At 36.8% G+C, this 72,089-nt stretch overlaps 2 protein-coding genes and 1 long non-coding RNA gene across 4 annotated transcripts in view; 2 read left to right on the top strand and 1 right to left on the bottom strand.

Moving 5' to 3' along the window:
• Positions 1–1,339, top strand: part of TSLP (thymic stromal lymphopoietin) — a 4,880-nt gene extending 3,541 nt beyond the window's left edge. The window contains exon 5 of the mRNA XM_086716127.1: positions 1,169–1,339. Within this exon, the coding sequence (XP_086572253.1) occupies positions 1,169–1,285 (117 nt within the window). The 3' untranslated portion in view covers positions 1,286–1,339. The remainder of the gene's footprint in view (positions 1–1,168) is intronic.
• A 10,485-nt stretch (positions 1,340–11,824) lies between these two features.
• On the bottom strand, positions 11,825–42,451 carry LOC147584225 (uncharacterized). Its single transcript, XR_015243407.1, has 2 exons — positions 42,131–42,451; positions 11,825–13,509 (listed from the first exon to the last, which is right to left on the bottom strand). It is a non-coding gene; the product is annotated as an uncharacterized LOC147584225 (long non-coding RNA).
• On the top strand, positions 13,112–52,995 carry WDR36 (WD repeat domain 36). 2 transcript variants are annotated; one of them, XM_025923827.2, is made up of 23 exons: positions 13,112–13,273; positions 15,680–15,707; positions 18,031–18,131; positions 22,611–22,728; positions 23,939–24,071; positions 25,556–25,610; positions 27,000–27,132; positions 27,415–27,590; positions 27,901–28,021; positions 28,744–28,809; positions 30,100–30,186; positions 31,740–31,885; positions 36,167–36,281; positions 36,767–36,932; positions 37,172–37,280; positions 39,711–39,790; positions 44,083–44,190; positions 46,242–46,339; positions 46,736–46,881; positions 49,178–49,297; positions 49,475–49,556; positions 51,468–51,655; positions 52,801–52,995. In XM_025923827.2, exons 1-23 carry the CDS (start codon positions 13,112–13,114, stop codon positions 52,948–52,950), a joined length of 2,688 nt encoding a protein of 895 aa, XP_025779612.2. In that variant the 3' UTR covers positions 52,951–52,995. The 2 variants fall into 2 exon arrangements, with proteins under 2 accessions (XP_025779612.2, XP_086540897.1); XM_086684771.1 differs by lacking the exon at positions 13,112–13,273 and adding an exon at positions 14,501–14,517.
• Positions 52,996–72,089: the final 19,094 nt, after the last annotated feature.

Below are 72,089 nucleotides of genomic sequence, written 5' to 3'. Positions count from 1 at the left end.
ATTGACGTTTTTATGAAGTATTTATAGAGTATTCAATAAATAATGCAAGTAAAGCAGGGCATTTATCTTCCTGATGACAAATTTAAAAAAGACAGAGACAAGTGCAGATATGTATGATTGCTGTGAACTTTCTCAGTCTGTACACTGTGTGGCCAAGGCTGTCACATTTTTAGGGATTAAAGATTGAGCCATATGGTCCATCCATATGGACATCCATAGAGTTGAATGCTCAATACCACACAGCCATGTGAAAAACCTGTTTGGCTCTATGTCTTCCGTCAAGGAGACGCTGGCAAATCTACAGATAGCCACAGTGACATTCATCCATATAAGAAGAGCATAGAAGACAGTCTAGATCAAGTTCTAGACAGCATGCGAGAAAGAGAAAGTCTGAGTAATTTATTTCAGCCCCCTCCCAAGCCCAAAGGGAGAGCCTAAGACCAATATTTCAGATTCAGTAGATTTTAGAGTAAGATTTTTGCTTAGTAACCTGATGAATTTTATTGATCTGAATATTGCATGTCCAGAAGGCCTAGTCTGTCACTATTCAAGAGTAATTCAGGTGAAAGAATACACAGAAAGATTATCACAATCTTTTTTTTTTTTTAAGTTTAGATTCCTTTTTAGTCTGTGGCACACTTCGGTGGCAGGAGGGACAGAAAGCAGCAGCACTTTGGGTCCAAATAAGAGGTTTACTGAATTACATCTATAAAGAGGCATAAGCTCTGTTCTTGAAGAATGTATGGTCTTGTCAGGGACATCATGAAACCACCAACTTAATCATTTATTAGGTCATTCAATATTCAGCGTTTCCTACGTAAAAGACATTGTTGTCAGCACCACTGGGAATACCCATGATGCAATAATAAAACCAGCATGTGAGAGACAAGTTAAATGAAATACACTCTGAAGAGTTTCCAAAAGAGTTTCCAAAAGAAAAGTTTGAGCAATGAGCAGAGGGCTTGTAAAGGAGGTGGTGCTTGGCGTTGAAGCAAGAGTAGGTGGGTGGAGAGGAGGGAGGGCATTCCTCTAGGAGAAAACACATAGGAGCACATCTAAGCAGGTGTTTGGGGGACACACAGAGATGGATTTGCATAAAGAAGACCCTGCCACTCAGTGGTTGTTAAAGATTGTGACAGTCTTGACGATTGATTCTCCTATTCCACAGATAAATAATACCCAGGCAAAGAAGAAAAGAAAGAAAAGACAAGTTACAACAAATAAATGCCTGGAACAAGTCTCACACTTAATGGAATTGTGGCGTCGATTCAGTCGCATTTCATAGAAACAAAATACACCTTCCTTCAGGCTGTATTTCACCCCAACAAAATAAATCATCTTTATTAAGGAGATGTAATGTTAACTCTAACTGTGACACTTAAAAGATCACCAATAGTTATTTTTTTAATTACAGAAGGGTTTCTTGTTTTTGTAAGCTTTTATTGTGTGATGTGGTTTTATAATGCAGGGGAAACACTACCCCTCAAATGCAGGGGTGATACTGGCGTAGCAGTGATGCCTGGGCCACTGGCCCTGTGCGGTAATTCTCTGCTGGAACTACATAAGCCTTACTTCAAGGGGAGAATCTAAACATGCAGCAGAAGGAAAAAGAGAAGGCTGAGAAAGGAAAAGGTTGAACTCAAGAGCATGTAAACCTCTGTTTAAAAGGCAGATGCTTCGTCTATGTATACTGATACTTACTGTGTTCTCATGCTAAAAATGTACAAAAGAAAATAAAAGCAAAACGTGTGCACAAAAAGTTGTACACATAATGAAGCAATCTGAAAGAATGTCCAAGTAAAATATTGTGCAAGTATTATACATCAAGTTTTAAAAATTATCTGACAAGAGTGATGTATATGCAACCAGGTCCTGAATTGCCTTTATTAAAGCTAAAATATATATTTTTTTAAATTTATGGAATATATTTTTTATTTATTTGTAAGCACTTTTTAAAATGTACATATTGCTTTGTAATTGACACAATATATTTCTTAATAAAACGATTCTCAAATTAGCTTCTTATGAATGGTCTTTTTAATGTGGTTAGTAGACTGAGGTGCATCACTTTTCTTCAGTTTTTTTTTTTTTGAACTCTAGCCTTAATTTTTTAATTCATTAAAAATTTGTTTTTTTATCAGTATAACTGACATATTCATTTCAGATGTACAACATAATGCTTTGGTATTTGTATATATTGCAAAATGATCATCACAATAAGTCTGGTTAGTATCTATCAACATACATAGTTACAGATTTTGTGTGTGTGTGATGAAAACTTCAAAGATCTTCATTTCTTTAGTTCATTATGTCCCCTCATTCTTGGAGCCCACTGGCTATGCCCCCTCTTGCTTTGTAGCTTGGCCCTACCTATGGAGAGAATATTTGGGGATAGGTGGCTTCAGGATGCATTCCGATTATCTTTTTCTCAAGCTATGTCTCTAGTCCTTCTTTCCCCTGTTGAATTTCCCCCACACCTGGAAGACAGTGGAGAAAAAGGTAAACAATGTCAAATCATCCATTTTCCTATTCTTGAATGCCTGCTGACAGGTAAAGCCACAGGCACTCTGTCACTCACCTCCCAGTTAGATTGTTCTGAACACCAGTGGGAGGGGCGACCCTAGCCATAGAGTCCAGGCCAAAATAGAGCAGATAGAAACACATGGATTTTTCCTTGAGTAGAAACTTTCCCCTGACCACCGCTCTGAGGACTGGTGCTCACAGGAGAAGCTCAAGGTCCCTAAATCCAACTTAGCTGCCAACAGGGAAGAGGAAGCTTACATTATGTACCCAAAAAAACATTTATGGAGCACCTACTGTATGCCATCCCTTCAGCCAAGTACTAGGGATACAAAAGTAAATGAAACACAGCTTTTACCCAAAGAAACTCAGTGTCGCTGAATACGCAATTTCCTTTGCCCTGAGGAAGTTTCCTTTGCTGTCTTTCTAAAATAAAGCCCTCTAAAGAAAGAGACCCAGCCCAGGGACCTAAATGCCATCATAAGAGAAATTCCTGTGGGTATAGCCTGGGCTAGTACTCATTAATTTTCTATGCAAAAGGTGGGAAAAGAAATGACCGTTTAAACCTATTAACTGCATTTTTCTAGGGATCTAGGGATTAACTGATGAGATTTCACCCCACTGTGAAAAGAAATATGCTTACAAATTTTCTCAAGGTTATTGCCAGTTTCTCTATAAGCAGGGAGGAATGAAGAATTGAAGATAGAAGAGGCAGCTCAACGTGTTGATCGAATGCAGTTTCTTTGAGTTTTCTGCTTTATCTTTAAAAATGTGTGTCATTTATATATTTCATTTTTCTATGCACCCCAAGGGTGTTTTAATATAAAAATAATCATTTTAATTACTAACTATCCACTAAAAGTAAAGTACAAGTAGATGCACCATATTAATGTAGTAAGAACTTTTCCAAATGTTGTAAAGGAAATGTGGATTATATATTTCTACTTTTTGAGATGAACTGAGGTTTTCTGGTGGACTCATATGTTGTCATTTTTTTCAATGTTTATTTTTGAGAGAGAGAGAGGGTGCTAGTGGAGGAGGGATAGAGGGGGGGGACAGAAGATCTGAAGTGGGCTCTGAGCTGACAGCAGTATGCCAGATGTGGGGCTCCAAGGATGAGGGGACATAATGAACTGAAGAGAGGAAGATCTTTGAAGTTTTCATCACAAGAAAAAAAATCTGTAACTATGTATGTTGACACATATTAACCAGACTTATTGTGATCATAACTTGAGTCTAAGTCAGATGCTCAACTGACTGAGCTGCCCAGGCGACCCTCGTATGTAGTCAGTTTTATAAATGTTCCATGGTCAGTGGAAGGAAAGCTGCAAATTCTGGTTTAAGCATATATCAACTAGGGCTCCTGTGTTAATTATGCTATTTACATCATCTATAACCTCATCTTGTGACATGTAGACAAAAGCATGCAGCAACAATTGTAATTGGCAGTTATCGTATGATCATCTCTGAGCTGAAGCTGTGAATGGCAAATAAGATGGAAATGGCCTGAGGTTTTAAGTGCACAACCGAATGGATGGATCAACCAAAAGTGAAGTCGGCCCCACTTCTTTATTTTTCTTTGTGTGAGCTACTTGAGTAAAGGTTTTGTTTTGGCTTTGATTTTGGTTTTGGTTTTGAGTCTTCGTTTTGAGTTTACTGGTTTTGAGTCTACTGGTTTTGAGTCTACTTATTGCTGAAAGCAGCAATTTTTCTGAGGGCCAAAAAGAGATAAGATTTGATTTAAGGAGTAATTTGAAGTGGGGCAGGGGGTAGGGGGTGTTGAGCAAGATGAAATCAGGCCTTAATAACATGGGGAACAAAGCCTAAGTTGTGACCTTAGTTGGGGGCGGGAACCAGGTCCCATGTACAAGAGTGCCACTCTTTAACATATTTCATATTCCTTCCTCTAACGAAGTCTCTTCTTGCCTTAAAGATTATAGCTAAGATGCTACTTTTCTAGAATGTGCTTTTATGACCCTGTTCCCACCCTTTCTACTCTCCCTTGCACTATTTATGCTTCTTATGGGGAGGGAGATGGTAAGAGATTTCAAATTGTGTTGAGGATGAATTTAGACTGTGTTTGGAGGAGATATCTTGGATATGAAAATTTGTGGAATCATTTAGGGTAAATAGATCACACGGATGTGGAAGCTGAGGAAGACCTAGTGAAATCTTATGAGTATTGCTCATACTTTATCCTGGTATAATAACTAGCACATGGTGGATTCTCAGTAAAATACTGAGTAAATTAAATGAATTAAACTGAAATCAAAAGTTAAATACCTGTTTCCCAAGAATAAACTGTTCCTTAAAGGCCAGCATGAGTCAGAAATGGAAATGTCAGCAGCAACTATCTTCTGGTGTCTACCACCTGCTTTCTGCCCCCCCCCCCCATTACTTCTGTAGGTATCTAAAAGGCAAAAATATTATCATATTCCAAAATTAATCAATGTTGTTGCAGTCTGCCACTAATCTCCACAGGCTTCTTTCTTAACAACTCTCCTCTGCCTATTCCTTCCCTCCCCCCAAATGCAAAATAAAGCATTCAAGCATCAAACATCCACTAAGCCTCTATTTTGTGTCATCTCTGGGCACATGGCTGAGAACATAGATAATATGAAAATCTTAAAATCATACCAAAGGATATTTATCATTTGTGAACCTTGTGTCCCTCACCTTCTCAAGAACAGCTTTAATACTTCTATAAAGAAAAACATACTACATTTTTTTCTTTTAAATCAGTTTTATATGCTATCTTTCACACACTTCTTCAGAAATTCCTACAGGCCTTCACCAGGTTACGATGAGATAATAAACAATCATCAAATCCCACTGGCTTGCGACAAAAACAGTCAGTTGTCACTCATGTTGCAGATGAGCTCCAGGTTTTACCCACACATCTTCTCATTCTAGGATTTAGGCTGAAAAAGCAACCCCCATGTGGGACATGCTTTCTTCTTGTGACAGAGGAAAAGAGCAGAAACATGCAATCACTCTTCAAGCTTCTTCTGGGACATGGTGTACATCACATATGCTTATGTGCGATGAACAAAACAAGTCAAATGCTCCCTATCCTGCTACAAAGGATTTGCTATAAGGCCCAGGCAAAGGGCAGGGATAAATCTTATAGGGAGGGTGTATAAATATAGGGAATCCTCAAATAATATATACTACTCATACGCTGGGAGGGGATCTGACTGATCTAGGAAAGAAAAAACATTTCATATTTTTAGCATTTTATATGTAGATTTTTTTCATGAAGCAAATGTTTATTGAGTAACTCTTATGTTCTAGGCACTGTTCTGGGTGCTCGTTGTGTATCAATGAATAAAACAAAGAAAAAAACTAACCTCTACTTTCATTGAACTTATCCATTATTAAAATAAAATAAATCTATTAGATAAGTTCATAGTATAGTAAGCAGCTCTTCTCTCTTTTTGAATTTGAATAAATATTTACAGACAGTTAGCATCTTGATCACTGTCAAAGCACATCTCAAACATGGCTAGAAATGTGCACTGCTATTGTGATATCCAGAGTAAAAATGAAAGTTCAAGTAAGTACAACATGTCAAGAACTGGTAACAAACTACCATTCTGTTAGCATCTGCTCTTTAATTATCCCAAGTGTTCAAGACTATTTGTGCCAAGTACTATAAATCAAGATTTCCTTGTTCAGGAATGTACAAGTCAGATGTTCAAGTTAGTGGGCCAGTTATTCTCAACAATTCAAACCAGGAGCACTAATTAAAGAGGAAACCCTGGACTAGAGAAGTTAAGTGATGTGGGTCAAATGGTAGAAAAAGGCAACACCTAGTTCAGTACTCTGTTACACTACACTGCCTTTCTCCTTTGATTCAGATGTCCATCTTCTTATAGCCACATCTGTGTTTCTGAAGATCTGTATAGCTCGGAACAAGGCAAAGTCAGTCTGTAGAGTTATCCCTAGCTTCCCTTGTAAAGAATCACTATCATATCAGCACCACTGGCACACACTTGGGCCACAATGCTATGCTAGTATAACATATATCTCCGTTAAGCACGTCTACATTCAACTGATTATTAGTGCCAGTGAGTGAAACCTAACATTGCAAGCGAAATTTGGAGTTATGAATAATTTTGCTTTGTAGGTAATGATGTTTGTTGGTACTGTGAGTCAGAATTCAACACCACCTTGGCAAAATAAAATAGTATACTGTTCCCAACTGGTTGGTATGAAAAAGAATGTATAGGGGCGCCTGGGTGGCGCAGTCGGTTAAGCGTCCGACTTCAGCCAGGTCACGATCTCGCGGTCCGCGAGTTCGAGCCCCGCGTCAGGCTCTGGGCTGATGGCTCAGAGCCTGGAGCCTGTTTCCGATTCTGTGTCTCCCTCTCTCTCTGCCCCTCCCCCATTCATGCTCTGTCTCTCTCTGTCCCAAAAATAAATAAAAAACGTTGGAAAAAAAAATTAAAAAAAAAAAAAAAGAATGTCTATTGCAAAAGCATTTTTCAGTTTTCCATAAGTAGTTTAATATAACATTTTTTATTAGAAAGAGAAAAGAGAAATCATATTCAACTTTTTCTCTGTTTCAGCAAGTTAAACTGAGCTCTATAGATCATCTCTGTGCTGTTAATGCTAACTTATGTAACATCAGAGTCTAGCCTTAAAATGCAATAATACAGAATGCTTTTTATATTATCAAAAGGAAGCTTAGATGAAGATAAAGAAGCGTTCTCACCCCTACACCCACAGAAGAGGAGAGATCATTCTTTGTCATTTACTATTTCAAAGAATCTGATTTGATTAAACATCATATCATAAATTTTCACAAGAATAATCTGGTTTTCCTGTGAAATATATGGGCTTATGTAAATAATCACAAATTTTATCAATTCTTTTTTCCTCTGTTACTAAACATCTGGTTTGGGAAGTGGTTTTGGGTTGGAAAGCTCTTGTAAGACTGAAAATTTTAGAAATTATTGTCAATTCTATAACCTATAATTCTGATTGGTGCCATTTTCAAAAAAGTCAGGGAGGGGGTACAGAGAGGGTAGATACAAGGAAGGAAAATTTAAAAATGTGCATTACAGTTTTTCTTAGAACAAGATATTGACAGTTTAGTGGTATTTTTAATTAATATTGCTATGAAAGTATTATAGTTTGTCATTTTAGTTCAAAACTATAAGAGTTTTAATTTCCTGAGAGAGATAATATGAAAAGATAGAACAAAAAACTCTCCTAAGATCTCATTCCATAAAAAAAAGAGCCCTACTTCCATTTTTACCTATTATGAATGGCATCTCTAAGTCGGGTATTTTTTAGGCTCTCCAGTTGTTGATATCACATAATACAAAAGGAAAAAATCTTATTTATGCTTGAAGGCTGTTGCTGTGGCTGGTGGTGGAGACCACCTCCCTCTAAAGATGTTGAAAATGCTGAAAAGTTGTTTTCCCACTCTCTGTCACCACTAAAACATGAACATACAATGCAGCCTTGGTCAATAGGACCTGAGGTAAGTTTGCTGCAGGAATTCTGGAAAAGATTTTCTTTTCTTACTCTTCATAACTTGACATTTTGTTTCTACATATTATTTTTAGAATAGCTGCATTCAACTGTTAAAACAAAACAAAACAAAAACCTAGACAGACTTTTCCCAGAAGCCTCTCTCTAAAATCTCATTGGCCAGAATTAGGTCTCAAGTCTTTCCCTAAGCCAATTTCTGGCAAGAAAAATATTAATTTCCACAATTAGCTTAGATTAGTTAATGTTCACTCACTGGAGCTGGGGAGGGGGTTAGCCTCTATTGAACCATTACACCACCTGCTATGGGAACATAATGGAGATTCTGTTAATTAAGAATGAAAAGAAAGTATTTATCTGTCACAGAAAACAAGCACTAAGTGAAGTGACACTGAAGAGTTCAGAGAAAGGAGAACTTGTGGGATAAAAAACTCAGAAAAGACTTTTGCAGAGGCAGTAGAACTTGAACTGGGCTTGGAATAAAAGGGAACTGTTATCCAGAAGGAAGGTATGGGGACGCTGTGCAGAGAAAAGAGCTTAAGCAATGGAATAACTGTTGTTACAAGACATTTAATGTGTTCAAGTTACTGTTGCTGTGTTATAAGCCACTCCAAAACAAATACTGTATTATGTTATTGATTCTGTGGTTCAGAAATTTGGAAAGAGTACAGCAGAGATGGAATGTCAGTTGAGAGAACTGAAATCTGGGAGTGACTCAACACCTATGGGCTGAAATATTCTAGAGGCATCTGTAGTCTCATGCCTGGTGGTTAATGCTGGCTGTGAGCTTAGACTACAGATGGGTTATGGGTTGTAATACTTATACACGGCCTCTCCACATGGCTGTCTCTCCATATGAACTAGTTTGGGCTTTCTCTGCATGGAGGCTAACTGCAAAAGTGGGTATTGCAAGACAGCAAGGTGGGAATGTACAGGATTTTGTCTTGAAAGTCACATGCTCACCATACTTTATTATTTGAAGAAGTCAAAAAGACCCACCCAGGCTCAAGGGGAAGAAAAAAATCCCAAGACTGGATAGTAATAATGTCAAGATCACATTGTATTAAGAGCATGAGGAAGGGGTGCATGTGTGGCTCAGTCAGTTAAGCAGCTGGCTTTGGCTCAGGCCATGATCTCGTGGTTTGTGGGTTTGGGCCTTGCATCAGGCTCTGCACTGCAGAGTCTGCTTGGGATTCTCTCTCTCTCTCTCTCTCTCTCCCTCCCTCTCTCTGCCCCTCCCCACTTGTGATCTCTCTCTCAAAATAAATAAACTTTTTAAAAAAAGAGCATAAGGAATAGGCAATATTGTTGTGATCATTTTTGGAAACTCAATCTGCTACAGAATGAAACTTCTTCTAAAGTCTCAAAGCTGAGAACAGGAGGTTCTTTGTCTCCCTGTGTCTAAGGAAACCTTGCAAGTCATTCATTTAGGACTTGCTTAAGAGGTGGCCAAACTGATCTGGTGACTGTAACCAGATCACAAACAAAGTAAGAGAATGCCAGACAGTAATTAGAGGATTAATTGAAGAGAATTTGTAGATGTAGAGAGAGTTGTGGTTTTTCCACCAGTCCTCACCAAGAAGAGGGGAACTGAGTTGTCCAACACCTGCAATTCTAAAGCTAAATGATGCCCCCCCGCCTTACAGAGATTAGGAGTATGTACAAGCAAGTCAGATGGATGATTTACTCCCAGCCTACTGAGTGGCAGAATTTTGTAGGCTCAAACCAAGTCCACCTAAATGAAATGCAAGATAGTACTTGGAAGATCCTCAAATGTGTCTTTGAAGATGAGTCATAGTCATTTTTATGAGAGTGCCTAAAAACAAGGTTTACCTCTCACTGGGAGAACTCTTAAGGGGAGGAGACTGGTCAGAATAGACTCTGCAATGACTAGGATCTTGAGAGAGATCAAGAGTTGGTCAAGAAGTATGACAGAGAGGACATCTGACAGTCAAGAGACTAGTACAAAGCGTACCTTTGAAATACAATGTTTTCTTACATTTTCCTTTTCCTGACCCAAAAGGAGCAGAGTCAAGGTGGCAGGGGCAAGAAGAGTAAAAGAAGAGGTTAGTAGGAGCAGGTCCGGTGCCTGTCTTTTCTAAAGCATGGTTCTCTAGTTTTTCCTTTAGTTCTATACGCATTCTCAGCTCCTATCCCCACCCCATTGACTAGGCAGAATCATTTTGTTTTAAAGGTTGCTGCTTTCTCTGTGCTTCTGACCCAAATATTTTTTTTTATCTTTATTTATTTTTGATAGAGAGAGAAACAGACAGAGTGTGAGCAGGGGAGGGGCAGAGAGAGAGGGAGACACAGAATCTGAAGCAGGCTCCAGGCTCTAAGCTGTCAACACAGAGCCTGATGCGGGGCTCGAACTCATGGACCGTGAGATCATGACCTGAGCCGAAGTTGGATGCTTAACCAACAAAGCCACCCAGGCCCCTATGACCCAAATATTTCTAACCAATACAGATACAAAGAGTATTAGGAGATTGAGGAGGATGTATAAGGGCAAAACAAGAGAGTTTTCTTAGGAAAATCAGTTTCTTATTTTTGAAATATTTGGATATACCTCTCCTATATCATGACATTTCAGTCAAGATATCAGCACAGCTGCTGTCATCTGAAGGCTGCAGGCTTCGCTGGGACTGAAGAATCTGGTTTCAAGGTGCTTCTACTCTCACACACAGTGAAGTAGTTTTGGTGGTTAGCAAGAGGCTCTCAATTCCTTGCCACGTGAAATGCTCTATGGGACTGCTTGAGTATCCTCCCAACATGGCAGTTGACTTCCTACAGAGCAAGTGACCCAAAAAGGAGCAAGTCAAAATCTTCAACATCTTTTATGACCTAGCCTGGCTACCCAAGTCAACACTATTTAGCGCGAGAGGGAACTTTACAAGGGCATGAATACCAGGAGGTAAAAATCATTGAGGGCCATCTTGGAGGTTGGTGATCACATCACATGAAGTCACTGACTTCATGGACTTATTATTACAAAAACTACACAGAAACAGTCATATTTAAACTTTTAAAAAAAAGTTAGAAATGACAACATGACACAGCTGTATGTTTAATTTACCTGAATCTTGTGAAGCCCCAGTGTGTTGAATCAAATTGAAAACCATCATTTGTCAATGGTCTACTACATTTCCATTTTCTGTTATTCTTTGTGACTAGTATCCTTACGGGCATCTCTAAGCAAAAAGAGTAATAGCTAGTTCCTTTTCTCCCACCACTTTCTTCACACACTTTGCTGTCAGCTGAATAGGAAGCAACTCAGGGAGGTAACTTGTGGGGAGAAATAAACTTTGGCCAACGGTTAAACTGGAAAACTCACAATCAGCCACTAACATCCCCCTTAAAAAATCACAGCACAACAGCTGGCATGTGTATCTACTGCTACTATACTACTAAATCTTCAATGATGGCTCTAATTTTTTAAACTTTTGCCTCACTGTCCAGATGGAGGTTAAAGAACATAAATCTGATTGTCAGAGCTAAATTCAAATTGCTGACTACTATTAATTAAGCGACCCTTGGTAAATTAGGTAATCTCTGGGAATTTCAGGTTCCTTATCTAATGTGAATCCACACCCATTCTATGACTGAAAGTTTGGTCTTGAAAGTGTGACTGCTGGATGCATATTTTCCTATCATCCAGCTGCCCTTCAGTGACACCCCCCCCCCCAGCTTCTTCTCCTTTTCTAAACCTAGTGCTAGTCTGGATTTGGATGCTAAAAAATCTCAGAACTTTGTACAAATCACTTAACCCCAATGAACCAGTTTGCTCATTTAGAAAACAGTAATATAATATTTGTCCTAAATTCACAGCTTTAATTTGAAGATTATATTAAATAATGGGTGTCAAGGGCTTGTGAACTGTAAAGCCTGAAGACGTTTTTCAATTTTCTTCCCAAACTGTCAATACATGCAGACATCTTAAGTTTTATTATAAAAGCAACATCTGCATGCACACAATTTACAAAACTCTTAAAAATGCTTATCTAGTAGTTAAAATCATTTGTAAACATTTCCATCAGTCAGAGATTTAAAGTAACACATTAATATTACATTTTTTTACTGTAAACAAACTCAGTAAAAAACAAAAAAATCTTTGTATTATGGAAAATTTCAATTTTATACTCAAGCATAGGGATAGTATTGTGAACTCTCAAATACCCAATCCCCAGATTAAACAATTACCAGCTCTATTTCATCTAAATGCTTCACCTCATCCCCAGTTATTTTGAAAGCAAACCCCAGATATATCACTTCATCCGTAAATATGTCGGTATCTATCTACAAAAGGTAAGAATCTTTAAAAGCATAATCACAATGCTAATATCAAATATAAAAATTAACAATAATTTCTTTTTTATTATTAAAATTTTTTGTTTATTTTTGACAGAGAGAGAGAGAGAGAGAGAGAGAGAGAGAGAGAGAGAGAGAGGGAGAGACGGAAAAAATATGAGTGGGGGAGGGGCAGAGAGAGACAGAGAGAGAGACACAGAATCTGAGGCAGGCTCCAGGCTCTGAGCTGTTAGCACAGAGCCTGACGCGGGGCTCGAACTCACCGACCCCGAGATCATGACCTCAGCCCAAGTCGGACGCTCAACCGGCTGAGCCACCCACGCGCCCCACAATAATTTCTTAATATCATCAAATATCCAGTGTTCAGATTTTCTCGAGAGTCTCATGGTTTTATGCAATTTTATAACTGCACGTTTAACTTGACTCTGTCAACACTACACCTGGTCTCCCTTCACCGTCCGGGTCGTTCCGCTTCCCCTGCCGCTCGCCCTCCTCCAAGGTCCCTGTTGCAGTTTTCTTTCAACCCCACCAGACGTGGGGAACATCTCTGGAACCCTGGAGACGATCGCCCGCGGAACCGAAGTCGCGCCTCCTCTGCGAGTTCTGGTGGGAGTTCTTTTTCAATTGCACTAAGAGCCGTGTCTGCTAACCGATTGGCAGGGGAAACCGGAAGCGCTTGTGAGTTTGTAGAGCGGTTGAAGAACTGCCACGAGAAGAAGGGAAGGACCTGGTCCGCTGGTTTTCATCGGGACTGGAGCTCAGAGGAGCCTGGACCGCAGTATTGATGGAGGGTGGGACGGGAGGTCGAACCAGCAGCGCGCTTTTCGCGGGTTTCCGGGCTTTGGGGCTTTTTAGCAACGACATTCCACACGTGGTGCGGTTCAGTGCTCTGAAGCGCCGATTCTATGTGACGACCTGCGTGGGCAAGAGCTTCCACACCTATGACGTGAGTGACTTCTTCCTTCGCCAGCCTCCCGGGAACCACCCTCTTAGCCCCCAGCTGAGAGCTGCCTCAGCTCTCTCCAGGGGCAGTCCTGCTCTGCTCCCCCACTGATCAAGGGCTTGCGTTTCTGCCGTCTCTTCCCTAACTCCTACCTGTCCAGTTTCATCACGACTTCACATCCACGTGCTGTTGTTGTAGCCCTTGCAATCCGCTTGTGGCGAGTTTCGGAGGCTGTCCAGCTAGGGAAAAGTACCAGAGAACATTTCAGTTCTATAGCAATGTATTTGTTCAGTAAATATCCGTTCAGGTTCCCTTGAAGATGTAAACGTGATTAAGACCAGTTTCTGCCCCCTCTTAACGAGAAGGACTTGTAAGACATTTTATTGTGCAATTTCTGACACGCTGGATTAGAAATTCAGACTAAAATACATTGGAAGATCTTGGAGGGGGTGAGCATCTATTTTCTACTAACATTTGAGGGTCTCGTACGGTGCTTCTTAGTCTAAGCCTGGCAGCAACTTCTTTGTGAGATATGTATCGTTTACCGTTTTCCGTAGCACCTTGTATAAACTAGGAAACAATCTCAGAAATTAAGTTATTTGTCCCAGGGCTTCCTGCTTGTTAGTGATGGTTTTTCTCCTTTAATTTCTTATGAATCATAGTCTTTTGTTGCTGTTTACTTTTTCCCCTTCATCTTCTCCGAAGGAATGTATGCTCTGTGAAAGCAGGGAGCTTTTCTTTATGATAAAGATGATAATAGCCAGTGTTGATGAAGCACTTTTTGTGGAAGCTGAGCTGTGAAGTTGCATTCTTTTAAGGATTGTGGGAAGCAAATGTGTTAGTAGCAAGAAGAGTTGGCTGTTGGTAGCTGGTTGAGTTAGTGGAAGAGGAAAGTGAGGGACATGCCCAAAGTGGAGATGGTGCTGGTGATGGCAGCTAACGTTTATTAAACGTTAATTATGCCTGGCTCCGTTAACACATTTTGTACATTGAATACTCATAACAACTCCATAAAGCAGGTACCTATTTTATTTAATTTTTTTTTAAGTTTATTTATTTTGAGAGAGAGAGAGAGAAAGCACGCAAGCACGGGCACGCTAGTGGTGAAGGGGTAGAGAGAGGGAGAGAGAGAATCCCATTTGGGCTTTGCACTGACTGTGAGGAAGAGGGGCTCCATCCAATGAACAATGAAATCATGACCTGTGCTAAAATCAAGAGTCGGATTCTTAACCATCTGAGCCACTCAGGTGCCTGATACTTATTTTAATTCTTATTTTACAGATGAGGAGGAATTTGAGACACAGGGAGACTGATTAATTTTGTCAAGGTCATGTTGCTGGATCAGTAACCATAGATTGGGATCAGCTAATTACAGCCTGCAAGCCAGTCCTATCCTGCATTTGTTTTTGTATATCTGTGACATTTTTATCTTTTTGAGTTTAAGTGTTTTGAGTTTATTTGTTCGAGTTTATTCTAATATAATGATCTCTAAGTAAAATTTTCCACAGTAGTAGAATACAATATAATTAAATTTTGCATGGTATGGAGACCTGTGTGTGTTTACATTTAAGAAATATAGGATATGTAAAAAAAAAAAAAAAAAAAAAGAAATATGGGCTATGTAATTTGATCTCCAAGGGCCCTTTCAGTCTTAATATTCTAGCATCTCTGGGATTTGAATTTACACTTATACCTCACTGAACTCTGTGCTTCAGAGATGGGTGGTTTTGACATTTAAAAAAATTTTTTTTAACGTTTATTTATTTTTGAGACAGAGAGAGACAGAGCATGAATGGGGGAGGGTCAGAGAGAGAGGGAGACACAGAATCGGAAGCAGGCTCCAGGCTCTGAGCTGCCAGCACAGAGCCCGACGCGGGGCTTGAACTCACAGACTGTGAGATCATGACCCGAGCCGAAGTTGGACGCTTAACCGACTGAGCCACCCAGGTGCCCCAGTTTTGACATTTTTAAATGGTTGGAGAAAAAATAAAAACTAATAATATGTCATGACATATTAAAATTACATGAAAATCAAATTTCTGTATACATAAGTCAAATTTATTGGAATAGAGCTATACACATTTGTTTATATATTATATGTGGTTGCTTTCAAGTTTTGTTAGCAGTTGCGTAGTTTCAGCGAAGACCACATAGCCTGCCACGCCCTGAAGTATTTACTATATGACCCTTTGTAGAAAACGTTTATGTCCCCCTTCCATCACCACTCCTGATGAAATAGTTGAAAATATAAGTTTTCCTAATAATGAAAAATTAGGGTCAGTAAATATATTTTTTAGGAAAGAGAGCATAGCAGATTTATGTATGAGATTATCTTAGTTTTCAAGTGTTAAATTTTCATTAACAAAAGCAATTATAATCTAATATATATTTTTTTCTTTTTAAAAACAGGTTCAGAAACTTAGTCTGGTGGCAGTAAGTAAGTATAAACTTCATCCTGAATTTATTCATGTTTAGTGTCTTTTAAAAATATTAAATTTGGGGGGCACCTGGATGGCTCAGTCCATTAAGCGTCTGACTTTGGCTCAGGTCATGATCTTGTGGTTCGTGAGTTCGAGCCCCATGTTGGGCTCTGTGCTGACAGCTCGAGGCTTGGAGCCTGCTTTGGATTCTGTGTCTTCCTCTCAGTCTGCCCCTCCCTCACTCATGCTCAGTATCACTCTGTCGCTCAAAAATAAATGTTAAAAAAATTTTTTTTAAATATATTAAGTTTTTGTCATTAATTTTAAGACACAGGAATATATAAGAAATTCATTGTGTATTTCTGATAAACTTACATAGTTAAAAAATAAGTTCAGGATAGAATCAGATGTCACATTTAGTTGTCATCTCTTTAGTCTTTTTAAATTTAGAATAGTTCATTAGACTTTGTGTTTCACAGCATTGATATTTTTGAAGAGTATAGGCCAGTTCTTTTATAGAATGTCCTTCAATTTGACCTTTTCTGCTGTTTTCTCATGATTAGATTCAGGTTATGCACTATGGCAAGAATAACAAAGAAATAATTCAGAATTCTCAGTGAATTTTATTAGCAGGCACATGCTGTTGATTGGTTCTATTCCTGGCAGTGGTAACTTTGATCATTTTATTAAGGTAAGATTTGTCAGGAGGCTCCATTTTAAAGTTTTACTCTGTAATTAATAAGTATCTTGTGGTTAGATACAGTGAGACAGTGTAAATATCCTGTTACTTTTGAGAGTTTTACCCACCGTTTTGTCACTTAGTGATGGTACTTGCCTGAACCAGTTATTAGAATGATGATTACCAAATAGTGATTTTCGGGTTCCATCATTCCTTCTACTGTAAGGAAGGGTTTTCCCTTTTCCTACGTTTTGATACTTTTCCAATAGAAGGAAAATTTATTTTTTTGGAAACCATTTTACAGAATAAAGGGCCTGCCAAGGCTGAGAGATTGTAGTATAACCATGAAATGTGATCTTTGTAACAGAAACAGAGGAGAGCTATAAGGAACCTAGTGTATGTGTCTGATTAACTTAAAATTTTAAAACGATTATAGAAGGGCACTATAACCTAAGTTGAATACAAAGTGATTAATAAACCTATGAAAATAGTATTTGGGGAATGAAATTTTTTTTTAAGTTTTATTTTGTTTATTTTGAGAGAGAGCAGGCGAGCACGGGTGTGGGGGAGGGGCAGAGAGAGGGAGAGAGAGAACCCCAAGCAGGCTCTGCACTGTCAGTACAGAGCCCAGTGTGGGGCTTGAGCTCACGAACCGTGAGATCATGATCTGGGCTAAGATCAAGAGTCAGACGCTTAACAGACTGGGCCACCCAGATGTCCTGGGAATGAAATCTAAAAGTAGAATATGCAGCATGAAAAATACTTAAAACAATCATCTATCTTCTAACTCTCCTGCCCCTAAAACAAAGAATAAAAAGAAAAGGCCAATGTGACCATGATAGAGAGGAATAAAGAAATCATATCGTGTGAGAAATGGCTAGAGGTGATAGGCATATTTGCCTTGGAGAAGACTGAGTAGATAACTGTATTGTTCATTTAAAGGGTCAGGATTTAGAGTATCATAGGGAATTTTTCTGAGGTTTTCCCAAAGCATAGACTTAAATAGGGGTTAGGTCTTGATTTACTTTAAAAATTTTCCTAGAGTTATAAGTAAATGTGACATTCCTGAAGGCATTTACATGAAGGGTTGATAACTATCTGCCAGTTTTTTATGTGAAGTGTGATTTTTTTCCAAATAACTTCAAAAAGCTTTTCATTTCTTTAGGATTACATTTTAATGTCTGTAAATATTAGATTTTAATTCTCTTAGGGAAGATCAGGTGATTTAATATTCTCAGTCTGGTAGTTATTATTAGAAGTATAAAGTAACATTGAAGTCAAGTTTATACCGATTATTAGTTTTTATTCATGTATCTACACATAGATACATATTTAAAAAAATTTTTTTTTTCAACGTTTATTTATTTTTGGGACAGAGAGAGACAGAGCATGAACGGGGGAGGGGCAGAGAGAGAGGGAGACACAGAATCGGAAGCAGGCTCCAGGCTCTGAGCCATCAGCCCAGAGCCTGACGCGGGGCTCGAACTCACGGACCGCGAGATCGTGACCTGGCTGAAGTCGGACGCTTAACCGACTGCGCCACCCAGGCGCCCCTTTATTTTTTAATTATAGCCATGAAAAATGGTATATGTATACTTGAGATTTCTATCTGTGCCAAGATCTTACAATTTCTTATTTCTTTTATATTGTCTTTTACCTAGGTAACTCTGTCCCACAGGATATCTGCTGTATGGCAGCTGATGGGAGGCTAGTCTTTGCTGCTTATGGGAATGTTTTCTCTGCATTTGCCCGTAATAAAGAGGTTTGTATCACTGAACTATTTTAATGTGTTTTTTGCAGTTAATAGTTAATTGTAGTGAAAGTGGAGGGAACTTTAATGTTGCTGTTCTTCTACTAGAATGCTCTGGACATGTACTTGTTTTATTTTAAACATTTATCTGGTTTTCTGGAGGAAGAGAAAGTTGATTTAATCAAATTTTCAAAATTAGTTAAAACTGGCACTTCAGTTTTCTTCATCAGGGTTGAACATCAGAATTATTTGGGCAGCTTCTTCAAAATTTTCCTGCCCAGTTGGGTCTCATATCCTGAGCTTTCTACTTTGTATTTTTGGGTTGGGTAGGATTTAGAAAATACTTTTGAAAATGCTTTCCCAGGAGATTGTTTTTTTTTTCCCTTTTTTTTTTTTTTAATCCAAGTTAGTGAGAGGCGCCTGGGTGGTTCAGTCAGTTGAGCGTCTGACTTCTGCTGAGGTCATGCTCTCACAGTTTGTGGGTTTGAGCCCCATGTCAGGCTCTGTGCTGACAGCTCAGAGTCTGGAGCCTGCTTTGGATTCTGTCTCCCTCTCTCCCTGCCCCTCCCCAGCTCATGCTCTGTTCCTCTCTCACTTAAAACAGTAAAATAAAAGGTAAAAAGTTTTTTTAAATCCAAGCTAGTGAGTGTATAGTCTAATAATGATTTCAGGAATCGAATTTAGTGATTCATACTAACATAAAATACCCAGCGCTCATCCCAACAAGTGCCCTTCTTAATGTCCATCACCCATTTACCTTTTAGCCCATCCCCCCACCCACCACCCTGCCAGCAACTCTCAGTTTCTTCTCTGTATTTAAGAGTCTTTGAGTGGCTTCCAGAGTGGCTGCACCAGTTTGCATTCCCACCAGCAGCACAAAAGGGTTCCTCTTTCTCCGCATCCTTGCTAACATCTGTTGTTGCCTAAGTTGTTAATGTTAGCCATCCTGACAGGTGTGAGGTGGTATCTCATTGTGGTTTTGATTTGTATTTCTCTGGTGATGAGTGATGTTGAGCATCTTCTCATGTGTCTGTTAGCCATGTTTTCATTGGAAAAGTGTCTATTCATGGTTTTTTTGCCCATTTCTTCACTGGATTATTGGTTTTTTGGGTGTTGAGGTTGATAAGTTGTTTATAGAGTTCAGATACTAACTCTTTGATATGTCACTTGCAAATATCTTCTATTCCATTGGTTGACTTTTAGTTTTGCTGATTGTTTCCTTCGTTTTGCAGAAGCATTTTATCTTGATGAGGTCCCAGTAGCATCTTTGCTTTTGTTTCCTTTGCCTACAGAGAAATGTCAAGTAAGAAGTTGTTGCAGCTGAGGTCAAAGATGTTGTTGCCTATTTTCTTCTCTAGGATTTTGATGGCTTCCTGTCTTACGTTTAGGTCTTTCACCCATTTTGAGTTTATTTTGTCTGTGGTATAAGAAAGTGGTCCAGGTTCATTCTTTTGCATGTCTCTGTCTAGTTTTCCCAACACCATTTACTGAAGAGACTCTTTTTTCCATGAGATACTCTTTCCTGCTTTGCCAAAGGTTAGTTGGCCATACGTTTGTGGGTCCATTTCTGGGTTCTCTATTCTGTTCCACTGATCTGAGTGTCTGTTTTTGTGACAGTACCATACTCTCTTGATTACAGCTTTCTGACACAGCTTGAAGTCCAGAATTGTGATGCCTCCTGCTTTGGTTTTCTTTTCCAACAGTACTTTGGTTATTTGGGATTTTTTTCTGGTTCCATGCAAATTTTAGAATTGTTTGTTCTAGCTCTGTGAAGAATGCTGGTGTTGTTTTGATAGGGGTTGCATTGAATATGTAGATTATTTTGGGCAGTATCAACATTTTAACACTATTTGTTCTTCCAATCCACAATCATGGAATATTTTTCTGTTTCTTACTGTTTTGTAGTTTTCAGAGTATAGATCTTTACCTCTTTGGTTAGATTTATTCTTAGGTATCTTATGGTTTTTTGTGCAATTGTAAATAGGATTGATTCCTTGATTTTGTTTTCTGCTGCTTCATTATTGGTGTACAGAAATGAAACCAATTTCTGTACATTGGTTTTTATATCCTTTGACTTTGCTGAATTCATGTATCAGTTGTAGCAGTTTTTTGGTTGAGTCTTTTGGGTTTTCCACATAGAGTATCATGTCATCTGCAAATAGTGAAAGTTTGACTTCCTTCTTGCTGATTTGGATGCCCTTTATTTCTTTTTTGCTGCCTGATTGCTGAGGCTAGGACTTCCAACACTATGTTGAATAACAATGGTGAGAGTGGACATCCCTGTCGTGTTTCTGCCTGTGGGGGAAAAGCTCTTAGTCTTCCCCCATTGAGGATGATATTAGCTGTGGGTCTTTCATATATGTCCTTATGATCTTGAGGTGTCTTCCTTCTATCCGTACCTCTTGAGGGTTTTTATCAAGAAAGGATGCTGTTTTTTGTCAAATGCTTTTTCTGCATCTGTTGAGAGGATCACGTGGTTCTTATCCTTTTATTAATGTGATGTATCACATTGATTGATTTGCAGATATTGAACCAACCCTGCATTCCAGGAATAAATCCCACTTGATCATGGTGAATAATTCTTTTAATGTATTGTTGGATCCAGTTTGCTATTATCTTGAGAATTTTTACATCCATGTTCATCAGGGAAATTGGTCTATAGTTCTCCGTTTTAGTGGGGTCTTTGTCTGGTTTTGGAATCAAGGTAATACTGGCCTCATAGAATGAGTTTGGAAGTTTTCCTTCCATTTTTATTTTTTTGGAACAGCTTAAGAAGAATAGATGTTAACTCTTCTTAAAATGTTTGGTAGAATTCCCCTGGAAAGCCATCTGGCTCTGAACTTTTGTTTTATGAGAGATTTTTTATTACTGATTTAATTTCTTTACTCATTATGGGTCTGTTCAAATTTTCTGTTTCCTCCTGTTTCAGTTTTGGTAGTTTACATGTTTTGGAATTTGTCCATCTCTTCCAGATTTGTTGGCATATAATTTTTCATAATATTCTCTTATTATTGTTTGTATTTCTGTGGTGTTGGTTGTGATCTCTCCTCTTTCATTTGTGATTTTATTTATTTGGGTCTTTTCTTTTTTCTTTTTGATCAGTCCTGCTAGTGCTTTATTAATTTTGTTAATTCTTTTACAGAACCATCTTCTGGTTTCATTGATTTTTTTTTTCTACTTTTTTTTTTTTTTTTTTTAATTTCACTGTCATTGATTTCTGCTCTAAAATCATTTCCCTTCTTCTGCTGTTTTGGGCTTCATTTGCTGTTCTTTTTTCGGCTCTTTTAGGTGAAAGTTTAGGTTATGTATTTGAGACCTTTCTTCCTTCTCTAGGAAGGCCTGAATTGATAATATATTTCTCTCTTATATTGCCTTTGCTGTATTCCTGAGGTTTTGGACTGTCATGTTTTCATTTTATTTATGCCACTACTTTATGTGGATTGACTTTTTCATTATGAACAACTCAGCCCATGACTCCTTTTCTAAGAACCAAGTGGTTCTCTGTATAGAGAAAACTAGATTCTCTGTTTTCTACACTGGTAAGGAAGGGTCTTTTCTTAATCTCTCATTTGGTTTCTGAGTTTGTTCTGGAAAAACAGCCTTGAGAGATGACCTGGCTCAGGAGGTCCAGAATGAAAAGGGAAGTGGCAGTATGGATGCCTAGATAGCCAAGGATTCGGATCAGTGTACTTGTTAAGGTCTAATTTGGACTGACATTTGTTCCCAGGGTCCTCCATCATCACTGCCTGTGGCAGAGGAGGGCAGTTTACCTGTGGAGGTCTTTTATGGGACTTATTTGAATTTTTAGAGTCAGGAAAAATGTCCTTTTTTTTTTTTTTTAATACAAAATACTGCAGTTTGTAGTTTTCCCTGGAAGATACAAATAGAGAGAAAGTAAGGGTGGCAAGGCATGGGAGACTAATTGCAGGAATTGTAGGAAGCTGTTACCACTTCTAGGTCCAAAGGACAAGGAGAAGAAATAATGTTTCTGGAATTTGGTGAGAACTGAAATCATGGAGAAGGGGCTGTAGTTCTTAAGGAATGCAGCTACTGTAAGGATAAGGGTCTCTGTGTGTCAGAACAGAAGTACTCTATCCTCCCTATCTCATCTGGAAGCCAGCTGGTGATGGAGCTTATAGAGTTAGCCTTCTAGAACATAACCATTTTTTTAGGATGCATGGAGTAGTGCTGGTTAGATTGGGTGAACAACCCGGCTGTATGTGTCCTCCCTAAGCTCAGTTGTGAGGTTGAACTTCAGAGGTCTCATTTCTATGTTTCTAGTTTAGGCTTCCTTATTATTGGACTGGCTGAGGGAGCAGGTGAAAATGCCTGGTTCCTTGCCATTTGTTAATCTAACCTTGGATAATCAAAAGTTGGATTACGTTTCTTAATGAGAGCATCTTTAGGATTAGCATGTTTTTGGTTAATATGAATAATGTTAAATGTTGAATGAGTAATAATATTAAATTCTTTTGAACTTTAACATTGTAGGTAGTACACACCTTTAAGGGTCATAAAGCAGAAATCCATCTGTTGCAACCCTTTGGGGATCACATTATCTCTGTTGATACTGACAGCATTCTTATTATTTGGCACATATATTCAGAAGGTAAGAATGAGCCAATTTATTGCATTATCATGAGGGCGGATAGTATGTGTGCAGCTAAAATTAAAAACCTATGTAAACACAACTTCATGCCAGAGGTTTCACATGTAATCAGAAAAAAATTTAGACTCTTTAATATATATGAAGAAAAAGGTTGTAAGTAAAAAATGTATAGATAATTTTAGTCAGCTAGGAGCTAACTATAGTACTTATAACCTGTTTAATGTATTAATTTCAGCTAATACATTTTCCATTGCAGTTCTCCAAGTTCAGTGATGCGTGAATTATTTTCTCTGTAGAGTGCATTTTGGTATATGATTACACCTGAGTAACTCTTGGTTTGTATTTTCAACTTTCCGCAAAGGAGATTGTGGTAGTAAACTAAAGATCCTGTAAAGATCCTGTAAAGATCCTATAACCTAAAGGAAAGTATACATCCTTTCTCTAAGAATATGAGTCAGTGTTCTTTAACTGTGATAGTCTTATACAGTGGTAGTGAGCTATGTTTGGTGGAAATGTATGAGAATCACTGTTTTTACTTTCACCAAGATTTGCCTCTTACTTTTTACATCTTTGAGAGACCCATCAATCTCCCTAGATATTTGGCCTTTCACTCCATGGAAGAGTTCAGTATAAGTACTTCACTTTGGAATATTCACTCTGCCTCTTGATCAAATTATAAAAATAGTAAGGCTGATTCCTTTTTTTAAGCCTTATTTTTTATTCCTATAAACAAGTTCAGCAATGAGTGGAATTTTTTTTTTTTTTTTTTTTTTTTTTTATTTTTGGGACAGAGAGAGACAGAGCATGAACGGGGGAGGGGCAGAGAGAGAGGGAGACACAGGATCGGAAACAGGCTCCAGGCTCTGAGCCATCAGCCCAGAGCCCGACGCAGGGCTCGAACTCACGGACCGCGAGATCGTGACCTGGCTGAAGTCGGACGCTTAACCGACTGCGCCACCCAGGCGCCCCAATGAGTGGAATTTTTAATAGTACTGATATTAGAATTTTAGAAAACTTTTGACAGTCTAAATTACATTTACAAGTTGCCCCTCATCACATTTAATTTCTCAAGGAATGTGTAAAGGTTCGAATGTAAGTCTTTGGTTTATATTAAGACATAAATCTCTGATATGGTAGGCTTACTTTAAGGGCTAGATATATGGATATATGAAAAATAATTACATGTTGTTTATAACTTTTACTTTTGTAGAGGAATATCTCCAATTGACTTTTGATAAATCAGTATTTAAAATTTCTGCAATTTTGCACCCAAGTACCTACTTGAATAAAATACTTCTTGGCAGTGAACAAGGAAGCCTACAGTTGTGGAATGTAAAATCCAAGTAAGCACTTTATTTAGAATATAATGTAGGTGGTTCCCATCTTATCCTTACCTACTACTCCCTAACGCATACTTAAGTCTCTCAATTCTCCCTGCCTTTATATGTTTATCTGAGGGCCTTCTATAAGTATACCTACTTTTGGTGTTGTTACTCACGGTATCACATAGGCAAAAGGTGGCATGTGGTCCTGGCATATGGTAGGCAGCTTCATAAGTATCCATTTAAAAGTATATACTAATGGCCCTAATCTGTAAAGAATCCATATAACTATAGAGAAGACTCTAGTAAAGTAACATAAGAAAATAATTATGTGTTGGTCACTGGACAGCATCTAGTTTTCAATAAACTGAAGAAGCAGGAGAAGGCAAAGTCAATCAGTATTAATTTAGTGCTAGCATTTAGGAATCATTTTTAGGGTAAAAGTCCTTGTATTATCAACCACAAACTAGATGGACATTTACTATAATATTATTGGTATAGCTGGAGGGCTAGATAAATGGTTTTGAATACCTCCACCTGTTATTTGAACATTTATCCGGAGAAAAAAGTGATAGTTCAATCTTTGTATAGCATTAAAAAGACAAAAATATTTGACCATCCAAATTGTACTTTCTAAATCCCTCATAAATTTGAAAGGGAAAATAAGATTATCAAAGGTTTAACATTTATCTTAGTTTGTAGTTTTAAATCAGTGTTTTCATTCAATTTAGCAAATATTGACTACCTACCCTTGTAGGTTTAGGGATAATGACAGAAGTATTGTCTCTGTTCCTGCATTATATATTGAGGCTCTTTATGTGATGTTTACACACTATTTTACATTAAATATTCCTTGGATAATCATTGAGTAACTAATCTGTGCCCACTTACCAAATTTACTATATGATTTAATACTTTATTGAATATCATTATAACAATTTCAGAATCTGTTTCTTCATGGACTTCTTTATCGTTTGTGGCTTGATTCTGTAATTTAGAGCAGCATCACTATTGTCATGTGACAGTTATATAACATAAGTATCATAGTTATATTCTCATTGGTAATATTTTTCTAGAAACACATTGCAGTGAAAAAACAAGATCCACCTACATTCTAAGATGGTTTTTTGTCATAGTCTGTAATATAAAATGATTTTTAGCTTGTATTTTTTTTCTATTTCTTAAAGAGTTCGCATAATATAGTAGTTACTAGCAGCATGGGGCATAGGATCTGGAGTTGGTCTGTCTGGGCTCTATGAATTATTAGCCATAGAACCTTAGCTTAATTGTTTCACATAATTAAGTTTCTTATTTTCTTATCTGGATAATGGTGATAATATCTACCTCATGGAATCATTTTGAGTATTAAATAAGTTAATATATATATACTTAGAATACTGTGGGTCAGAGAAACAAATATGACCCATTATTATTTTGCTTTTTAATATATAGTCGATTTTGTTTCCCTAAAAAATAAAAACTTTCAACTACTTTTCTTCCTGTAGTAAGCTTCTGTATACGTTTCTGGGATGGAAAATTGGAGTCACAGCTCTTCAGCAGGTTAGTATTTTTTTGTTAAGTCAGAGAAGAAATGAAGTTAGTAGTGTGATCTTTCAGTTTTAGGGGTCAACCATATTTTTTAGACCTAAAGACAAAAATAATATACAAAGTAGTTTATTTTTATAAATATTGCCCTAAAAGGTAGTGTTTTGGAAATGTCATTGAAAACAATAATGCCTTTGCCTATAAACATTTATGGAAATCTTTTTACCTGGAATTAGGCTCTAAACCTATAGTTGCTATGGAACAGTATTTACCAATCGTTTTGTAAGCGTGTAGTCCAGTGCCTTGTGCAGAGTGGAGATGGTGGAGGTGAGTTAGTTGTTCAGTAAAGCAAGGGAGATTGTAGGTCATGCAGAGAAATTTGTTCTAATTTTGAAGGTTGTAGCTTGGAATAATTGGGACCCGAATCCTAACATTTTTAATTGCACTTTTCCATAAATAACTGCTTTTGTTTTCATGAGACTGTGGAACATGTATGAATGATGTAGGTCTGCAGAGAATCATACATTGGACATGTATACTGCCAGTATATCCTTGTCCTTCTGAATAGCTCTTGCTTATACCTGCCCAACTTCTATTCATTCTTTCATTCTCTCTCAGTACCATCAACCTTGCTGTGCTTTTGCCTACCCATAAGACCCCAGAGGTATCAGAGGATTAGGTCCCTTGATGGCAAGGAATCATACTTGTTTTAATATCCCCAGGGTCTCATGCATCATGGTCACATGATGGTAGATTAATAAAATGGTTAGCGTGATTCTATTCTGTAATGGTATTGAACATTGATCTTCTGTGCTAAAATAGAGAAACTTATTATAGAGCCTGTATATAAGACCATTGATAAAATGAAGATTCTATTCATAAAATATTAGAGCTGGGACAGACTAATCCTAAGACTTTTTTGCCTTTTAAAATGTTTTATAGGTTTTTGTTTCCTTGGATAAAGAACTGTTCACTTCCTTTGTAGTTGGCCTTTTATGTTGCCAGGCATATGGCAAGCCTTTTTATGTTTTCTAAGAGCTCTATCTCTTTTGTTTCTTTCCTGTCACTGATCTGTAGTGATTTCATACATCAGATTCCTTTTCTTTTATGGCTGTTTTCTTACTGAGTCAGCTGTGTTTTAGGAATGAGGGGATTGATGGTGACTACCAGATTTGAAGCTGGGAAGTAACTTGAAAAAATCATTCCTAAATATTGCCATGTGAAATAGCAATCAAAGTATGCTAGAATGGTAATACTTACTAGGTTGTTTTTTGTTGTTGTTTTTTTTTTTGCCATCCTCAAGAAGATATTCTATTATTTCTTTTACATAATTAATGATGCATAACGTCAGGATTATTGAAGCTATTTTGATTAAGAATAAAAAGTGAGTAATTTAAATTTCAGGCACCAGCTGTGGATGTTGTTGCTGTTGGTCTTATGTCAGGTCAGGTTATCATTCACAACATTAAATTCGATGAAACATTAATGAAGTTTCGTCAAGACTGGGGACCTATTACTTCAATTTCATTTCGTACAGGTAACTTTTAACTTAATTATTAGTAAGAGTTAAGAATGTTTAAAATGTATACTTCGAAGCTTATAGAAATTTTCCAAGTGGATGTTTTCTTGCAAGTTAATGTATTTAATAGAAATAAGTGAAATACTGCATTACAAATAGCCACAGGAATATGGATACATTATTGGTGCATAGTTTTTTCTAACCTTATATTTATGGATTAAAGGGATGGAGAGAAGAATTGTTACGTTTGGTTGTTTTATGGCGCATGTTTTTCTTAATGTATTTTATTTTTAATAACAGATGGTCATCCAATAATGGCAGCTGGAAGCCCATGTGGCCATATTGGACTCTGGGATCTAGAAGACAAAAAGTTAATCAATCAGATGAGAAATGCTCATTCTACAGCGATTGCCGGACTGACATTTCTCCATAGAGAGCCCCTTCTTGTCACAAATGGTGCCGACAATGCTCTGAGGGTATTATTATTGTTGTTATCATTTTCCTGGCTTTTACCCTTGGGGTTATTGCAAGCCTGTTTTAGTGTTATCAGCCTAAAACCTAGAAGATGAAAGGAAAATGGGATACGGTAATGGTATAGATGAAACAAAAGTACAGCAGGTTACATGATTGCAGTGAAGTGAAAAAGAGTTACAGTTCATCTCTCCCCAGCCCCTTCTCCAGAGTCAGCACTACCCAGTGCCAGTTGATAGGTGTAGAAGATGATCTGACTGCTTACAAATCATTTAACACATTGTGAAAGAACCTTACCTTTTTATTTCTTGGCAGATATGGATATTTGATGGTCCTACAGGTGAAGGCCGGCTTTTGAGATTCAGAATGGGACATGGTGCTCCTCTTACCAAAATCAGATATTATGGACAAAACGGACAGCAAATTCTTAGTGCAAGTGAGTTTCTGCTTCATCCTATTAGTTTATCCCAGAAAGTATAGAGAGCAGGGTATTTAATAACTATTAGGTTTGGTATTGAATTTTCAGATTCAGATTTGAATTTGAGTGATTTGGAAATCTGAGTAAATGAGGAGATTCTTTTTGAAAACTTCAGGAAGTACTGTAGATACTATCTTCATTTAGAATGTTATTTTATTTACTGATCTTCACAGACAGGTGGCTGGATTCTGAAACTGTGGCCCTTGCCAAGTCTCATAATCTGCTGAAAATTATTAGTAACTCATATTATCCTTGGTTCTTACTAAATGGCATTCTTTGTACAGGTGAATATTATAATGAAGTAGTTGCAATTTAGCTCTCCTTTTAAAGTATCCCAAACTGTAACTTCAAGTTTTAAGAATCATTAAGATCTGTCATTCAGGGGCGCCTGGGTGGCGCAGTCGGTTAAGGGTCCGACTTCAGCCAGGTCACGATCTCGCGGTCCGTGAGTTCGAGCCCCGCGTCGGGCTCTGGGCTGATGGCTCAGAGCCTGGAGCCTGTTTCCGATTCTGTGTCTCCCTCTCTCTCTGCCCCTCACCCGTTCATGCTCTGTCTCTCTCTGTCCCAAAAAATAAATAAATGTTGAAAAAAAAAATTAAAAAAAGAAAAAAAAGATCTGTCATTCAAATGATCCATTGTTTTGATGAAGTTTGATAGGTATTTTCTACATATATCAACAGGTCAAGATGGAACTCTTCAATCATTTTCCACAGTACATGAAAAATTTAACAAGAGTTTGGGACATGGTAGGTCATTTGCAAGACGAAAAAAAAAGCTACTGGTCACAAAAGAAACGTTTCAAGATACTGTGAGACAACCAGATGAGGTTTCATTGATAAATTTCCTTTTTTCTTGGATAAAATTAAAAAACCCCTGTATGGAAGAGTAATAGATTTTTAACATCAGTGTTGCTGTAGAAGTGGTTGAGGTGCTGCTATAAGGTTATTGAAAAGAATTAGACAGCTTGGGTGGTAAAAACATACTGCTGCCACCCAAAAGACATCAATGACTTATCTTGAGCCATGTGTAGAGTGCAGGATTTTAAACATGGAAGGGACATTAGAGAAGGCATCGAAGTAAGCAGTGTCCCATCTTTTTACAGAAAGAACTTACTTTATTCTGTATCTTTTCCCATAGTTTCCAGCATTTGAAAGATTTTATAAATAAAAAAAAAATGTTTTTCAGTTTTATTCATAATTACTCCTCTTTTTAGCTACTGTCCTGGCTATTCATGTTTGTATATACTTCCAGATGAGTTACAAGACCTTTTTTTTTTAAGGATCATTCTTTAATTAGCATTCAAAGTAATACTTCTAGAAATTAAATTGGAGAGATTTGATATCTTTAAGAATCTTCACATCTAGAGATATGATATATCCTCATTCAGGTTACTTTTTATTTTCCTTAGTGCTTTAATGAAGTTTTTGTTTGTTTGTTTATTTGTTTTTTAGTTTTCCTCCTGTTGGTCTTCCATATTTGAGATTATTCAGTGGTATCTTATGTATTTTTTTTATAATATGCTAATATTTTTTTTTTGCTAGTGTTATAGATGTAATCTTTGTTCATCATATTTCTATCTGCAATATTTAGTATTTAGTAATTACTATATAAGAATATGTAATATGTTATAATTACCAAGTAATAATTATAGTGATCTTAAATATTACTGCATTGTAGAACTCACTTTTTTTTATTGGTTCTGTATTTTGTCCAATAAAATGATTATTCTAATTATTATTTGGTTGTTTCTCTTGATTGACATGACTATATTACCATCGTATCATCTGTAAAAAATGATTTTTTAACCTTTTTTTCAATTATTTATATCTCATAGTTTATTTTCTTATCTAATTATATAGACTAAATTTCAAAAATGATTTAAGTAATAGTGGTTATAACATCATCTTTATTTGGTTCCTAACTTAAATAAGAGTATCTTGAGCTGTGTAGTTATATGACAAAGAATTGCTTCTCTTTTATGTTCATTTTTCATTAAGAAGGATCCATAGCTATGTTCTTCTCTCCCTCAACTCCAGGATTAATAAATAAGAAGAGAGTCAAACGTAAAGGACTTCAGAATGCCTTGTCAGTAAGGCTTCCACCCATCACAAAATTTGCAGCTGGTAGGTAACTTAACACTGTATTCCAAGAAGTTCTGTTTTTCTATTTTTCCTACTATTTTTAAGTTTTCTTCATTTTATTTTATTTTTTTTTTTTTTAATTTTTTTTTTTTTTCAACGTTTTTATTTTTATTTTTGGGACAGAGAGAGACAGAGCATGAACGGGGGAGGGGCAGAGAGAGAGGGAGACACAGAATCGGAAACAGGCTCCAGGCTCTGAGCCATCAGCCCAGAGCCTGACGCGGGGCTCGAACTCACGGACCGCGAGATCGTGACCTGGCTGAAGTCGGACGCTTAACCGACTGCGCCACCCAGGCGCCCCAAGTTTTCTTCATTTTAAAGAATGTTTTTGCAGGCATTAATAAGCATTTGGAAGTACCCCCAAGTGCCTACTAATCTAATGTGAAGACTGAAAAAGAATTATTTATAATTTGCAGTTATCTTTTAATTTCAGGTTTTGGTCTTCTCTGTAAGACCTATTAATAAATAGTATTTGGTATCTCATTTTGTAGCCCTTTTTATTCTATTATATGTCTGGTGTAATGAAAGTCACTAATATAAAAAGGTAAGAACAGAGAACATAAAGTTCTATTGTAATTAAAATCAGAATACACTGAGGTCCTTATATGCTACATTATTAGAGTGGTGTTTCATTCAAAGAATTGAATTGTTGATTGTTGAGTGAAAACTACCATAGAAATAAGGCACCATTTCCATTTCGAGGTTCTTATATCAACCTGATGATGGTTTCTTTCCTTTTTTTTTTTTTTTAAACTTTTATTTTGACCACCCTGCTTTCCATTTTTTATCTTAGAACCTGAGTGATCTCAGACATCTGAATCATGTTACTCACCTGCTTAAAAATCTTTCAGAGGCCCCTTACTGCCTGTAGGATGTAATCTCCTCTTATGAACACAGCTTTCACGACTTTGTGGTATGGCCCCAGTTGCCTTGTCTGCTTCCCATCCTTCTCAGGAAATGCATCACTTACTTCTTTTTGTTCAAGTTACCCTTGAACCTATTTGTGTCCTTGCCCCCAATTAATTGATGTTTGTTTTATTGCTTCTTTCAGGGAGCCATTTATTACTGTCCTCAAGTCTCTTTGTAAACTCTTGCTGAGTGCTTTTATAAGACACTATCATTATTTATTATAATTTCTTCTAATCAGAATTGCTTTTTTAAAAAAATTTTTTAAGTTTATTATTTATTTTTGAGAGATAAAGAGTGTATGAGCAGGGGAGGAACAGAGATGGAGAGAGGGAGAGAGAATCCCAAGCAGACTCCTCACTGTCAGTGCAGAGCCCAACACAGGGCTTGAACTCATGAACCAGGAGATCGTGACCTGAGCCGAAATGAAGCTCAACCAATGAGCCACCCAGGTGCCCACAGAATTTCTTGTTAGATTAGAAGCTCATTGCTATCCGAAATTACCTGTACACCATCAGTCCCTAGTGCCTAATGATAACATAGAATATTATATTCTTAATAAGTAATAGGTAAATGAATGAGTGAGGGAATGAAAAATAATTTGATTTATGATTTTCATTATATTTTAGAGGAGGCTCGTGAAAGTGACTGGGATAGTATCATTGCTTGCCATCAAGGTAAACTGTCTTGTTCAACTTGGAACTATCAGAGATCTACCATAGGCGCTTACTTTCTCAAGCCAAAAGAGCTGAAGACAGATGACATAACCGCAACAGTAAGTGAGCTTGAGCTTGTTGATAAGAGCATTTTCTCCTGTAAAATTGTCCTGCGGCAATCTTGTTATACTCAAGTTTATTAATGATCATATGGGTTGAAACAGCAGTTTAACATTTTAAAATTATTTTCTAATAGTGTTAGGTTTTCCAACTGTAGAGAATTATTTTAGGTTTAAGTTAAGTTTTGCTTAATTAGATGTATATTAGTTGCTTTAGTTTTCTAATTAAGTAGGATTACTCAGAATACCCTCTGAAGATGAATTCAGCATTTATCAATGAACTTTCTTACCTTAATTATGTTGAGTATACAGAACTATATTTAATGAATGTGAATCTTAAGGGTTTTTTTCTTTCTTGATTTCTTCTGATATAGGAGTAAGATTTAGCTAACTCTTTAATGACTTATAGGTATAGAAGTTATTTAAAGCCTTTATTTTCTTATATTTGTCTCTTGAGAAGTGCCTTATAGAGAAATTCTAATTGAGTTCTAAGCCTTTCTTAAATATACCTTTCATTTTTAACGTATTTTTTTTTACTTTATTTTTGAGAGAGAGGCAGAGAGAGAGAAGGAGAGAGAATCCTAAGCAGGCTCCACACTCTTGGCACAGAGACCAATGCCAGGCTCAAACTCACAAACTGTGAGATCATGACCTGAGCCGAAACCAAGAGTTGGACGCTTAACCAACTGAGCCACCCTGGTGCCCCTTAAATACAGCTTTTAAATTCCAGTGTTTACTTAAGAGTTTACTCCTCTTTAGAAATTTTGTTTCTGTTTGCTTTTGTTAATATGTTAATCCACTTCTGTTGCATCAGATTTTCAGATATAAAGAAGCATTGTTATATTCTGGTTTGCAGAGTTGTTGCTTCTTCTTTTTTGGATTTTGTTGTTGTTTTAGTGAGAGAGAGAAAGCACACATCTGTGTGGGGAAGGGCAAAGGAGAGACAGAGAATCTTACACGGGCTCTGTGCCCAGTACAGGGCCTGACGCAGGGCTCAATCTTAGGACCGTGAAATCATGACCTGAGCCAAAATCAAAAGTTGGACATTTAATCGACTGAGTCACCCAGGTGCCCTCCTTCTACTTTGTAAGAAACAGTTTTATTAATATATTTTATAAACCATAAAATTCTCTTTTAAAGTGTACAGTCAAGTGATTTTTGGTATATTCATAGGATTGGGAAATCATCACTAAAATCTAATCAGTCTAATTTTAGAATATTCTTATCAACTCAAAAAGAAACCCTATTCTCTCACTTCTCTCCCCTCTCCCTAACCTAGGTAACCACAATCTGCTTTTTATTTCTATAGATTTTCCTATTCTGGGCATTTAATGTAAATGGAATCATACAAGATATAGTCTTTCTCATTGGCTTTTCCATCACTTAGCATAATGTTTTCAAAGTTTATTCATGTTATAGCATTTATAACATACTTGTTTTATTGTGGACACTACTACATTTGTGTAGAAACCACATTTTATTTAGCCATTGATTAGTTGATGCTATTTATGTTGTTTCTACTTCTTGACTCTTATAAATAATGCTAACATTAGTGCATTGTAGCAGGATTTTCACAAAAGAAGTCGTGACTCCCAGGCTTTTCTTTCCAGGAAGTAACTTTATTTGTGCCAGTATGGCTCAGTTGGGTTTGTACCCAAAGAACTGAGCCCCAAACTTCACGTGGCATAGTTTTGTACATTTTCTATTTCTTTGTCTACCATATATGGTAACACAGAAACATGCAGTCTGATTAAGTGGTCTCATGTTACAAGGTCATGAGGGATGTTGTTATCATGTACAGGTAGAGCCAGGTTGCCTTGAGGTTTTTTGTTTTTTTGTTTTGTTTTGTTTTGTTTTCACATTCTTAGGTAGGGGACCCTACCACACATAAGTTTTTATGTGAACATATGTTTTTGTTTCTCTGCATTTATACCTAGGACTGGAATCATTAGGTCATAATGCAACTCTGTTTAACATTTGTGGGGAACTGCCAACCTGTTTTCCAAAGTGGCTGCACCTTTTTATACTCCCATTAGCAATGTATAAGTGTTTTGATGTCTATACATTTCAATGAACACTTGTGATTGCTCTTTTGATTATTGCCATCCTTGTTGGTATATACTAGTATCTCATTGTGATTTGTGTTTCGGACTCAGTGTTGAGCCTCTTTACATGTGTTTACTGATTGTTTGTATGTCTTCTTTGGAGAAATGTCTTTTCAATTCTGTGCCCATTAAAGGGGTTGTCTTTTTATATTGAGTTGTATTAGCTGTTTGTGTATTCTGGATCTAAATCCCTTATCAGATATGCAGTGTTTTTTCCCCTTTCTGTGGGCTGTCATTTCATTTTCTTGTTGATAATCATTTTCAGTATAAGAGTTTTTATTTTGATTAAGTCCAACCTATCTTTTCTTTCTTTTTTTTTTTTTTTTTTTTTTTTTTTTTGCTGATGGTTATTGGAAAATTGTTGCCTAACCGAGGGCCATGAAGATTTACTCCTGTGATTTGTGCTAAGGAGTTTCATAGTTTTAGCTATTACATTTAAGCCTATAATCCTTTCGGAGTTAATTTATGTGTATGATGTATGTAAGGGTCCAAGTTAATTCTGTTACATATGAATATCTAGTTGTCTCAGCATCACTATTCAAAAGACTGTTCTTTCCCGCATTGAATAGTCTTGGCGTGCTTGCCAAAAATAAATTTGACATGAATATGAGGCTTTATTTCCAGATTCTCAGTTCTATTCCATTGTTTTATATGTCTGTCTTTATGCCAGAACCACACTGTCTTGACTATGGTACCTTTGTGTTAAGTTTTAAAATCAGAAAAATTGAATCCTCCAAGTTCTTTTTTCAAGATTGTTTTGGCTGTTCTAATCTCTTGCATGTCCATGTGAATTTTAGGATCTGCTTGTCAATTTCTGCAAAGAAAGCAGCTAGGATTTTGGTAGGGGTTTTGTTGATACCGTAAATCAGTTTGAGGAGTGTTACCATATTAATATTACTTCTGATCCATGAACATGGGATGTCTTTCCATTTATTTAGATCCTTAATTTCTGTCAGCAGTATTTTGTGGTTGTCTGTGTACAAGTCTCATACTTCTTTGGTTTCCTGGTATCTTATTGTTTTTAATGCTATTATGGAGTTCTTTCTTAATTTTGTTTTGGATTGTTTATTGCTAGCGTGTTGAAATATAATTAATTTTTGTGTACTGATCTATCATGTAACCTTGATGAACTTATCTGTTCTGTTTTTTAGTGAATACCTGTTTTTAACTTATTGAAAGTATAATTACATAGTTGATTCTCTTTTGTACAAGGCATTTTGAAAGTATGTATGCTCTATTCTCCATAGTACAAAAATCCAGTTTTAAGCTTTTATACTGTTTTGTAAACCATAGAGATTTTATCTTAAGCCCCTTAAGTTTACCTGCACAATTTTGAGTAGCTGTTGTACTAGTAGTGGTAACGATAATTACAGCTAACATTTTTTGTGTGCTTACTTTCTTCTAGGCTCTGTGCCTAACATGCATTATTTTTTTTTGAGAGAGAGAAAGCATGTGTGCATATGCACGCACATGAGGGGAGGAGGGGCAGAATGGGGGTGGGGAGAGAGAGAGAATCTTAAGCAGACTCTATGCACAGTGTGGAGCCTGACATGGGGCTTAGTCTCACGATAATGAGATCATGACCTGAGCCAAAATCAAGAGTCAGATGCTTAACTGACTGAACCACTCAGGTGCCCCTAACAGGCATTATTTTATATTATTCTTGCAACAATCCTATGATGTTTTCTGTTGTTAGCCTCTTTTTATAGACAATAAAGTTGAAGCTTAATATAATAATGATGACCATCCTAATGATATGTTTTCAGTTTTATATCTGCTGTAGAAGCAATTACATAAGGTAAGGTAAAGAAATTAGGCGGTGGAATACTTTGACTTTAGCAGTATTGTGAATAAATTAAAATTGAAAGCCAGCTGAAATACAATTCTTCTGACTTTGTAAATTTCAATTGAGTTAACTTTGGTTATGTTTTATTTTCTTGGATAATAATTTCTGTATACTTCTTAGAGAATGGACATAGAATCAAGCAGTTATTTCTTATACACCCAAGTACAATGACATTATCTTTACGAAAATTAATGAGGCAATTCATTTAGAATGCTTCTTTTTTTTTAATGAGGTAATTAGTAGGTGAAAAGACATTTGGAAACCATAAAGTACAGTAAAAATATTAGTTATTTTTTGTATAATTTGTGTTAAAAATTTTTTTTTCCAAAGGCAGTAGATATAACTTCTTGTGGAAACTTTGCTGTAATTGGTCTGTCATCAGGAACTGTAGATGTATATAATATGCAGTCTGGTATTCATCGAGGAAGTTTTGGCGAGGATCAAGGTAATGAATTTTTTCCCTTTTTTTATTAAAAAAAATAATAATATACAAGGCTAATAACTAACTGTCTCTGGCATTTATTAAATTCTTGAGTGCCAGGCATTTTGGTAAGGTTGTAGATGGGTTATCGTCAACCCTATCTAGCAGTTACTGCCATTACACCTACTATAAACACCATGTTGAAATACTTAAATAGAATGAAGTTATTGATAGATTAGAGGAAAGTAGATATTATACAAATTAAAATTTGCGTTTTCTTCCCCTTTCATTAAGCAGAAAATCTTAAGCTTTCTGGCATCAACCGGATTGATATTGTTTTAATTACAGCAATATAATAATCTTCTGAAATCCAGATTAATTTTAAGATTTTAAGGGAGCTAAATAGAGGGAACTTAGAAATTTAAATGAAGGAATCACTCTTTGTGTAGTGTTTAGAGAGGCAGTTCCATTTTCTTAATGTCTTTTTCCTTTTAACATATGTTTTAAAGCTCATAAAGGATCTGTTAGAGGTGTTGCAGTGGATGGCTTAAACCAGTTGACAATTACAACTGGTAGTGAAGGATTACTCAAGTTCTGGAACTTTAAAAACAAAATTTTAATACACTCTATGAGCCTTGATTCGTCTCCGAATACGATGCTGCTACATAGAGACAGGTAAAGTTTTTCCTTTAATGATTATGGATTTTATTTTTGATGTTTTTGGTAAAAGTCATAATGTAAGTACATAATTTATCAGGTGGGAAAATTATACATTTAATGTAAAGGAACAGAATTTTGTTTAATTTCCCCACAGGTGTGCTTGATTATTAAAAAAAAAATTAAAATGACTATGAGATTTTAATGTGAAAGGTTTGTTGGTTTGTTTATTAAAACTGGTGTGTTTATCTTACTAGTGGCATTCTGGGACTTGCCTTGGATGACTTCTCCATTAGTGTTCTGGATATTGAAACTAGGAAGATTGTCAGAGAGTTTTCTGGACACCACGGCCAAATAAATGACCTGGTAAAACGAACATTTGATGTTTAAATAGAACTTGACTAATTTCTGTTTCTGTTTAGGTTAAAATATATTAAAACTATTGCCCTTTAATAGAATTAAAGTTTTCATATGGGATATTCAAAATAATTTGGAAATTAATTTTCAAAGAATACAGTTTTAAAGAAAATTTAGAATATAAAGAAGTTAATGCCGTCAGATTGAAGTATAAATAAATCTCAGAGTTCATCTTTTTCTCCTAAACTCTAAACAACGCTAAAATATCCTTTGGAGAATAAATGATCTATTGAAACATAAGTATTTAGTATTAAACTAGGTTGAGAGAATTCATTTCTTATTTTCTGAATGCATAACAAATGAATAGTAGGGGACCTTGAATATCTGGTATCTGGTTTATTCTAGCTTAGTGTTATTTCTAGAGTTTAGATTTCTTAACTCTAAAAGAGTTTAATCAATAAAAATGTGTTTTGGCTTACTATTACGTTTTTATAGTGGGATATAAGATACAAAAAGTACTCTAGTCTGAAAAATATATATTGAGGCTATATTAAGTTTATATATTGTTATTTTTCATCACTCACATCTTGATTCACTTGAAAACAGGAAAAAATTAAAATCTGGGCTATTTAGTGGCAATTCTAACATCTATATTTATTTATCCATTCTTGTACCAAAAATCAGCAGTTTATCCATTCCCTTAAAAATATAGGGGAGGGGCGCCTGGGTGGCGCAGTCGGTTAAGCGTCCGACTTCAGCCAGGTCACGATCTCGCAGTCCGTGAGTTCGAGCCCCGCGTCAGGCTCTGGGCTGATGGCTCAGAGCCTGGAGCCTGTTTCCGATTCTGTGTCTCCCTCTCTCTCTGCCCCTTCCCCGTTCATGCTCTGTCTCTCTCTGTCCCAAAAATAAATAAACGTTGAAAAAAAAAAATTAAAAAAAAAAAAAATATAGGGGAAAAAGCCAGGAAATTGTGTTGTTCTGCAGATAGGAAATTGGCAACATAATTTGTTGTGTTATCATCTGTAGAAATGAGGGCAGGAGTGGAGTGATTTTGATGAAATTTTTTGATGCATTTTTAAAACCAGTCGGTGCCAGCTTGCCCTTTCTTTCTTTCCTTTTCAAACCTTATTTTGAACTTGTATGTCTGGAATTTCTCCTACTCAGCAATAAATTATTCCTGTTCAGTTAAATCTGTGAGCATATAACACAGATTACCTATCAGAGTCATTTTCCCTGTCCTTAATGTACATGATTCTGTAAATTAAACTCACTGTACCTTAAGGTTTGAGGTTCTGCTGTATCACTACAACCCAATGAACAGATTGGAGTCCACTTATCCCAGTATCATCTGTTAATATGGATGGTGATAATCCCTGTGGTGTGTTGAAACTCCTGGATGAATAATCTACCATTATAAACATTAAAGTTTTTTTTTGGGGGGGGGGTCTTCTTTCATATATGGCCTGATCTAAGCCTCACAACACTTATGTGCTACAGGAAAATGAGAGCTATTTATCCATTTATATCAACAGAAAAGATATAGCTTCTTTAAGGTGGCATAAGTAGTTTATTATTTACTTTTATTTTGCAATTCTAATTACTGTGGTGTTAAATTACATTTTGGAATCAAAACATCATTATAAAAGGATCTTTAACTGAAGCGACAAATAGAAGTTCTTGTGTAGTAACTTTAACATATTAAGGGAATTTGCATTCCTTTTTTTTTTAATGTTTGTTTATTTGTGAGAGAGACACAGTGTGAGCAGGGGAGGAGCAGAGAGAGACGGAGACAGAATCTGAAGCAGCCTCCAGGCTCTGAGCTGTCAGCACAGAACCCAGTGCAGGGCTCAAACACATAATCTGTATGATCATGACCTGAGCCGAAGTCAGACGCCCAACCGATGCCCAACCGACTGAGCCACCCAGGCGCCCCAGGGCATTTGCATTCTTGTTTTCAAAATCATTTTGGACTCTAAGGAAGCCAGTCTAATATATAGATTTTTTAGTGAAATATAGGTTTTGTTTCTTTCACAGAACTTTATAACTGAAATTAGGCTAACAAAATATTTCATTGAATGTTCTCAGAATAGCTAGCAGTTTTATCCTGAAAATGTTTGTAGTCATTTGTTAACTGTCTATAAATGTAGGTGGTTATGTAGTAAAAATTGAAATTGGATGATACTGTTAATTTTTAAAACTTTTTATGATACATGTAAAAACCTAATTTTTATTTATATCCAAACAGTGGCATATAAGAAATGAATTTTTTTCTATAAAATGCAGCAGTTTAAATTTTACTCAGACTTATTTTTTTATGAAGCCTGCATCTTGTTTTCATTTCTTGCATTCTTTAAGCTGTTAAATATACAGGCACAAATATACATACATAAATGCACACACGCATTATATGTGTATTCTTGTTTTTCTTTTAATTTGAAGGCTTTCAGTCCTGATGGTCGTTGGTTAATAAGTGCTTCAATGGATTGCACTGTTAGAACTTGGGACCTTCCATCTGGGTGGTGAGTTTATTTTTAAACCCCTAACCTCTGTCAGAAGATTTCTCAGTCATCGTCTTTACGTGTAACTTTTACCTATAGTTAATGGTTTGTGTGCCTTTTAAATGTGAATATATTTTGGGGATTTTTCTAACCTTACTGTTAGATCAAAAACCTGTTTTTTGGAAAGGAGTAGTGCCATAAAAGGTAATAGTGAGGAAAATGTAATCTCTCTTAGGTTTTCTGTACTTGCAAAATTGAGACATAGGAAGTGAGTTGAATAAACTTTTTTTTTTTTTTTTAACGTTTATTTATTTTTGAGACAGAGAGAGACAGAGCATGAACAGGGGAGGATCAGAGAGAGAGGGAGACACAGAATCGGAAACAGGCTCCAGGCTCTGAGCGGTCAGCACAGAGCCCGACGCGGGGCTCGAACTCACGGACCGTGAGATCATGACCTGAGCCGAAGTCGGACACTTAACCGACTGAGCCACCCAGGCGCCCCGAGTTGAATAAACTTTAAGAAAGCTCATTTGACCTTTTTGATACTCGAAAATAGAGTTCAGACTTTAGGACTGGAAACTCATATTTAGTGTCTTGTTGTTGTTGTTATTGTGTTTAGTTAAAAGGTCCAAAACCCAACTTTACTTTTATATACTATGTATTTTCTGTGTCTGACATAATTCTTGTTTTAGATAATGTGTTTCTTAGAATTTGGGTAAAACCCAGCAGCATGCAGATGCAGAAATCCGTTTTGTTTCGTAGATAGAAACTTGTTACAAAAACAGCACTTAAATTGAAAATTTACCTACTTCTGTTAAATAATTTGAACATTGGAGACCTACAGAGTGAGAGCAAGGGAACTAGCTTTGTTGTTAAAAATTATGTAGGAATAGATACGATTTAAAATCATATCACTTAACAGAATTGCTTAGAGTATGAAAGTAGTGATGGAAACAATGAAGTATCTATTTTAACAGGAACATACTATAAGGTGGGGAAAAATGGGAAGGAAGATGGCACTTTTTAAACCTCTGAAAAATTCCTAAATTAAGCTCTGTCCAATTGTACTTCCTCTTTTCTCAGGAATTGATAAGTTTATACCTGAAAGCAGTTTGACCTTTAGAAAGGAAAAACCCTGATAGACTCATTTCCCTTTAAGGTTGGTATAGGAATGAGGCACAGCTGTCCATCCAGCATATGCACCAGATTTGGAACATGCACAGCAAGAGTGTCTAAGGGGTCCAGCTCTAATAACTAGGAACCTTCTCTATAGGTGTGTCTCTCTTTCACTCAAAATATAGTGAAACAAAATCTAATTAGTTGGCTGTGTCTTGTAGCTTTTAAAAGTTCACTTAAAGTTTGTACTTCCTTAATTTTTAAAAACTCCTTTTTTGAAGGCTACATTAGAAATATTGGTTGTGCTCTTCAGACTTTCACAATCTTCTAAAAATTAACAATATAATTAAATTGCCTTACAGTAGGAAAGTTGTACAAGGTATACACCTTTTTAGTTTCAGTTCACATTAGATGGGAGAGATGGGTTAATGTTGAATAGTACTAAACTGGCAAAATATTTTTTAAAAGTGGTAAGGGGCACCTGGGTGGCTCAGTCGGTTAAGCAACTGGCTCTTGATTTCAGCTCAGGTCATGGTCTCACGGTTTGTGGGTTCGAGCCCCACATCAGGCTCCATGCTGACAATGCAGATCCTGCTTGTCCTCTTGATCCTCTTGATCCTCTCTTTCCCTTTCTCTCTGCCCCTCCCCCACTCTCTCTCTCACTTTCAGAATAAATAAATTAAAAAAATAAAAGGGTAAACACAGGGTGCCTGGGCAGCTCAGTCGGTTAAGCTTCTGACTTTGCTCAGGTCATGATCTCAGAGCTTGTGAGTTCAAGCCCCGCTTTGAGCTCTGTGCTGACGGTTCAGAGCCTGGAGATTGCTTCGCATTCTGTGTCTTCCTCTTGCTCTGCCCCTCCCTCACTGACGCTCTGTCTCTTTCTCTCTCTCAAAAATAAACAAACAAACAATAAATAAATAGTGATAAACTTATGTTTGGAATGTAAGAATTAGGTTCTTAAACCAGCATTCAAAGCTACCAGTCTTTGACTCAACGTTTACCCTTTTTGCTAAATTTCTTATTTCAGTAAAAAGTTGAATGGATTTAAATCTGACCAGTTTTCAACTCCGATACCTTATTTTTAGATGAACCGTGAGACATATTAAGTGAATACAGAGGGAAGCCGGGAGAAACAAACGGGCAAGAAATGAGTCAGTCATGTAAGGATTATTAAAAGAAAATCTAATAATTTCTACCCTGATTGGACCAAAGTATATTTTAATAAAGAAAACCATAAATACTTACTTGGTTCAGCTATGAGGCACAGTGAATGAGAAAGCTTGAAAAGCAATGTCAAACAGCTGCTGCTGCCTGATTGCAGCTAAGCTGACTTTCATATGTGCTTGTATTTCCATCTTCCTTCATATCCTAATAGCTGTAGGTACTGCTGTTATTAGTCCCATTTTACAAATGAGGAAATGGAGGCTCAGAGACAAGTCATTTACCCAAGGTTGCATAGTTTGTAAGTGACATTTTGCTGTAATAAACACAGAAGAAAGAAACAGATTTCCCAATAATTGTGATATCAACTTTGCTTAGTTGCGTAATGCTCTGGGGATGAATTGATTTTGTAGAGATAATAAGGAAGTGAGGATCAGTATTTCATTTTACAACCCTAGGTAACTTTTGGATATTCCTAGTTCTTTGCTCAACAAGCAGTTTCATCATTTACACAACATGTTAAATATTTAAACAATGAATTGACTTACAGTCTGAAAAGTGAAAGTATGAGCAAACCTTTGGGCGTGGTAACATACATGTGTATCCATCTGCAGTACCTATCTAAAGCAAATGGCGTACGTTCTGAACTGTTTTCTGTAAAATGTTTTTAAAGTGCTGAAAATTTCCTTGTGTTTATAGGATTCTCAGAGAAGTAGAGTTGAAATTTTTTTCTCTGAAATTATGTGGCATCTACTACTTATTTCTGGTTGTTTTTCATCTATTAGAAATTCAGATTGAGCCCCTTTGGGGTGAGGAAAATATAAAAGTAAATAGTTAATAGAATTTTACATTTTGTTCTTTCTCACCCTCTGACCCCTGCTCTCTGTGGAGCATTACATGAAAATAGTTGGAATACAACATTGTTTTGCATTTCTCACTGAGGCAAAAACCATCCCTTTTGTTTCTATTCTTTAAGATCCTTTTGTAAGGTAATTCTGTCCCTTTGGAGATTGAACAGTTAGATGCTGTCTGCATTTGCTCAGAATATAATCAGAAATTACTTACTGTTAACCTGTATATGCAAGTCTCTGTGCTTGAAAATCTGATCCCTTAAAGTTTTGTTAATGTTTGCTCAAAAAAAATTATAATATACCTGGGGCTTTTCATTTTGTGGGATTAGCAGAAGACAGTGTGGTAGTTAGGTCTGAGATTAAACCTGTACACTTATGCTTTATGAACTAAGGTGGCAGTGTAAAATACACTGTGTATGTGGAAACCACCTTTCTTTAATTTGATGCTTTTACATAACGGAGAGCCAATCCACCCACACATAACAGCTGTGGAAGTCAAGTTGCACAGTGAATTCGACAAAATATAGTATCAAGTAACATAAATTTGCTCAAGCATTAGATTCTCTTTTTAACAGATTCTAAATGTGTTAGGAAGTTTCACTCCTCGTATAACTTTTTTTTTTTTTTTTTTAGTTTTTTTTCAACATTTATTTATTTTTGCGACAGAGAGAGACAGAGCATGAACGGGGGAGGGGCAGAGAGAGAGGGAGACACAGAATCGGAAACAGGCTCCAGGCTCTGAGCCATCAGCCCAGAGCCTGACGCGGGGCTCGAACTCCCGGACCGCGAGATCGTGACCTGGCTGAAGTTGGACGCTTAACCGACTGCGCCACCCAGGCGCCCCCACGTCTTCAGAATTTGTCCCCAAGTCAGTCTACCAAAGTGGCTTTCCAGAAAAAGAGAGCATTTCCTCTAGTATTTTCCCTATTGTTGAAACTCTTTCTCTAGTTAATTGGTCTATTTAGGGTTCTAGGTCTTTCTCATTAAGGGAGATTATTTTCACATATTAACGTATTTGACAAAGCTCTTTGTTAGTGATGGCTTTCTTGTGTTGATTTGTAGAAATAAAACATGAATATTTTCTTCATCTTTCATACCTTGTTCTTTTAGCAAAAATATATTTTGCGAGTTATGTCCTTTTTTGGTATTTGTTAAAATACTTTAACATTCTAATTCATTTTATAGCCTTATAGACAGCTTTCTGTTGGACTCTGCTCCTCTCAATGTTACTATGTCCCCTACTGGAGACTTTCTGGCTACTTCCCACGTAGACCACCTTGGAATTTATCTTTGGTAAGTTCTTATATACATTTCTGTTCTGGGTAGGGAAGAGGATGATGATATTGTCAGAAAATCATAGTTGCTAATATTGCCATTTAGGTTTTTGTTTTTGCTTTTGTTTTAATTTATAAAATGGAAATTTCACATAAACAATTCACCATGAGTATATTTAACATCTACTTGATAATTTAGATAGCTTTGCTTCAGTGTGTATTCTAAACCACAGGACTGATTTTTAGTTATATTTGGTTTTTATTTGCAGAAAGGATAAGTGAATTTTAAAATTTAAAAGGCCTGGTCTGGCCTTCCTGCCACAGCCCTATTACCACTTTAGCCAACTTCTCAACTCAGCGTACTTTATCTGCAAAATAAGGCATAAGTATGGGCAAAATGCTTTCTAAGATTCATTCTAGTTACATAACTCTTCATAACCATGAAATGGTATTTATGATGATCTTCCAACTCCATTATGATGAACATGTAAGAGTTCAAAATAAAGGTCCATCATTTGAGTCTAGAAAAGTTTTATCTGCTTCCTGAATTTAGTTGTATAATTCCTTTAACTCTTACTATTAAGGAAGAGAAAAAAATTGATCCCTTTTCTAATTATAAAATTTTATAACTGGATTTTTAGGATATGAAAATAAATTCAATATATAATAGAAATAGACTCTGGCCACCTTAACATGCAAATTGGAATATCTCCTGGAATCTAAGAAGCTTGAATAATCAAGACAAGAAAATAGTAGAATACCTATTGGACATCAGCAGGAGTATATAGTGTCACGCTTAATATAACTCAGAACCTGATACTCTCAATTATTATTATTATTTTTTATTATTTATTTTTGAGAGAGAGACGGAGGGGCAGAGAGAGAAGGAGACACAAAATCCAAAGCAGGCTTCAGGGTCCAAGCTGTCAACACAGAGCCCTATGCGAGGCCTGAACCCACGGACTGTGAGCTGAAGTCAGACACTTAACCAACTGAGCTACCCAGGTGCCCCTAATAGTCCCAATTATTATATTACATTCCAGATTTATAATGTATGGGGAAGAGAATCTGATTAGCCCTTTGGGGGAGGTATCTTGGATTAGTCATCCAAGGCTATGGTGCAGGGTCAAGTAGCAGAACCATGATCACTTTAGAGGACCGTTCTACAGAAGGGAAAGACCATGACTGTTACAGCATATTTGCTGTCTGACTTAACTGAGTCCATCTTTCCTTTAGTTATGATTTCCCGAAATGGAGGTGCCTGGGTGGCTCAGTCAGTTAAGAGTCCAACTTCAGCTCAGGTCATGCTTTCATGGTCCGTGACTTCGAACCCCACATTGGGCTCTGTGCAGACAGCTAGGAGCCTGGAGCCTGCTTTGGATTCTGTGTCTCCCCTTCTCTCTCTCTGCCCCTCTCCCACTCATGCTCTGTCTCTCAAAAGAAATAAATGTTAACAAATTAAAAAAAAAAAAAAGACTTTCTTAAAAAAAAAAAATGATTTCCCTAAATGAAGGTTGCCATTTGTCAAAACAATTTAAATGTTTGGAGGTTATGTTATCTTATGCAAGTATTCATTACTGATCTCTCAAATACTTTTCGTACTATATTAAAATAAAGACTCCATGGGGTGGCTCAGTCAGTTGAGTGTCTGACTCTTGATTTCAGCTCAGATCGTGATCTCATGGTTTATGGGATCAAGCCCTGCACCACTCTGTGCTATCAGCACAGAGCCTGTTTGGGATTCTCTTTCTCTCCTTCTCTCTCCACCCCATCCCCACATTCACTCTCTCTCTCGCTCTCTCTCTGTCTCTCTCTCTCAAATAAATAAAAACTGTAAAAAAATAAAGATTCCATTAATAAATAAAGTTTATGCACAGCTCTCTAGCGATGACATTTATGACCTCAATCAAGGCATTTTCAAATTAATACTATTGGAGATTTTTTTTCTACTTATAAGTGATTGGAACCAAGCTGAATTCAAGATTGCAGAGATTATTAATGACCAGTAATTGAAGTTTTTCTGGAAAAACTTAAAAGTCTTAACATATTGTTTATATTTTTATTTCTCAGGTCCAATGTTTCACTGTATTCAGTTGTTTCACTACGCCCACTTCCCACAGATTATGTTCCTTCAGTAGTGATGCTTCCTGGTACTTGTCAAACCCAAGGTAATCACAACATAGTAAAATAATTTTTGAAATGTAATCTCACAAACCTAACATGGGGGATATTACTACTGAAGGCAAAGTTTAATGCATTGAATCAAAGTATTTTCCAACTGATAGGAAATATTTTTAAAGACATCATGAATTAATGCAAAAATATAATTTGTGGTATTGATAAGATATTAATAGTATACCAGTGGAGAAATGTTTTGTTTCTGGTGATGGGAATCGTAGATAATATGACAAGATGAGGAAGTAAAAGTAAATAGAGTTTTTAAGGCTATATTGAGTATGCATGTTATGAAATACAAATGGATTTGGAATAAATTAAGTTGCTTTTATATGATAAAAATCTTATTCTGCATTAATATGTTTCACCTGAAATTTTTTTGTTTTAAGATGTGGAATTATCAGAAGAAACCATAGAACCAAGTGATGAAATGATAGAGTATGATTCCCCAGAACAGTTGAATGAGCACTTGGTGACTCTGTCACTCCTCCCTGAATCACGGTGGAAAAACCTTCTTAATCTTGATGTTATTAAGGTAATGCTGTAGTACACTTAATACTGGTTCCTAAAGACACATTCCAGAATCATTTTCTTTAGTAGAGATAGCTTTTTCTACTTGGAGGGTTTCAGGAGGAGCAGTTAATGCCTAAGGTAGTAGAGCATACCATTTAGTTGAATGCTGTTGGATCCAGTGATTATCACAAGATTCTTTCTCTATTGAAATTGACTTTCAGAGCACTGAGCAGACCTTTTGATATAGCAGAAGTACAGCCTGCAACTACAGAGCCATTAGAAGTTGGATGTTTTAAATCTAACCTAATCAACTACTTTTTTTAACTTCTAAATGAGAAAAAAAATTGCTATCATGATGTGTGATATTTCTGTTGCTAGGCATTTGAGTACTAGAAGACTTTCTCTGGTCTTTTAATTAAGCTTCAGCTTCCCTTTGCCATTCTATACCTTACTCTGTCAACTCCAAGAAGACCTTCACAGTTTGCTGTGTTAAGTGCAGGCACATAAATTAATATGAACTAAGTACTGGATAATATCCCAAGGACAGCAGCAGTGAAAAAAAACCCAACAAACCTAGCTCCTTTGTCCTTGAGAAATTTATAATTTTATATGAAAAATGGATGATTATGGCATAAATTAGTGTTTTTCAAAGCATATTTCCTGGCCCCCATTTGTGAGTAGCAAAAATAATTAAAAGGAATAGACTAGAGTAGAAAACTTCAAAGGTTATCATCTGATAATAAGGGTAAGTGTTTATGAACGTCTTACATGTCTTATGAGCATTAGAAAGTGTAAGAACACTTACATAGATAACTATGACAAGGTATGGTAAGTATTTTTGTAACTGATTACTTAGCACCAGAAAAGACATGTGTATCTTGGGTAAGAAAAGAGTTTTCATGTGTTAGTTTTCCTCACAGAAGGTATGTTATGTAGGAACATAGTTGTGAAAAATCTCTATGATGTTATCCAGTGTGTCAGCTATAAAGGCAGTACTTTATGGAATAGCTTTAAAAGCAATGCATTAAAAAGGACAAGTAGGTTAGTGTGAAGGGTGCAGTCAGAATAATGCCCAATTAATTGAACTAAGGTTTTGGACTACTCTGTTGCTTGCTTAGATACAGTTTTGTTTTAGAAACCAAGTGAATAATCTTTATGGTAGAAATATGCTAACATCTCCAATATTTTTATTTTTTTACTGAATGAAAGAAATTAGAATTTTGTCTTATGGGTAACTTTTCTCCTTTTGGTTTTCCTTATGAGACTATTTCTAGTGCTCCCTGTGGAGCACTTGCAAAAGGATTTTTGTTCTTATTTACAGCTCAGTGACTCTCTCCCTTCCACCTCAAGAACAGCAAGTTACAAGGGTAACTGACTCTTACTAGAGTCTCCACCATCCCCAAGAAGGGCTGTGCATATGCTACAGTTGGCACTCCCTTGTCCTGTTTTCATGTCGTAACTTTCTTTTTTGCTCTGCCTCCACAAGGCCACAAGTATCCTTGGTTTTCTTTCAAAAAACGAATCTCTCTAGGGTCACAGAGCTCCTAGAGAATGGAGGAATGATGTAAGGTAAAACTGTGAGACTTTTATTGGGCAGTTTACCACAGAAAGGCCCTTTCATCAGATGCTCCTGAGGTAGTGATGTGTAGCCTGTGGTCACCAAAACTAAGTTCTGTCAGTGGGAATTCCAATGGAGGTTTTCCTGATAGAATTTTACTAACACTTGTAATATTTTGTAAATGAGCACTATTGTTCTCTTGCTTCTTAAAGACTCAAAGTAAGGGAAAATCAGTAGAAATTTTAACAAACTAGAAGAATCAGGGCTATATTCTCACAAGAAAATTTTATCAAATTATTTCTAATGGCAAAGTCTACCTTTGGCTCCACATTTCTTCTGGAGAAAAAAAAAAAAAACTTGAGAAACTGTTGAGCGTTTATGTAACTTTTGCTTTCTAGCCCATTTTGCGAAAAAGGTTTTAGAAGTTCAGAATTATTTGATTGTTATTTCTTCACCTAAATATTCATGTAAATCATGTTGGAGGAAAAAGAGAGTTCATAGAGCTTCTCATGAACCGTGTCATTTTTCTTCTGCCTTACCAACAAAGGTACTGGAGGCCTGCCTTGAGACACCCAGTTTAAAGATATCTGTAATATTGGTCGGTTGGGATTTTATTTTGGCATTCAAATTTGAAAATGTTTTGTTCTTTTATTTTACTTTTTGCACTTTGTTTTAAAATTGTTTGGAATTAAACATTAGAAACTTTTGTCACAATAATTACTTCATAGTCTTTTCCCCTTTCTGATTTTCTTTTAATCAGAAAAAGAATAAACCAAAGGAACCACCCAAAGTACCCAAATCAGCACCATTTTTTATTCCAACAATTCCTGGCCTTGTACCCAGATATGCTGCACCTGAACAAAATAATGATCCCCATCAGGTAAAAACCAAATTGGAACATTCTAAGTATATGGGGTGTGTTTTGTGTTCTGCATTTGTAGTTCTTTGTCAAGACCTAATTTTACAAAGTACATTAATGATAGCTTTTAATTATAAGGTATAATTTTTTTTGTTGCATTTGCATTCTTGAAATAATGTGCATTTGTTTTTCTTTAAGTCTAAAGTGGTGAATCTTGGAATTTTGGCTCAAAAATCAGATTTCTGCTTGAAACTTGAAGAAGGACTGGTAAATAATAAATGTAAGTTAAATTGTGAAATCTTTTACCAAGTATCATCAACGTATTATACTTTGTGTGAAGAGAAATTGAATGAAATATTAGCAGATTTTTCAGTAGCTGAAAGAACATAGTAAAAACTTAAAAAAGATCAAAATTTTGATTTTCTTATGAAATAATGTTAGCTTTTGTATCGTTATATTTAAAAAAATTTTTTTTTCAACGTTTTTTATTTATTTTTGGGACAGAGGGAGACAGAGCATGAACGGGGGAGGGGCAGAGAGAGAGGGAGACACAGAATCGGAAACAGGCTCCAGGCTCTGAGCCATCAGCCCAGAGCCCGACGCGGGGCTCGAACCCACGGACCGCGAGATCGTGACCTGGCTGAAGTCGGACGCTTAACTGACTGCGCCACCCAGGCGCCCCAGTATCGTTATATTTTTAACAAGTGACACTGAACTTAGATGAATGTCAATATTATAATATTTTAAGAACCTCTCATACTTTCTGTATGGAAATTAGTGGGCTCCCCGCCCCCCCCGTCTCTTGCTTTTGTTTTTATTTACAAATACAGTTTGTAATATGGCAGAGACTTTTGTCTCCGTTGATTTTTAGATCTTCCCAAATTTTCCCATTAAAAAGTAATTTTAAAATTTATTTATTGTACTACTAGATTTAAATTTTGAAAGATACAGTTTGTAGCTAATAGTGATAAACAGTAAGAACTATAATTTTAAAAAAGATCTATAAGCGATAAACAGACAGTCACTCTCCTGTTTGATTTATCCTCTTGTTTTTTGGATCCAAATACTTTGTTTTTATACCAGTATCACTTGAATCCACATTGGTGAAAAGTCAAATAATGCTACTGATGGGCCATTGCAGATGACTGAAAAATAGCAGAATCATAAAAGGAGTAACTTGTTATATGGGGGTGCACAAGGAAGAAGATACTATCATTTAGTATCTACTGGAAGACAGAAAATAAAATTTATTAGACTTTTGTCACTGGCGTCGTTCCCTTTCTAAAAGCTAAAAGCATAATCATTGCCATTGTAATATCAAATGCTTGTTGTAAAAATAGTTGTAAGTATATAGAATATATATTCATAGGATGCATATAAAAATCAGTGCTGGGCATCTGGGTGGCTCAGTCAGTTAAGCATGTAATTCTTGATTTCGGCTCAGGTTGTGATCTCACGGTATGTGAGTTCAAACCCCATTCCTGGCTCTGCACTGACAGCGCAGAGCTTGCTTGAGATTCTGTCTTTCTCTGCCCCTCCCCTGCCTGTGTTCTCTCTGTATATCAAAATAAATAAATAAACATTTAAGAAAACAGCAACAAGAAACAAGAATCCTTAAATCTAGAGAAAAGGTATCAATTTGGGATGGGTAAGAATGAAGTGTAGAGTCTTTTCCCTTTTATATATTTCTGTATTGTTAGTGTTTCATAATGATCATATGGTACTTTAAAGTTTTTTGTAACAATAAAAGGAAAGAAAAATAAATTCCCCCACCTCATCCTGTTCTCAGTGCAACTACTGTTAATAATTTGGTATGTACCTTATACCTTTTTATATTTGGATTTGTCTTGATTGATATGTGACCATCTGATTGTTGTAAGACCATCTTGAAGTGTCTGTTGTTAGGTATTGATTAGATTTTCTTAAACAGCAGGGAAAAACAAACTTACTAAGATACAAAAAGTTTAGTGTTTTTAGTATTTTTATTGTACTAAACTGATTGCTCTCATCATTTGTACTAATTATTACTTAATTTGGGGTTCATTCTGTGATTTAACAGGAAAAAATAAAGCCACAGGAAGAATTTCCTGTGTAATTTAAATATATGTAGCTCGGGTATGAAATGAAGCTATAGTTTCCTAAGTGAAGTTATTATAAGTAGTAATGAGATTCTTTTTAAAACTTAATGCAGATGAAGCTGCTCTTAACCTTCTGAAAGAATTAGGCCCATCAGGAATTGAAACAGAGCTGCGCAGCTTGTCTCCTGACTGCGGTGGGTCTATAGAAGTGATGCAGAGCTTCTTAAAAATGATCGGGATGATGTTGGACAGGAAGCGTGATTTTGACTTAGCCCAGGCATATCTTGCATTGTTTCTAAAGGTAAGTCTGATGTAAGACAGTACTTCTCAGCTTGCCTTCCTCTAGGGTAGTACTGTCTGATAGAATTTTCTGCAAGGATGATGGTGTTTTATTCTGCATTGTCCAGCATGGCAGCCACTTGGAGCTTTTGGCTATTGAGCACTTGAAATGTGGCTAATGAAACTAAGATACCAGATTTCTTATTTTATAGAGATTTAATTAATTTAAGTTTAAATAGCTGTGTGTACTATTGGACAGCTGGACAGCATAATTTTGTAGTCTTTTCTTTTACTTAGCACAATTTTGACTCATCCACCTAACTTTTCTGTGTCCTCCATTTGATTCAGTATATTGAAATGTTAACTTTTTCAAGTCATCACATTTTGGCAGTTTTTCTATGATCATAAAGAGAAAGTTAGGTTTTGTGTTGATTTTTTTTGTTTGTTTGCTTTTGTTTTTTCTGCTGCTGAAGTCAAAATACTTCTATCCTGGTTGAAGGAGTTTCAAGTAATTTGGCAAGAACAGTTGTTTTTATGACTAACATAATGGAAAATTCCTGTTTATTGCAGTAGCATGTTTGTATTGAAGGAAGTAGATGATACTGACTTGTGTTAACAGATAATGATACTTCATCTTTCCTATTTGTATCTAAAATGAGTTTACACTTGATCTAATTATGTGCAACTTAAAGTAGACATTTAGATGGTAGAATATAGGATGAAAAAAATAGAATGCCACAAATTTTTTCTCTTTTTCCAAAATTATCAAGTATAGTTTCTGAATATAAATGTACATAAATCTTTAGAAGATAAAGCAAAGGGCCCTCAATCATTCATTACCAGTAGGTTCCAATGAAAAGAGAAACCTTAAAGAAGCACAGAAATACAGAGTTAGTGTTAGAACTAGGATCTTGTTTCTGCATCCATATTAGGACTTTCCTTAGGTAGAGGAGAGTGATGACAGCTTCAGTTCTACTAAGGGAGAGACAATACCATAAAGGAACTCATAATAAAAGTTCGATAGAAGAGAGGGAAATGGAAATTGGTAATAAACCAGCATCTAAGGAAAAAATAGAATAGTATCTTCTGCTGTTCCTTGGTAAGAAGGTTAAATCTAGAATAAACAAAATTTTAATTTTCTTAAATGTTACAATATTTTTCTTTCAGTTACATCTTAAATTGCTTCCTTCAGAACCAGTACTTCTAGAAGAATTGACAAAGTTGTCATCACAAGTGGAAGAAAACTGGATCCATTTACAGTCACTCTTCAATCAAAGCATGTGTATTTTAAATTATATAAAAAGTGCTTTGTTATAAAAACAAATTTAAATTACCAAATAAATCAAAGACTTTTGTATTAAATGGGTTCCATTTAAGTCATACCTTATTTTCCAAGTTTCATATGAAAAGAAATGCCAGTGCTACTAACTAGTCAGTCATTCTTCACTTTAAATGCTAAATATTATCTTGAAGTAAAATTTTACCTGTCATTTGTTTTAAAGACTTATAGAATCTACTCAATGACTTATTTTCCAAGTCTCTTCACATCAGTTACCTTGTATATGACTTTTTTGAATTGTCATCATCAGCTCCTATTTTTTAAATATCTATAATGTAAGAGATGCTAGGTATTTCATGTAAAAAAAGTGCTGAATTGAAAATAAACTGATATATAATATAGTATAAAAGTGCCTTTATGATTTGAAGGAAAAAGGCATGTTTCCTTCCTTGGTGGCCTTTGATGAAAACATGGATCATTGACTCTTAGAGCTTAGTTAGATCATTGACTCAGACATTAGTGCAGCCCACCTGTAATGCAGAAAAAGAAGCTGCTAAGGTCATCTTGGGATCTCAGTGACAGATCCAGATTTTCTAACACTGCCCAGTGCCCTCTCCATTAGAGCCTTTCTAAAGGAACTTGTTCTTTTATAAGTAAGGTGAGAGGTACTTTCACAAGGCAAATTGCTATAGGAGACAGTTGAATTAGATACCTAAGATAGGGGAGGGAAATTCTGGGCTCCATTGAAGATATCCTTCAAAAATGTTTTTTCCTTAAAGATGACCTTTTTATTTGGGAAAAAACTACTGACTATGTACTTTTCTCTCCTAACCATTTCAAAACCAGATAGCTCTGGAAGTTTCTCTCATCATTGTTTTCTTTTCATGATTTAAGACTTGAGCGAAACGTGAATTAACAAGAAGCAGTTCCTCCTCCTTGAAAAGTGCTGGAGGTCATCATGAAAGTTGCTTTGCCTCCTGTTTGTGTCTGCTTTCCCTACTACCAAAAAAAGTCTTTTAGGATGGAGCTAAGGTCACAAATGAGTGAATGAACTTTTCAGTCTTCGTATCCGTTAACTGAAGCCCCATCAGTATGAGAAGTTGATAGAGGACTTGATAGTGGGATTGTGCTATCACAAATGCAAATACTTTCCCAAATAGCAGAAAAAAGCAGAGGACAGTTGCCACTTACATGGTAGATCTTCGAGATACAATGTGATATGACTGCTTTGGTGTTCTTTTTGTCCTTGTAGAGGTGTGAAAAACTATATTACTACAGGCAATTTGTTTAAGAATTGGAAGCCATATTGATAATGTAATATTTGTAAAGTTTAATCTACTTAAAAAATATAAAGCAATTCCTAAAAGCACAGTTCTCTGAAAACAATTTTTAGTCTATACATTCAAAAGTAGTAGTATTCATAAAATGCAGCTGGTTGTATTTGAATACCAATATTCTCATTAGAAAAGGTTTTACAGAATAATCTCTTGAAAGAATAGTCCTCACAAGATGATCAGTGATAACTTTAAATATCAAAGCATTTTTGTTTATAAGCTTAATAAAACTAGTGACTGAAATGTTAATAATGACTTAAGTCTAAAAACTATTTCCCTCTGCCCCAAATACTATATTCTAAAGATTTGGCAAAATGTCAATATATAACCTTGTACCACGTGAATTTTATAAGTGACTAAAAAACAAAATAATAAGAGCTTAAGTTGATACTGTATTGCTTTTATAAATCTTGAACTGAACTTTTTTCTCTCTTTCAAATGAGAATATAGGAGTTGAGTGTATCATTTCTATCAGAGGTATCTTTAGATAGTATTAACATCATTTTGGCAGGTAATCTTCCAGAATCTTTCCTGTATGTTCACATCAAGTAGGAAGGGAGAAAGAAACACAGAGAATAATTTTGAGTGTATATTTTTTCTTAAAATGTATTGGTTTGTGCATACTGCTTTTCTTTACATTTCATATTACAAATGTGGCATATGACTGCATTTTACTTGTAAAATACATCAGAGAAAAGTCTATTTTTGACAATCACCTTCAATCCCAATACCCTCCCTGTTAAGCACCGATTGTTAACTTTCTACCTAGACCTTTTTCCATGAATGTATATACTATATATACATGCTATATGTAAGCACAGGAAATGAAGTGTATAGTTTCAATTTTTACCTAAATATATGCATATCATTCTACAACTTTTCTACTTGGCTTATTTCAGTATAATCACACCTAATTTCTTTACTTTTATTTAAAAAAAAAGAAAGATTGTTCCACAATTATTTAGTCTAAAATGGACACTTAAGGGAGTTTTGTTTTGTTTTGTTTTTTCCTGATTACAAAACAATGCTAAAGGAACATCATCCTGTATTACACTGTGCATAAAAGGATTTCTCTGTAGTATATGCTTAGGCTTTGAATTGTTGGACCCAAGTCAGGCAGTTTTAAAGGGATATTTCAAGAGATACTTCAGTTGGCTTCCAAAATGGCTGTTATCAATTTGCAGTTTCCTAGGACACTTGATATTAGATTTTTTTTTTAATGAGTAAAAACTTGTTTTTTTATTGTTTTAATTCAAAACTCTGACGGTAGTAAGGATGGGCATCTTTTCATGTTTATTTTAGACCATTTTTATATATCTTATGTGACTTGCCTTTTGGCAACATGGCTCATTTTTTTGTTGAATGATTTGTCTTTATCTCATGGGTTTTTTTTGTTGTTGTTTTTCATATGGTGTAGATATTAGTCTTTTATGTCTGTTACCAATGTTTACTCATTGATCACTTGTATTTAAGTTTACTTATGGTGTCTTTTTTAATAGATGTTTTATATTTATATATACAAATTGATAATTTTTATTACTTATTTCAAAATATAAAACATATTCTGTATTCTAAGACATTTATCATGTGTGCATCCCATCAGTTCTTCGTTGAGACTTGATTTTTGGAAGAGTAAGATATACAGCTACTTTTATTCAAAAATTCAAAAACCATTAATGAATTCCACTCTTTTCTCACTGATTGGAAATGCTGTTTTATTATGTGCTAAATTCTTTGAGATATTTGATATCCCAAATAAATAATAAATTGCTTCTAGTAACAATAAATAAATTGTTTCTAGTTTGCTGATGTATTTTCAGTTTTGTTGGGGTTAACATCTTCCTAATGTTTTTTCCAAAAATGTCTTGACTGTTTGTGAGCATATCTTGAAGTTATGTTTTTGTGCTAAATTAATAGGATTTGGAGAGATTTACAATAGTATTTCTCTTCAAGAACAGTATGAATTCATTAAACTAGATCTTTTGTGGACTTGGTTTACTAAGACTTCTTTACATGCATTTTTGACAGATTTATTTCTGGGTGTTTAATTTTTGTTGCTACAGTGAAATAGACCTTTTTTCTAATATATTTTATAATTTCTCATTGTTGTCATGGCAAAAGCAATTCTGTTTTTATATACTAATTTATTATGCTGCAGAACTCCTTTAAAAGTTTGTCAACATTCTTAAAAAATCCACAAGAATCCCATCTTTTCCAATTGATGAGATTATTTCCTATACAATATTCGTATTTTATTTAATTGTTCTTAAGATTGCTTTAGCTAGTATCTAGCACAGAATGTTGGATACTGGAAGTGTCTAGAAAATAATAGTCTTGCTACTGACTTCAGTGAGAAAACTTTTAATGTGTCACCATTAAGGATAATATATGCTATGAATTTCTAGTACATATCCTTTGTTCAGTTCTATTTTATGATTTTCTACTTAAAATTTAAACTAGTAGGTATAAAATTTTATTAAGTGATTATTCTGCATATATTGGAGGATCAGTATCTTTAGTGTCATTTAGTGAATTTTATTCAAAGACTTCTAATATTAAGTTATTTTTCATTCTTAGGATAATAGAACTGTTTCCAAGTAAGATGAAACTGGTGTATTTTTCTGTTTCAAAGAGTTATCCTTGATTTTTTTTTTTTTAAGTAAACTCTACACCCATGGTGGGACTTGAACTCATGACCTCGAGATCAAGAGTTGCATGCTGTACTGACTGAGTCAGCCAGGTGCCCCTATCCTTGGTATTTTTTTAAAACTTGCTTAGTCAAAGGGGAAAAGTCTTGCACAAAGTCTTTTTTTTTTTTTTTTTTTAATGTTTGTGTTTGAGAGACAGAGCATGAGCAGGGCAGGGGCAGAGAAAGATGGAGAATCCAAAGCAGGCTCTAGGTTCTGAGCTGTCAGCACAGAGCCTGCTGCAGGGCTCGAACTCAGGAACTGTGAGATCATGACTTGAGCCAAAGTGGGATGCTTAACCGACTGAGCCACCCAGACACCCCTTGCACAAAGTCTTGAGATTTTTGCCCATTTAATTTTTTCTATGGTTACTGAACTAATTCGTTTTTATATCTCTTCACAAACCAGTATTGGTAAATTACATTTTCCTTACAAATCATGACTTTAATCTAGATTTTGAAATTTATTAATGTAAGTTATATTAGGGTTATGCTTTTTTATTAATTGCTTGGTTCCTGTCAAATACAAAGTCTAGGGATAATGTTTTTACCTACTGCTATATCCACAGATTTCTCAAGAATCCGTCAGGTTCTCTAGATCTCCTTTTCACTGCCGTTATTGGCTAATTGTATAGTCATGATCTCTTCATCCTCTGACTCATCAGATACTTATTGAGGACCTACTATACACTAGAACTTTTGTGTGTGCTAGAAATATACATGATCAAAACTTAAGGTAATACGCTCTGAATTGGCATGTTTTCCCCATAAACTAATTAGAGATTATCTTTAAACAAATCCTGAAATACAAGTCTACTTAAACTTTGAACCGTAGTTGAGGGGTGGGCCGTATAATGACATACTTAAGCAGAGGGAGAGGCCAGTGAAAGTTTACACACACATTTCCATGTGGGTGACATTTGGAGAACTCTGGAAGTTTCCACCTGCTTCTTGAGGGGGAAATGAGGCACAGAGTTGAGAGTATAGTGCCAACAGGCTGTCTCTAGAGCCACTGGCAGAGTGATCTGTAACCCTATAGGAGGGTGTAGCGGTACCATCCTACTTCAGGGACCAGTTGGAAGGTCGGCTGAGATTCAGGGCACAGGCTAAGTAGGATGAAGATGGTGGGTGGAGGGAAGGGGTGGGGAGGATCTGGCAACACAGATGGCTTTCCCTCTACCCACATGCCACCTTGGAAAGGAGACGGGAGTGGATTGGTGTTTGTGAGCACTGAAGAAAAAGTTCTCAGATACTTTGAGCTGATGTTCAGGGCTGCTTCGGCCAGCGAAAACAGCAGCAGCAGCAAACTGCACATAGCTTTTATTTTTTTAATCAGATATCAGTATTAAAGAATATCAAGGTATAGAACGAGAAAACAAAGGATCTTCTGGTGGTTATGTGAAAACATGCAGAAAATACATGCAGCTCCAAGGAGTGCCAGAAAGTTACAAAGGATTTTGTATCTAACCGTCATCTGGGGAGATCATGGGGCTCTGTTCTCATAATGCTATCTTGTGTGGCAGCCGTGAGACCAGAACATTGCTGACAATTCAGCAATTACCCCATTCACCCTTCAGGACTTAACAATACATTTTCTAGAAGTAACTCCACATCTCCCCCGTTTTGTTTTTTATTAGCAGGACCAAGAGTTGTCATAGAAGTGAGCAACTGGGTATTGCTAAAGAACATCTTGGGTGACTTGTTAGGGGAGCAAAGAGACCTCATCATTTTGATAACTTCAACAAAAAACAAGATCATTAGCAGTATTATAATAGTGTTAAACCAGGAGTATAGATTAAACCCAGAGAACCAATTTTTGGATTGATTCAGTTAGAAATATGAATTAGAGTGTCAATTGTGGCCTGTTGGCTTTCTTGTTGAAGCTCTCGTAATTGTGCAATCTGATTTCCTAGTTGTTAATGGAGACGTTTAGGGGCGAGTCAAATGCCTGATTAAGATGTCTATGCATCTGATTCCAGGACTCATTGTATTAAATGGGAATGATACAGTAGATTGTGAAACTTGAGCCACATACAAGTTGTGATCAGGTCCATAATGCTTGTTGATGTTCTAGCCAGACAATAGCAGTTTCTGATGGCTGAAGTTGGGCAAGGATTTGTTGAATAATTCTCATTTGTTCTTCCATATCTAATATAGTATTATGCATATATTGATTTATTTGGTGTGCAGTTTTTAAGGAGATAGCTAAAGAGGTGGATGCTGTATTTGCTGTTACTACAAGTGCTGTATCAATGTTTAGAACAATTGTACTGGACCCTTCTAAGTTGGTCCTTTATTCTGTACCATACTTTGGGTTTTGGGAGTTCTTTTTTCATTTGAAAATAACCTGAGCATAGCAGAAGGAAAATTTCTAGTTGTAAATAATTTAATGTAAATAGCGCTCTCATTAATCTGGCTGTAGGGGTGACCTTTCCCCTTTTTTTTTGTTTTAGTAATAATAGCCATCAATAATAGGCCCAGAAACTTCCTGGTTCTTTTTCTTTCTTCTAATGCAGAGATAAGCTGTTGCAATGGGAACCCCCTTTGCCAAGGTCTATTTAATTGGACCAGCAACCAGAGTTGTGCTTTTTGTTTGGAGATGTAAACAAAGGTTACATGTAAATGTGATATGTTTGTAGTAGAGAAACGGGGTCACCCATGTTTTGTTTCCTATGAAAATAGTATGTATCTTATTAAAATCTGGAGTTGCAGATGTAAGTAAGAAAGTATATGATCTTGTAGTACACATAATAATGCTGTTAATTTCATTGGTATAGGACCAGTTAAATTTGCCATGCATACATAAATGTAGCAGGACCATGTCTAAATTTTTTTTGAACAAATGGTAGGCCAATCCTCCAACAGGAAGTTTTAATAGAGGAATAGGCACTAGTGGAATATTTACATCCAAGTATAGACCCACAAATCCAGGATTCCATCTTGGGTTAGAAGCATCATAATGGAAAGGAAGTGACCAATTCCAGGTATGTCCTTCCCAAGTTCTATTACTTTTTATCACCATCAGTCCTTAGGGTCCCCAATTTGTAAGAATTGTATTGTTAAATAGGGATATTTGGGTAAAATTATGAGAATGGCAAAGGTTCCATGAAAAGCCATCATAGGACTCCATCTTTAGCCAGGGTCTGGTGCATATTGGCACTGGAGGTTTTGGTATTCATTTTCCCTCAGTCATGTTTCCTCCTATTACTATTGTGAGAACAAAATGTTGATATTTGATAGTACTTACCCAAGATTCATCTTTTGGTGTTTTAAGTATGCTATTCATATACCACCACTTGTCAAGAGGGATACAGAGGCTTTTGTTAATATTGCTAGTGTTAGGATTATAACAGAAACATAGAGGGATGCCCAAATGAGGAAAAGACCAATTTATTGAGAGTCTGTGTGATGGATAGTTAGATGAATCATCAGCATTAATGGGAATCCAATGTCTTCCAGTAATAGAGGAGTCATTAGACAAGAAAGGAGTTTGGGGATCTTCCCAAGAAACTAGATCAAACACAGGAAGTCTAAGAAGATAAGCTCCGTAGGTAAAAGTAGAATGTGAGTGAGCAAAATCAACAGGTAAAGAATGCAGACATATTAGCAGGAATATTACCTTTACTGAGTTGGCAGGAAGGCAAGAGATGATAGGGTCATCTCTTTTCAGGGGTCACGGGCATGGCCGTGTTGATTAGAAACTCTTCACCCTGTGAGGTTAGTTTTTTAACATTGGCTTCCATCTCCAGGAGATGCCTCCATTGGCTAAGTGATCAGTCTTCTTCTATGGATTTGACATCCTGCTGGGAGGGGTCATTGTCATCATTATAACCTTGTGGGTTATAGGGAATTCCAGTGGAGTGGTATGTTCCAGGTAACATTCCAAATAAAAAGGCCCAATTGGTCAAAAGATTTCATTTATAATTTAAATCTTGGGAAGTTTGTTGAAACCTTAGAAAGTTATAAAGCACATCCTAAATAGGATTACAATAGATCATTATAAGTCTTAATTATTTATTTAACCAAGGTGGCAATAAGTGACTTTTTTCAAGACAAATATGTAGGGTTATATAGTTGTTTGCAAAATTTAGTTCTATTAACATTGAGAAGTTTTAACTAAGTAATCAAAGACCTGGTAAAGACAAAACATAAAGCTTTGGTTTTTTTGGCAGACAAAAGAGAAAAGACCTTTTTTTTACTTTTTTTTTTTTTTCTCAAGAGCAAATCAACAATCCAAGAAAATCTTGTGTTTTCACACAGACAAATGGAATAGAATAGAGAACCCAGAATTGGACCCACAAATGTATGGCCAACTAATCTTTGACAAAGCAGGAAAGAGCATCCAATGGAAAAAAGTCTCTTCAGCAAATGGTGCTTGGAGAACTGGACAGCAACATGCAGAAGAATGAAACTAGACCACTTTCTTATACCATACACAAAAATCAACTCAAAATGGATGAAAGGCCTAAATGTGAGACAGGAAACCATCAAAACCCTAGAGGAGAAAGCAGGCAACAACCTCTTTGACCTCAGCTGCAACAATACCTTACTAGACACATCACCAAAGGCAAGGGAATTAAAAGCAAAAATGAACTATTGTGACCTCATCAAGATAAAAACCTTCTGCACTGCAAAGGAAACAATCAACAAAACTAAAAGGCAACCAATGGAATGGGAAAAGATATTTGCAAATGACATATCGGATAAAGGGCTAGTATCCAAAATCTATAAAGAATTTACCAAACTCCACACCCAGAAAACAAATAATCCAGTGAAAAAATGGGAAGAAGACATGAATAGACACTTTTCCAAAGAAGACATCCAGATGGCCAACAGACACGTGAAAAGATGTTCAACGTCACTCAGCATCAGGGAAATACAAATCAAAGCTACACTGAGATACCATGTCACACTGGTCAGAATGGCTAAAATGAACAAATCAGGAAACTACAGATGCTAGCAAGGATGTGGAGAAACAGGAACCCTGTTGCACTGTTGGTGGGAATGCAAACTGGTGCAACCGCTCTGGAAAACAGTGTGGATGTTCCTCAAAAAATTAAAAATAGAGCTGCCCTATGACCTAGCAATAGCACTACTAGGAACTTACCCGAGAGATACAGGAGTGCTGATGCATAGGGGCACATGTACCCCAATGTTTATAGCAGCGCTTTCAACAATAGCCAAATTATGGAAAGAGCCTGAATGTCCACCAACTGATGAATGGATAAGAAGATGTGGTTTATATATTCAATGGAATGCTGCGTGGCAATGAGATAGAATGAAATCATTCCATTTGCAGCAATGTGAATGGAACTGGAAGGTATTATGCTGGGTGAAATAAGTTAGTCAGAGAAGGACAGATATCATATGTTTTCACTCATATGTGGATCTTGAGAAACTGAACAGATGACCATGGAGGAAGGGTAGAGGGAAAAATAGTTACAAACAGAGAGGGAGGGAGGCAAACCATAGGAGACTTAAATATACAGAGAACAAACTGAGGGTGGATGGGGGGGGTGGCGTAAGGGAGAGGGAAAATAGGTGATAGGCATTGAGGAAGGCACTTGTTGGGATGAGCACTGGGTGTTGTATGTAAGCCAATTTAACAATAAATTATATTCCTAAAAAAAGAACCTAGAAAAAAAAAATCTTCTCTTTTGAACAGAGAAAAAAGCAGAATTTCAATCTTGTACTGGTGTATTTTAAAAATCCATTCATTTTAACCTTAGTCTTGACCGTACATAAAATTCCTTTTCAGACTTCCCTTCACGAACCTCCTGTAACTTGCCTTTGCATTTAGATTTGGTCCCAAGCCATTTCTCTTCAAGCCACCAGTCTTATGTAGGACAAAATTATTTTCTTTTACCTTCATCAAAAATATATTTCCTTTTCTTATACCTTTTTTGACATATCTCCTACTTTTCTACATACAGAGCTGCTTTATTTTCATCAGCCTTAATTACATTTAGCAGAATTTTCACTCTTAGAAACCTTAGTTTCCAGTGAAAACTGGAAGTAGTACTACTGAAGTAGTAACCAATTGTGAACTGGTACATTCTTTAAATGTAACGTTAGAATTCTTTAAATGGCCAATTTACGAATCATTTAAGCATAAAGCATTAAGCTTTTGGGCAGGCCCAAATATCCCTAGTTTTCCAGTAATAAGTCAAAAATATAAACCTACATTTAATAGTTAATGCTTCAGCATTCCATCTGATTTGGAAAAGGCTTAAATGTCCAACGAATTTAATTTTAACTTATTATCCAAGCAAACCTTTAAAGTTTTAGGTTATCAAAGACCCTGAGAGCTATCTTAACAATTATTCATGAAAATCTTTGAGATAGAATTAGCCATCATTTTAAGTCGTCTTTTTGTTAACAAATTGCAACAGAGATAACATGAGCTTATTTGACCTTCAGTAAACATAGGTAGAAAAAGTTTTATATTTAATGTTGATAATTCTAAAGACAGGTGTATTTTAATGGAAACAATAAACTTAAATCACTTTAACTACCAAATATGTTCAATTTGGGTCCATTTGAAAATAAGCAATTTGTTTACCATTGTCAGTTTTATCTGGGACATTGGTGGGGAGACCGGAAATGGGTAGCGTAAGTCTGAGGGGATGCTCTTTGCTCCTTGACAGCAAAGGGAGGAGGTGTCGATGGTTCCGGAGGCATGGAAAATGTAGGCTGCACCCAAGGTGGTGCAGAAACTGGAGGAGGGTGAAGGGAAGGCAGAAGAGGTGAGGTGCCTCCAGGAAGGCTGGAGGTGGATAAAAGTCCAGTGGACAGAGAAAGAGGTTTTCCAGTCCTAATGCCCGTCAGCTAGGATAGATGAGCAGATGCAGGGTTTTTTTTTTTTTGTTTGTGTGGAAATGGGAAGTTTTCCGAAACAGAAGGAGTTTCAGCAGCTTAGGAATATTCCTTAAAACCTCCTTCCTGAGGTAGACTAACCAGAGACAATTGGCTCCAATTCTCATAGTCTAATTAACTCAGGTAATGAATGAGGGAGAGGCCCCCACATATAGTTAGAGTAACCTGAGTCTATTAGGAAGGATGTACAGTGAGAGCAAAAGAAACAAGAAGACAAGGGATTGTGCACACCTGATTGGAACAGAAAAGATTAAGGATATTTTTCTCATCTCATTGTAAGCATTGAGTGCCCTAGTTCCTACCTGGATGAGCAGATGGCCTTTCCTCATTTTGGGGCCTGAGAGATGAGGTGCTCAGCTACAGCCTGGAGGCAGTCAATTCTGCTGGTCCCTTTCGGGCGCCACTTGTTGCCTCGCACCGAAGAAAAAGTTCTCAGACACTTAAACTGTGCAGGGCTGCTTCAGCCAGCGAAAACACCAGCAGCAGCAAACTGCACACAGCTTTTATTTTATTTTTTTAAATCAGATATCAGTATTCAAGAATATCAAGGCATAGAACAAGAAAACAAAGGATCTTTTGGTGGTTATGTGAAAACATGCAGAAAGTACATGCAGCTCCAAGGACTGCCAGGAAGTTACAAGGGATTTTTGTATCTAACCGTCATTTGGGGGGATCATGGGGCTCTGTTCTCATAATGCTATCACGTATGGCAGCCTTGAGACCAGAACATTGCTGACGATTCAGCAATTACCCCCATCCACCCTTCAGGACTTACAATACACTTTCTAGAAATAACTCCACAGATTAGAGCACTGAAAAGAAAGAAACAGACTTAGTAGAAACTTTGAACATTAAATTTCACTATTCAAAAAAGCCTAGGCTAATGTGAAAGAGAGCATACTTTTTATTTGGTAATTTTGTACCTCCACCCCCTACTCCAACTCCAGTTGTATAAGGGCTTATGGATGATATTTTATCAGTTATAAAACGAATTTTATGGGGATTTTTTTCAGTGTCTGTTCTATATGTTTAATTTCCCAGTTCCAGTTATCCAGCTGAATTCTACTAAATACCTGTAAAGAGGTATATACAACAGTTTTCATCTCCATTTTTAAAAAGTGATTTATTTGGGCCACAAAATATGTAGATACAATGACTTAATGTTCACTGAAAAGAAATAAGTGGTATAAATACTAGACAAATAATTTTTAGTAATATCATTTATTTGCTGTTATGTCCAGCAATGAGTATTCCCAATCAGAGTTTTGGTTGGTTGGTTGGGGTTTTTTTGCTACCATTTAAATATTTTCCACTATCTCTGACTCAGTTCCAGTCTTTACAACTTATTTATTTTGGCTCTTTTGTGTCATCTGAACTTTCCAAGTCTGGCATCTTGTCCTACAATTCTGGCCCATGTTTCCTCACTCCTAGTCACACCCTGCTCTTTAGCATAAATATTATGCAAGCCCAGTGGGCGAATGAGTGGCAGGTGACTGGGTTGCCGGGCCTGGATTCACCCTAAGAAGCATATACCAAAGGTGACAGCCTTCCCATACAGCAAGGTGTTGCACTCCTTTCTTCCTTAATTTATTCCTTCTGTCTCATCACATACTTAGCACCTTCTCTGTCTCAGATGCTGTTTTATGCTCTTGAAATGCTTAAGAAAACAAAACATATAAGGACTCTTGTCCTTAATTTTAGCTCATTTGTTTATATTATTTTGCTTGCCCTTTTGCCTTTGCTCTCTTTTAGAGCAAAGACGAAAAACAAATTGTTTGCGGGCCGTTACTCTGCAAAACACGGGTTGCCAGGAGTTGGTTTCAAAGTGCGGAAAACGCGTGCGTGAGCGGAGGTGCGCGTGTGCGCGTGTGCGCGTGCGTGTGGCGCGTAGGGGCGGTCTCACGTAGCTTCTGAACGTACTTGCATACTTGCATGGTGGCGCGGGCGGAGTGCAGTATGACAAAACCCCTGCTTGCTTTTTGCTGCCATTCTCGTTCTAACAAAGGATTTGATTGTAACTTTGAAAGGCAGTGCATACGAAGAGATAAAATAATTAGGGAGAAACAAAACAAAACAAAACAAAACAAAACAAAACAAAACACCACACTACCTCCGTTTGGAAGACATCACCTCTCCATTGTCTGGAGGAAACTGGTTGGTATCAGATGGCCAGATTCAGGGAAACGAAGATGAGGAACAGGCCTTGCCCTACTTGTTAGACCCGGACTATGGATCCCAGGGTAACTGCCCAAGGGACGGTGAGGTATGGTGAAGGGTACTGCACAAGCCGGGCCTATAAGGGGTGAGAAAATAGGTGTAGGAATTGTGTGTTTATCTCTCACAAACTGTCACATTCCTTTTCCTCAGTGGTTCATCCAGTAATTCTGTGTGGAATTCAACAAGATGTTGGAGATACGAATACAAATGAGACAAGGTTCCTGACCCCCAACTCCAGGAGATAAACCATGCAGGAAGGGAGGCTGCACAGCACCTGCCCCTCTGGAGCCGGGGAAGGTTACGTGGAGAAGAGGACAACTGCCACGGATCTTAAAAGAAAGGTGAGTGTCAGGCGGGTGGTGGTGTAGAGACAAAATTCAGAGACCGAAGGGAAATGAAAAGGGCAGTGGAAAATCAGGAGTGACTAAATGCTTGCTAGTTATTACCTTTGGGATATATGGAAACCAGTGACCTTTGAACTCAGTACAAAGAAAGCTAACTTTTCTGTATTCTGTCGTATGTTTTATTTAAAATTAAACAAAACATGGGGCGCCTGGGTGGGGCAGTCGGTTAAGCGTCCGACTTCAGCCAGGTCACGATCTCGCGGTCCGGGAGTTCGAGCCCCGCGTCAGGCTCTGGGCTGATGGCTCAGAGCCTGGAGCCTGTTTCCGATTCTGTGTCTCCTTCTCTCTCTGCCCCTCCCCCGTTCATGCTCTGTCTCTCTCTGTCCCAAAAATAAATAAACGTTGAAAAAAAAAATTAAACAAAACAGGTTGATTAACAACCGTCGATTCTGGGCTTTGTTACATATACATTTCAATACTTTTTTTTTTTTACTTACTCCATTTTATTTTACTCTTCATTTAGTTTTTCAAATAAAATTTACATATATCTTACCATCCATACATGCATGTATATACACTATTATGTACAGATACCCTGTGTGGTTGGCCAGAATTTCATTTCCTTCTGGAAAGTGACCCCTGGAAGCTACAACTGTGTTTGCTGCCTGAACAGGTTTGACATTCCCACAAACCTCCAGGTACCACTTGACCTGATGATGCTTGGATGTGAGCCTCTGATACTGGCTTTTCAAGGGGGGCAGATGGTCTCCAGGTTCTGTCTTCTCTCCTCATTTGGCTGACATGAGCTGGAGTTAGGAAACCCATGGACGTGGCACTGACTCACCTAGTGCTTGGCTGAGCTTGGAGCTCCTCCAGGAGGTGGTGGGAAGGGCAGCTGTTGGCAGAAGAGATCCTCACCTAAATGGCACGGGGTTTCCCAGAAAGCCTGAGGAATATCGGGGTGGAGAGTTTCACTTTCCTTTAGCAATACAAATAATCCACTTGATTCCAGATGCACTAAATGTCAAAGAGTGACATTTTCTCACGTTAGCTTATCTCTTTACCCTTTACCAGAGCTCAAAGAAGGAAATTACTATTCCCCTTCCTGCCTGGAAATGACAATCACTCAACAGATATACCACACCTTGTATCACTTGAAACCAATTTTATCTATCTATCTATCTATCTATCTATCTATCTATCTATCTATTTAGAGAAAGAGAGAGAAAAAGAGAGACAGAGAGCAGAGGAGGGGCAGAGAGAGAGAGAGAGAGAGAGAGAGAAAGAGAATCTTAAGCAGGGTCTTTTCAGTGGGAAGCCTGATTTGGGCTCCATTTCACAACCCAGAGATCATGACCTGAGGAGAAATCAAGAGTTAGACACTTAAGTGCCTGAACCACCCAGGCGCCCTGAACTAATTTTATCTTTAAAAACAAATACTGGGGCGCCTGGGTGGCGCAGTCGGTTAAGCGTCCGACTTCAGCCAGGTCACGATCTCGCGGTCCGTGAGTTCGAGCCCCGCGTCAGGCTCTGGGCTGATGGCTCAGAGCCTGGAGCCTGTTTCCGATTCTGTGTCTCCCTCTCTCTCTGCCCCTCCCCCGTTCATGCTCTGTCTCTCTCTGTCCCAAAAATAAATAAACGTTGAAAAAAAAATTAAAAACAAATACTAATCCATATATATATATGTATGTATATATATATATGTGTGTGTGTATTTATTTGCTATTTGATATAAATAGCGAATACATATATACATGTATGTATACATATATACATACGTACATATATACATATATATGTATGTATATACACATATATGTATATATGTGTGTATATATATATATATTTTTTAAACAAAGGTCCTTTTTTCTTATAGTTCTTATGTAGTTATATACATATAACTATATATATATATATATAGGACTATATATAGTTCTTGGGTAAATAGCACTGCCTAGTGGCACTTAGGGTAAAATTTAGATCATACAGAGAAGTATCTCTCACTACTTTTCCTCATCTTCAGTGTGCTCAGCCCTGGTTGGTTTCCTCCTCTTCTGCCAATATGGCAGTCATATTCTCATGGTTTTGCCTTTGCTTGTGCCCTCGAATGAACTTCCAGATTTGTTACAGAATCCATTTCAATGTTGGGCAAACAATAAGTGTTCAATAAATACCTAATTCCATGGTTTTCATTGAGTGCATCAGTGTTCCCTAGCGATTCCTGAAATCCTTTTAGAGGTTCAGCAATGTATTATGAAAAACCATTTCATAATAAGACAAAGAAGTTAATTGACTTTTTTTTTTTAACTCTTTTTGATCTCAGTATTTCAAATACGGGGAATATCAGTGGATATAATCTATATAATCAAAGCTTGGTGGAGTTCTTAGTGGTTTTTAAGAGTGAATGGGTCCTAATTACACTAAGTCCTGGAGTAATTAAGAATTACTGCCCTAATTGATTGGCATATATACTAGCACCAAGAGGTGCTAGTATATATAATATATAGTATATATTAAATATTATGCAACACTCAATTCTTCTCTCTGAGAATGTTTTAAAACCTGATGTTGCAAGATTTGGAATATGAATCAGTATTACTCTTAGATCCTCTAAGAGGATGAGCGGGGCCAGGATGGCTCTCAGGTTGTGAGATCCTGATATTCAGCTGCAGATTAGTTGGGATCAGTGGTCTGTTGAGTTCAGTTAGTACTAGATAGATGATTGGCTTTGGACTAAAACAATGAAAGGATAAATCAAGAATGTTTAAATTGTTAATGAAATGTATCAGTCTGAGTGTTTAGAATCAGTTTTAGCTATTTTCAGCAGAAGATGAATTTATTAAAGAGCATTAGGAATCTTTCCAAATTTTTGTGGCCTTTATGGCTGCAAACAGTGTCCAGATCATCCCAACACATTTATATGGCCAGTACTGGCCCTAGATGCTGGGTGTTCCTGGTGCCTCTGAAAGCTGGGGGGTATTGGCCATCACCCTCACTGGAACAGATTACACGTAGCACCTCCTCCATAGCAATGACTTAAAATTCATATTGTCATAAGAGTACATCCAGTTGGGAACAGTCCAGTCACACCTGTACCCAAGTCACAAAGGAAGCCAAGAGAGTGAGATTCTGTGTTCTATTTTGGAGATGCAGGGACTTCAAGTGTGAAATTCTCCAAACAGAAAGAGTGTGCACAAGGTATTTGGTGTCAAAAAGTAGGTCTTCCCATAGTCTTCTGCTTGGCTGTCCAACACACACACTTATTCCATACTTTAAATTCCTAGCAACAGTAATACAACACTAACCTTCAAACAAATAAAAGCACACTTACCCTCTCCCCTAAAAAGAGAAACAATTCTCTATCAGTTAAAAATGATTTTAGGGGCTCCTGGGTGGCTTAGTCAGTTATATGTCTGATTCTTGATTTTGAATCAGGTCATGATCTCACAGCTTGTGCGTATGAGCCCCAAGTTGAGCTCTGTGCTGACAATGAGGAACTTGTTTGGAATTCTTTCTCTCCCTCTCTCTCTGCCCCTCCCCTGCTCACTCTGCCTCTCTCAAAATAAATAAATAAGTTATAAGATGGCTACCAACAGCTGTAGACATCAGATTTCATCAACCCTTCCCGAGCAGGAAAAAAATGGAAACAGGCAAAATTACTTCTCCATCTGAGGCTTTGTTCTTTTAACTGGGGTGGGGGGTGGGGGGGGGTGGGGGGGTGGGGAAACCCAACTACCAGCCAAATATTACTGGGCAGACCTGACTCACATTGCTATCATTTGTCTAGTCACTGATAAAGAGGAATGATTAACTTAAGACCAAACATCACTTAGGGCTGGGGAAAGAGCAATGGTCACCATCTAAACATGAAACTGGAATGCTGTTAGAAGGAAAGAAATGGCAGACATTAGTGTTACATTGGCAATGGATACTGTCTTCTGATTCATAATACCAAAAAAACCGCTTATACCATTCATTGTTTGCTAGAGATTGTTTTTATTGAGTTATGGGTTAAACATGTTTTAAGCAAAATAAATTTGTTTTTGTGTATAATTTAACAATGACCAACTATTTTATTTATTTATTTTTTTTTTTCAACGTTTATTTATTTTTGGGACAGAGAGAGACAGAGCATGAATGGGGGAGGGGCAGAGAGAGAGGGAGACACAGAATCGGAAACAGGCTCCAGGCTCTGAGCCATCAGCCCAGAGCCCGATGCGGGGCTCGAACTCACAGACCGCGAGATCGTGACCTGGCTGAAGTCGGATGCTTAACCGACTGCGCCACCCAGGCGCCCCATTGACCAACTATTTTAGTATGAAAGGAATGTGCATGGATGTTAAAGAGTTAAAATGGTCCAAATAGTCCAACTTTTCCTGCCTTGTGAACCTGGCTCACCATCTCTGAGTAGCTATAAGTGATGAATACAACACTTCTTGAATTGGTAGCAGCATGGCTCTTAGAGAAGAATCTAGAAGGTAAGATTTAAAGCCATAGGTGATAGTTGTGACAAAGGCTCCTGTATAAATGTAACCCTGCTCTCCAATATAAATTTGCTTTAAAAAAAATTTTTTTTTTAATATTAGAAAGAGAGAGCGCAGGGGGGAGAGGGGTAGAGGGAGAGAGAAAGAATCCCAAGCAGGCTCCATGCTCAGCGCTGAGCCCAGTGCCGGGCATGACCCCACTACCCTGGGATCATGACCTGAGCTGAAATCAAGCTCAACCGACTGAGCCACCCAGATGCCCCAAATTTGCTTTTAATAGCCTCCAAAATTGCAGGCTTTCTCCAACTTAAGGTATGGTGCCACATGGTCTCATTGCTCTCACCTGACCTCTCTTCAGTCCTCACTCAACTGATTAAGTCAACATGAGCATAGTAGCTCCTTGGATAATTGGGGTTTTCAAAAAGCTTTATAGAGGTATAATTGCACACATGTAGTATATATATCTAGATGAGTTTGGACATATGCCATGATACCCATTGGCATCACCACAATCACGGCTGGGTCACAGTGCCCTCTGCTGATTCCTGGAGTCCCATGCTCATTCAGCACAAGGAAGAAAAGTCACTCAGATCTAGTACAGGATGTGTGGGCAAAATGCTGATGGAGTTCCTGTTTTCAGCACCTCATTGGTCAGTATCAACATCTTGTGAAAGTTAAGGATCCAAAGGGCATTTCAGTCAAGTGATGGCAAAAAGAGCTAGTTTCATCTCTTTTTTCTCACTTAAAAATGTTAAGTGACCTAGTATTTTTTTATATGAAATTTATTGTCAAAGTGGTTTCCATACAACACCCAGTGCTCATCCCAACAGGTGCCCTCCTCAATGCTCATCACCCACTTCCCCCCCCCACCCCACATCAATCCTCAGTTTATTCTCAGTTTTTAAGAGTCTCTTATGGTTGGCTCCCTCCCTCTCTAACCTTTTTTTTTTCTCTTCCCTTCCCCTTCCCCATGGTCTTCTGTTAAGTTTCTCAGGATCCACATAAGAGTGAAAACATATGGTATCTGTCTTTCTCTGTATGACTTATTTCACTTAGCGTAACACTCTCCAGTTCCATCCACCTTGCTACAAAAGGCCATATGTCATCCTTTCTCATTGCCAACTAGTATTCCATTGTGTATATAAACCACAACTTCTTTATCCATTCATCAGTTGATGGACATTTAGGCTCTTTCCATAATTTGGCTATTGTTGAAAGTGCTGCTATAAGCATTGG

Source organism: Puma concolor, chromosome A1, assembly GCF_028749965.1.
Source record: "Puma concolor isolate L17-30 chromosome A1, mPumCon1.1.hap2, whole genome shotgun sequence".
Taxonomy (NCBI): domain Eukaryota; kingdom Metazoa; phylum Chordata; class Mammalia; order Carnivora; family Felidae; genus Puma; species Puma concolor.
Note: the sequence above shows the minus strand (reverse complement) of the source record. Positions and strands in the feature narration are given on the sequence as shown.

What these genes read in the sequence shown, in the direction of transcription:
- WDR36 (XM_025923827.2), top strand. Translation starts at nt 13,112, where the DNA reads ATGGAGGGTGGGACGGGAGGTCGAACCAGCAGCGCGCTTTTCGCGGGT. An exon ending in GTGCCGACAATGCTCTGAGG is followed by an intron (nt 27,591 to 27,900) that starts GTATTATTATTG and finishes ATTTCTTGGCAG; the next exon opens with ATATGGATATTTGATGGTCC. An exon ending in CATCACAAAATTTGCAGCTG is followed by an intron (nt 30,187 to 31,739) that starts GTAGGTAACTTA and finishes ATTATATTTTAG; the next exon opens with AGGAGGCTCGTGAAAGTGAC.